General features: G+C 36.4%; 1 protein-coding gene, 1 non-coding gene and 1 pseudogene across 2 annotated transcripts; 1 reads left to right on the top strand and 2 right to left on the bottom strand.

Moving 5' to 3' along the window:
• Positions 1-10528: 10528 nt before the first annotated feature.
• Positions 10529-11713, bottom strand: LOC125351061 (DENN domain-containing protein 2D-like). The gene is given in 3 exon segments (XM_048345806.1): positions 10529-11332; positions 11334-11386; positions 11509-11713. Coding segments are annotated over 3 exon segments (642 nt in total). The 3' UTR covers positions 10529-10948.
• Positions 11714-28624: 16911 nt separating this feature from the next.
• Positions 28625-28731, top strand: LOC125352141. The gene has a single exon (XR_007211135.1). It is a non-coding gene; the product is annotated as a U6 spliceosomal RNA (small nuclear RNA).
• A 27881-nt stretch (positions 28732-56612) lies between these two features.
• On the bottom strand, positions 56613-57464 carry LOC125351279 (annotated as a pseudogene).
• Between the last annotated feature and the right edge of the window lie 14625 nt (positions 57465-72089).

Raw genomic sequence — 72089 nt, 5'->3', positions numbered from 1 at the left:
AGGATATTGCATTTAAAATTAACTCAAATACCACTATAGTGATAAAACTGAGAAAAGTGTGAGAAATACTCTAATCTCTCAATATAAAAATATATTGTTTCTACTGTTCCATGTAAAAGCAGTGGAGCTGTCGGGACTATTTAATTTTTGATGATGCCATTGAAAGTGAACAACTGATTATACCTCTAGTTGAGGATTTCTATGAGTCTTCCAAGTGATGCCTTTGCTAAAGAAAGGAAAAATTGTAGGTATCCTGAATGTCTTTTTCATTCAAAAGATGAGGGACTTTTGTAAATATTCAAAATATTTAAAATGAATCATGTAAGAGCATATTTATTTGTTTAATTATCTGTGTAAGCCATAGTATAATGAAAATATTCTAATTGTGCCACTTTTCAAAGGAACACTAAGGAGAAAATTGTAAGCATCATGGATGGGGAATTATGCACAAAAAGACTAATAGCTACAATAATGTTATTCAGAACTATGCTGGTAATTTGCCCCTTAGGAGGTAAATTTGGGGAAAAAATATGTGTAAGGTTCAACTATGTGATTCTCACTTAATGGGTGTTATACTGCAAAAGCCTCACACACCCCACATTGAACATTCAGTAATAATTATTTCTTTCAGTGATCCTCCTGGTGACTCCTCTAGTATCTCTAATTGCCATATTCTCAAAAACAGCATTTTTTGGTATGGAATCTTTGCAACAAGTAAAATGGTAATCCTGTATACAGGATTAGCTATTAGAAATACCTTTTTGCTTTCAGCATTTCATTACCCAGGGAGGATTCTATCAGGGAAAATAAAATAATAAAATGAGTAGAAGAAGTTCTGTCTTAAGATCTGGAAATTTTAGCTGGTAAAGTATCATTATCAAATGTTTTACATGGGGATTCTTTGCCAATTTGTTAGAGAAAATGGCTAGCCTTATGCAAATTTGTTTTGATTGGAGTCTACCCTAATTATTCTCCTTTTGTTGCTTTATATTCTTTGCTCTTCTCAGCCTGTGTGTTACCCCAAACTATTCACCCTTATGATTTACATCTTCCAAACCTGACTCCATCTGGGATGGTTTAATGGAAGGCATTACACATGAGCAAGCTATTTGGCCTCATTTCTCCATTACTAGCCCTGCATCTTCTGGGCTGTAGCTTCTGAAGGTGAAGCCTTCCCTCATGATTCCAGCTACTGGGTTTTAATATCTCACCTTATAGCCTTTCTTTTTGTTCTAACCTAGATGAGCTCATTGCACTTAACTATTGCTAGTCTTTGGAAATATAGGCACCCCATTTATTCTCTGAATTATCCTCAACAATGAAGTGGTACTTTCCAGAAATTTCTTCATTCAAACCACCTTGAACAATTTGTCTTTTTCTAAGACAATCACTATAAAATGAGTCTGAGAATGTCATATACATGGAATTGTAGTTAACAACACACAATTTAACATGATGAGCTATCACTTATAGTTACTATTATAGTTATCTGTGTCTGCTCCTATGATAAATAGATCCATCTGTCCAAGCTCAAAGGATTAATGCAGAGACAAGAAATATAAAAAAGCAAGACCTTCATGGTCTTATAAGACATAGTTTCTATCTGATGGATAGGCATGCTTTCAGTTATTACAAGTATTTTTATAGCTAATGCATGAGAGTCCCTTCCCAATTTCCTCATTGGTATGAGTGCTATGGGTTTATGTTTTCTGTATACTTGATTGAATCCCATGGTGCTCTGCACCAAGGATCTGAATCAATTTAGGACATCTCCAAAAGGCTTTGTCAACTCCTACATTTACCATAAAATTGGCTGATTCCTGATTAGGTATTTCATGAAGGACCATCTTCTCCTTCTACTCAATCTTACAGATAGATCTCCCGGCAATGAACCTTAAAAAAATCTTCTATTTACAACATCCATGACTCTGTTTCCAAGGAATCCAATCTAGTTCTGCGTTAACTAGGGTCCATCTAAACAGTTTGAGCTTCCAGATAAGTAAATACATAGACCATAACTATTGTAATCAAGTTATCCGATGGTCTCTCAAAATATTACCAGTGACTAGTAACACAATTCTCACTGAGAATAGATAAGATAATTTCTTTTACTAGACATGCCCAGAGAAATTATGTTGTGTTCCATCAGGAATTGGATGGGTATATATTTGAATTGTGCTAACTGATTTGGAGGTATTATTTTCCCAAAATCTTCTCTCTCATTTTCTGATCTTTATTTCCCTTCTTTCAGAGAGGGATGGCACTGGTTGGCTTGCTGCAAAAGAATTAACCCATGGAACCAAAATAGAGAACATTCCTAAGCAGAAGTAGCTAGCTTGTTATGCACTTCAACAGTGACACAGTCAGTATTTAGAGAGCACTGATCAAAAAATAATTACTGTAGCAAGAATTTCAGAAATAGATTTAAATTCTGAATGACAAAAGCAAGAATAATCATAAAGATGAGTAGGGCAAAAGAGGTCAGCAAAAACCAAAGAGAATTCTAGACCCCTACCACAAAAACCTAGGGCTTTAGATGTGCCTATAAGTGTGTCTCGTGAGGATGGAGGAAAAAAAATCCAAAGGTAATTTTCTTTTTATCATCAGCATCCTTGTCTTGTTGATTCCTCCGGCAAGAATCATTAGTATGCCAATTACTGCTCTCTCACAGGACTTGAGGAGAATCCAAGAAGGAGTTACCAGAATTATGTCCTCTATACAAAGCTACTGTAATCAATTAGAATGCCTTAGTGGGGAAAGATGAGAAATGAAGACAGTAGAGTGAGGGAGACATGTTTCCTTTAAATCTATGTCAATGAAATCAAGTCAAAAAAAAAAAAAAGGCCAGCATAATATGCAAATAAGAGAACTGGATATGTGAAACTACATTTAAATAGATTAAATCCACTGACAATGATCAATACTAATTTTCTTCATAATGTCAAACTCCCTTCGCTCTGAGTATCTTCTTCCCACACGAAATAGTGTGAATAAGATTTAAAACAGAGAAAAAAATATAACCATAATTAATAATTGAAATGCTTCTAAATAACCAATTTTCTTCAGAAATATATGTTTGACTATCATAGCTAAGAAGCTTACAATTAGTATCTCTTTGTGCTTGGAGTTAACAATAGAAAAATGTGAATTTTGTTACAATAATGATAGTCTTGCTGTGACTACTTAATATAAACCAAAGATAAAAATTGCTCAATAATACACTGTGCTTATTTACCTCCCATTTTCATAAGCAGACTCTCGCTAAATTTTTTAAAAAGTAATTTAGGGTTACTCTTTCATGGAAATGTTTTAATGAAAAACAAGACTATCTTAACTAATGCCCATTTTAAACAGATTTAGAATTAAAAATCCTCTTTGAATTCAGGCTAATAAATTTAGGCTAAGCTTAAGTACTTGTAGTCCAAATAGAATTTTTACCAAAAGGTATGTTTCTCAGCAGGCTGTATTTAGTGGGACTGACCCTACAATCAATGGAGATTCAGAAACATTAATGGACTTACTCACAAAGCAAGCTTAATTAACTGTAACTAACTGTAATAACTATTTTGCAGGTGGTTTTTTTTTGCCAAATTTAACCACATCCATGTAGTTAATCCTTTTAGGCAGAGATGACCTTGAACTCTTCATTCAATTTAGAAATACTTAATCTTCCAGGTCTTGATTTTTCACAGTTCTCATTCCTAAGAATAAAATAGCTCTTAGGGTTTTTGTGGCAATTAAGCAATCTAATATGTAGGAAGTGTCATGATGGATAATTAATGACAACTTAACAAGGTATAACTTTTATTATTTCTTAGATACCTGCCTGCATAGGAGAGATATTTCTCCAACTTCAGAATATACAACTGAGATACTTTATGGTTTAATGTTGGAATTATTTTCCCCCACATCTTAATAAGGTATGGGAGACTTGCATTCTGTGTTTTTTTTGAAGGTCATTGAGAGATCTAAAACACATTTTCCAAACCCACAGAACTATGCCTACTTAATCTTTGATAAAGGAGCTAAAAACATAGGATGGAAGAAAGATAGCCTTTTTAACAAATGGTGCTGGCAAAACTGGTTCAACACATGCAACAAACTAAAACTAGATCCTTATATATCACCCTGCACTAAAATCAATTCCAAATGGATCAAAGACCTCGAAATTAAAACAGACACCCTGAAAACACTAAAGGAAGGAGTAGGAAAAACACTTGGGCTCCTTGGCACAGGACGAAACTTCCTTAACAAAGACCCAGAAATGCAACCAATCAAAGAAAGAATGGACAAATGGAACTGCATCAAACTGCAGAGCTTCTGCAGGGCAAAGGACATAGCTCGCAAGATAAACAGTAAGCCCACAGATTGGGAAAAGATCTTTACCGGCCATACAATGGACAAAGGCCTCATATCTAAAATATATGCAGAACTAAAAAAAATAAATTCCTCCAAAACAAAACCACAAAGAACCAACAGCCCCCTCAACAAGTGGGCTAAAGACTTAAAAAGAGACTTCTCTGATGAGGAAATGTGAATGGCCAAGAGACATATGAAAAAGTGCTCTATGTCACTGGCCATAAAAGAAATGCAAATCAAAACAACATTGAGATTCCATCTCACCCCAGTAAGAATGTCCTATATCAAGAAAACTAACAATAACAAATGTTGGAGGGGATGTGGCCAAAAGGGAACCCTACTTCATTGTTGGTGGGAATGTAGACTGGTTCAGCCACTCTGGCAAGCAGTATGGAGATTCCTCAGAAGGCTCAATATAGAGCTCCCCTATGACCCAGCAGCCCCACTTTGGGGCATCTATCCAAAAGACCACAAACAAGAACGCACTAAAGCCACCAGCACAACAATGTTCATCGCAGCACAATTTGTCATAGCTAAAATATGGAACTAACCCAGATGCCCCTCAGTAGATGAATGGATCAGGAAAATGTGGTACATATACACAATGTAATTTTATGCCTCTATCAGAAAGAATGACATTGCCCCATTCGTAAGGAAATGGAAGGACTTGGAAAAAATTACACTAAGTGAAATGAGCCAGACCCAAAGAAACATGGACTGTATGGTCTCCCTCATAGGAAATAATTAGCACAGGTTTAGGCTAATCACAGCAGAGGATCATAAGAGCCCAATAGCTATACCCTTATGAACACATAAGATGATGCTAAGTGAAATGAACTCCATGTTATGGAAACGACTGTTATATCACTATTGTAATTACTTTCAACATGCGATGTGAAACCGTAGCTTCTATTGTTGATGATCCTCTTGTATCCCCTTCCTGTGGTTGTACCTGCACTATCACTTTATCTTATCTGAGTACACTGGAAAGCGTGTATATTGGTATTAGAACTAGGAAAGTGAAAGGGAATACCAAAATCAAGAGACACAGGATAAAAAGACAAACGACTACAAAAGCAATACTTGCAAAACTGGTGTAAATCAACTGAACAACTCATAGGGGGAGAGGGAAAAGCGGAGGGGGGAGGGAGAAGGGGGGAATGAAGGAGGAGGTAACAAACAGTACAAGAAATGTATCCAATGCCTAACATATGAAACTGTAACCTCTATGTACATCAGTTTGACAATAAAAATTAAAAAGTAAAATAAAGTAAAACACATTTTCCTCATATAAGCCCATTTCCTCATTAATTCGGAATGAGGAATAGCGATCAGAATTCTAAGATGACTCCAGTATTTCTACCCCAATGTATATGTGCTCTATTAACTCCTTCCCCATAAGTATGAGTGAGGCCTAGAGAATGAGAAAATAGTCTCTCCCTTGATTAAGAGTTATATGGCAAGCTTCTAAGACTGTTACTCCTGTGGGACTTCAAGGAGTATGTTGTAGAGAAAATCACATGGCCAGGAACCCTCTAATAGCATGAGGGCCTCTGTTATCTAACCAAGGGCAATTGAATTCTGACAATAATCAAATGGATACAGAAGAGGAAGCTCAAACTCAAAGAAGAAACGCAGAGGGGATATGGCCTAGTGGCAAAAGTGCTTGTCTCGTATACATGAAGCCCTGGGTTCAATTCCACAGCACCACATATACAGAAAATGTCCAGAAGTGGCACTGTGGCTCAAGTGGCAGAGTGCTAGCCTTGAGCAAAAAGAAGCCAGGGACAGTGCTCAGGCTCTGAGTCCAAGCCCCAGGACTGGCAAAAAAAAAGAAAGAAAGAAAGAAAGAAAGAAAGAAAGAAAGAAAGAAAGAAAGAAAGAAAGAAAGAAAGAAAGAAAGAAGAAAGAAAGAAAGAAAGAAAGAAAGAAAGACAAAATACATCTCAGCCAAAATATTCAATATAAACCTTGTAAGACCCTGAGCAGAGGACTCAGTTGATAGTCAAGTTTATAAAGCATGAGACAATAAATGAGTACTGCTTTAGGTTACCTAGTTTGTATTAACTTGCTACACAGCAGTCAAAAACTAATATAGCAAAAGGAAGAATGGTGGAGAGGAAAAATTACTGGGATCTTGAAACATGCTAATGATTACACTGTACATAAAATATCTGGACTTTCTCATAACTCTTCTGCACAGGCCCTGATAGCAAAGAAGAAGGCAGTATTACACAGTGGTCTGGAATAAAAATGTAGAATTTGAATTATATTCTGCCACTAAATATAATATTGACCTGAATTCAAATAAGAAAACTAACTTTTTTGTAAACATAATACTTGTTTGAGTTGTTGTTGTAATTAAATGACCTAATAATATACAGGAAGTATCAAGATGGACAATAAATAACCAATTAGTATCTCTTCATATTATTCTTCCTTATGTTGGTTTTATTCATTTTCAGATGGTCTTAATAGTAGTTGGATGGCTTTATCTGACTCAAGTTTCAAATCTCCATACTATACTTGATTTCCAACAATAGAATCTTCTCCCAAGAATACTTGCCATTGTCTTCTAATGTTAATTGGTGCTAACAATAAGACATATACCTAAAACCAAGCATAATACCTGGGATGATGGCACAGGGTTTTCTGATTAAATCAGTCATGATCTTTTGAAATTAGAATGGGGCCATTTCTTGAAAACCTGCACCTTCTATTGGAAATATGATGATGGCTCAAATAAAATGAAGCCATTTGGTATGGGTTGAACTTGGTCTCCCAATAGATAAGTTAGTGCTCCAGTTTCCCACACCTGTGAATGTGATTGCATAACATAGTCAAGTTCAGATTCGATCACTGAAATAGATCTTAATTCAATGTGGCTTGAGTTCTCATAAGAAAAGGGAAATTTGGACAGAGAAACATCTATAAGATGGTGAAGTGAGGACAGAGGCAAAGATTGGAATGACATATCTACAAGCCAATGGATACCAAGGAAAGATTCTCCCTTTCAAATTTTAGATGAATTGTACCCCTGTTCACACCTTAATTTCAAACTTCTGGTCTCCACAATTTAGAGACAATAAATTACTGTGTTTTAAGCCTTTCAACTTGTGGGTACTTTGTTAGGGTAACCCTAGGAAACAAATACATCACTTTGGCGAGGTTACAAAAAAAATAAACAATTTAATGCTAGGAAGACCAACAAATATGTAACTTATAATCTTCTAAAGAGAAAATGAGGGACCCTAGGAAACTCAATCATTCCATGCACACTGTATTTGGGGAGATTGTATGGATATTCGTAATTTCGATTTACTACTTCATAGTGACATCTTTGAAGCTCATGATCACTGAAAGCTCAATGGGAAGTGAATAATTAGGCTTCAATCCTTCACTAGGTAGTCTTTTAAGAAAATGCAAAAAGATATTCCAAAGAAACAGATATGAAAGGATGTGGCATATCCTGAAAAAAAAAGTTATTTGGAGAAACAATTCCTGTATTGCTATTGTTTCAGCAAGCAGTAAAAGCAACCAATATACTAGAGAAACCTCAGTAGTCAGTAAGTAATATAAGTCCCAGTTCAAATCACTTTCAATACAGAATATGTGAGTGTCTGTTATACTGAAGAAAAGGAAGGAAAAATGTTCTCTCTATGATAAATATCTACTTCATACATGATTCATCCTTTGATTAAATCACAAGACTATGAGGCAGATATCTGTGTCTGCACTACAAATTAGTTAAAAAATTAATATTAGAAAGTTACAGGAGGCTAGAGCATGCTATTGTAAGATGATTAATGTCCTTAAACTTATCAGATCTCAATTTAAAAAGCCAGGAGATTTTATATTATTTGGGGAAAATATCTTTCTTTGAAAATGGGATTAAGTATTGTGAGATGAGATTATTTTGGATTATCTAGGTGAGCCACCAAAGAAAAACAAGTGTATTTGCAAAGGAATCTGGGAAAGATTATACCACATTCAGAAGTGGAGAATGAGGTGAAGATAGACTAAATAAAAGGAGGGATGGGCCCAACAACCATAGAGAGGACAGTAGCCACCAGAAATTGGAATATGAAGAACATGCTCACTTATATCCTCCCATTGCGGTATAGCCCCACCTGTTTTGACCCAGTAAAATGACATAGTATTGAGGACTTACAGAACTATGAGGAAATCTGTGTCTTGTTTTAAGCCACACAGCTCATGGAACTTTGCTGTCACAGTAATAGGAAGCTAGCAGGAAGCTAGACAGAACGTTGCTAGTGATTTTATGTGTGTGAGTCTTGTAAAAAATCATTCTGTGCCCGGCACCAGTGGCTCATGCCTGTGGTTCAAACCCAGGCCCAGGCAGGAAAGTCTATGAGACTCTGACCTCTAATTATTCACATATTAAAAAAAAAGCAGGAAGTGGAGTGGCTCAAAGTGGTAGAGTGCTAACCAGCTGGCCAAATTAAATATGCAAGAAACATAAGAAGAAGGCAATGCTTTAACTCCTATTTTATACAAAGAAAAATATAGATACAAATGACTGAGTGGTTTACTTGTGGCTAGTCCACAGGTGATAACTCACAACACATCTCTACCACATTCTTAGTCATTTGGCAAAAGTCTCACTTGACATGAACACTGCCACTTGCCTCCAATTGGAGGGGGCAGGAGAGTGCCTCTAAAAATAATAAAGAAGTATTTTTTTTGCCAGGTGGACTCAGAGTTACTTGGGCCACATTATATTTCCTCATGGACTCTTGTCCTGAAGTAAGATTTAGGACTCACTGGAGATTTGGATGAAGAAATAGAAATGACAGGTTAGCTAGGTCACCTGGCTTGTGATAGTGTGACTCAAGTACTTTATTTTAGACCAGGTCAGTCTACAAAATCTGAGTGCTCTTTAAACACTATGGATTTCTTCTAAAAAAAGATATCCTAATTATATTGACATCCATTTTCTGATGGCTGTTGCTCTCATTAAAAGTACTGGACCACAGCTAAAGTAATCTTTAAATACATTACCAGTCATATTAGAAGAATAATTTCAGTCATTCTCTTACATTTCCCTAACCTTCCTGGACAAAAAGCACTTTGATTTTTCAGAGGCAAAACAGAGAGCTAAAATACAACTAGGAGCTGAATTTCCACTTTTCTAATTCTGTGCCTCTAACACAACTTTCCATGACTTTCCTATTCCATGAGGGGGAAAAAAAATCTCTCCTCTTTCATAATTCAACCTTACTCAAAGGTTCCCTAAGAATCTTTTCCTCACCTATTTTTTTACACAAATAATGATAATGTTTATAGTATAGGATTTTATTAGGCATTAAACACCTATAGGAAAATAGCTAAATTCATAGAGTCAGAGATGAGATAGTAGAAATATAAATGGATAAGGTCTAAATCTTCACAACCACTCAATGAAACAGGTAACATTCTAATTCTCTGAATTCATACATGTAAAAATTAAATTTTAGAGGAGCTAGGGAGTTTTCCCAAGCTCATATAGAAAGGCTGTTAGGGATCAAACACCTCATGTAGTTCCCCAAACATTCACTTCTATAATTACTTACTGCGGACAATATTACATTGAAGCTTAGCATACGCTCCAGGTATTTGTTTAGAAACTCTATTATAGGCATCTTGTTCACTCCAACTATATCTATTTACTGCAAAAACCTAGATCACAGGAACTCAGCCTTGTACCTCAGACCTTCAGCACTCAGCATGGTGACTTTCTGAATACAAACCTTGGTCTTCATCCAAATTTAGCATTGTGATAGCACTTATCTTGAAAGAAATGCAATGCAGCTGATTGCATGTCAAAATGACTATATCATTTGCAAGTACTTAGTATTTTACTCACTGGTAGTGTTGTAATTGAAGTCTTCAAAAACTGCGATGAGAAGAGTACATTCATTTATTTTATGTTCAATATTGTTTATCAAACACACATTTACACTTAAAAGGTACTCTTTGGACCATTAACAAATGCAAAGATAAATCAAAGACAGATTTTGGTTTTAAAGGAATATAATTTATTGATAAAGATACTGCATATAGATAAATGACTAGACAGGAAAGGAAGTGACAATCAGTTAAGTCAGAAGACAAGTTACTTCTTCTACTTGTATGCTGAGAATGGGTGGAATTTTTTTTTAACAGTAACATTTTCATCTTTATTAGTCATCTTGAATGTCTATAGACTTAAGCCTTGGGTCCCAACAGCTTTCTCTGTTGAGAATTTTTTAATAGTGGTTCCTAGGAGATGGCAGTTGTAGCAGCTTCTAACCAAGCACCTACAACACCTGTAATTACTGTTTATCACTGTCACCTCTGCAAAAACTTTTAAAAGCAGCTTTAGGCCAGTTCTGTGAACTTGAGGTCAGGCCTTCAAAGTCCTTCCAAAGCAGACAACAGAGATCCCAAACTCTACACACCAGTTTACAGCAAGAACTAGTCACCAGGACTCGGAAGGAGGCTGTGGGTTCTTGGGGCTGAGAGCTCCAACATTCCTACCACACTGGCAGGACCTAAGTGCAGAATGAGCCTGCAGGTCTAGTGTCTCTTGCTCACCACAGCTGTTATTTCACATCTTTTCCCTGGATTTCTTCTGTTTCTTTTGTTCTTCATATTCAAGTATTTTCTGTTGGAAATAACCTGCAGGAGGATGCCTGCTCTTCTCAGCTTCCTGAATGAAAAGAGAGAAGAGCTGAGTCTTCACAAATTTCTTCACAAATCGCCGGTTTGTCTTGGAAGTCAGAGCCTTATAGAAGGCCCGTTCTTGGAAGTGGCCTTGCCCATTGGCCTCCTGCTTGATGTAGGAAGCATAGTGACGGACAGTTTTGACAAAGAACTGCACAAAAGGGCTCGAAACATGTTCATTGATTTGTTCTGAAATCTTTAACTCAGTGATCCCCTGACCAAGGGAGGCTAAGATGTCATCCTGAAGCTTCCGCAGTAGGATGTCTTTTTTCATCACCAACTTACAATAAGAAGACTCCTTCACAAAGATCCACCAGCAGCACTTAGCTCCATTTTACAGATGTGGAGGCTTAAAGAGATGAAGTAACTTGCCCCAAATCAAACAGCTGTTAGCAGCAGAGCTGGGGTCCAGATCCAGGTCTGCCTGGCTCCAAATCCACACACTCTTCTTGCTGCAGCATACCTCTTCCATGGGGCTGTCCAACTCCTGCCAAAAGCACATTTGGACTCCAACCATGAAGGGGGTGGGGCAGCAGACAGAGGCCAGAAGACTCTCTGGGATGACAGGAATGTAGGTGTATGCCCAGCTGTAGGGGTAAAGCAGCGCAGCGGCAGCATGGATGCACGGAAACAGAGTGCTCATCCCCATGTGACCTCACATGGCTCTCTTGGGGCCAGTTGAGGTTATTGAAAGCTACCATGTCGGTGCCTTAGTTAACTTGGGAAATTCCTAGGTTCCAGAAATCTCTGTGCAAGGATTCCTTTATGGAAAGTCCCACAGAGGTGGCTGCTGTAGGCTTTACAACAATGCATTCTTCAGGTCATTACTGCTCAAGTCACCACTTAGTCCCCCCCCCCCCCCCCCACACACACACAGAGGATAGATAGATGACAGAAAGATAGGTAAACAGAGAGAATCAGAGAGAGAGAGAGAGAGAGAGAGAGAGAGAGAATCAATTTCTGGCTTCTCTCTTCTCTGCTAGCTTTCATGGCTCTTCATTTTTCCAGCCAAATTGCCCCTCACCGAGGCCAATAAAAACACAGATACGGAAACCTAGGTTCCGATTCTTAGTACCAAGCTAGCACTTCCTGTATCAGAAAGACTGAGTCTCTGAGGGTCTAGTTAAATCCCTGGCTGACTGGAAGTCCCCTCCCAGCACGAACCTCAGGATCTGAAAAGGAAGGAAGTTGGGGGTGAGGGTATTTTTCTGGAGGTACATCGCCTAATCTGCTTTCCAAATGCTGATGTGAGGGAAAAGGCCGGAACCTGAGGCATGGGCTACCACAGAAACCCCCTGCTTCCACACAGGGCTAGAGGTAGACAAGCTATAAATCAGATGATACCTCTTCCACAGAGTCGAGCTTAGGGATAGTTCCTTTGTGGTGATAACTGGTTTTCTTATAATTTTCAATACAAAAACCCTAATCCCTATCCAAACTTCTTTTCCTTTGGAGCCCACAATATTCACCTTCCCTCTACCTTCTGGTATTTCCCCAACTTCCTTTTCTTTTCTCTTTTTCATTTGTATGTAGGGGCTGGGGCTTGAACTCAGGACAGTCTGTTCTCCCTTGGATTTTTCACTCAAGGTTGACACTCTACCACTTGAGCCATAGCTCCACTTCTGGCTTTTTTATTCTAGTTAATTGGAGATCAGAGTCTCACAGATTGATTTCTCTGCTAAGGCTGGCTTCAAACCTTGATCCTCAGATCTCAGCCTCCTAAGCAGCCTGGCTCCCTAGTTTCCTTTTCTTCCCTAAAGGTTAGAACTGAAGTTGTTGTTGGGTTTTTTAAAGTAGGTAGCAGGTAAAGGAGAACACCACGTGATAGTCAGGCAGGAGAGAAAAGTTTACCGAACAGCTGGCCTGTGGCCGAGGTGATCCATGGCCAGAGAGAAGGGAGAGAAGGGAAGCGAAGGGAGAGATGGGAGAGAAAAGGAATGGATGGAATTTGAACAAGAGAAACTGGGCAATGGCATTCAGTTGGAGAGAAAAACATGAATGACAGAAAAAGGAGGCTCTAAACAACAACAACAAAAAAAAAACAAGTCATCCCCCAGTGTGAAGGAAGTGTGAAACAGAGAGAAAATGAAATTAAAGTGTTAAATCATATTTTTCTTCCTCCCTCCTCCGTGTGTGTGTGTGTGTGTGTGTGTGTGTGTGTGTGTGTGTGTTATTACTGAGTCTTGAACATTGGGGTTTGTATATTTCCTTAGACTTTCCCTTCAAGAAGGGTTCTCTACCACCTGAGCCACATCTGTACTTCCAAGAGTCTCACAAACTTTTCTGCCCAGGCAGAACTCAGGTATTACTCTGATCTCAGAATCCTGAGTAGCTAGGATTTTAGACATGAGCCACAGATGTTGGCATAAATCATATTTTAGTGTTCACAAGGACAAGCTAGTTCTCTACACTTGGCCTTCAGTGTCTAAGAAGAAATGTCATAATAATAGACTGATTTCCAGAAAATTAATACTGCAGCAGTATTAAAAACATTAAATGTACAAGGACTGAATGACAGAGATAACTAACAGATGGAGTAGAGGTAATTGGTTTCAAATATGGTAGATGCTATCAGCACTTTGTGTCCAGTGTTTGCCTGTATCTCTAATAAACTATACATGTTATTTTCTAAATTCCAAGTAGGAGTAACAAAAAATTGGCCTCCTTCTTCTCTCATCCAGTACCTTGGATGATGACACTGTCATCAACCCATTCATTCAGCTGACAAGCTGCCTCTTCCTTCACTACCCACATGAAATATGACACCAAATCTTGTTAAGTTTGTTTTAATAATTTGTTTATGAATGATATCCTCAGTTCTTATCCCTCCTATTACTGCCCATATTATTCTAATAACCACTCTGGTATTTAAGTCAGATAATCACATCCTATTGAATGGATAGATGTAGTGAACATTAGTTAAGTTGGGTCTCAGAGCCCCTGGACAGTGTCTTGCAATGGAAGGCATTGCTTCCTTCAACAAGTATAAAAGAGCTATCAAGTAGAATAAATGTTTAGCATTGGTTCTCTCAGTAGCCAATTTTATGACCAAGATCACCTAGACAGAAATACTTGCCATTTCCAACATAAGCCCTTTCTTTCTGTTGACTTAAAATCTTTGACAATTTTTGGTGGAGATTAAGCAAAATTACTCACTCATCTAGTACTAGTCCTTAGTATTAACAAATGTCAGATGAGTTCTTAAAATTTACCTTTCCCTCAAATGACTTTTCAGTTTCTTAGAAGCATTTTTATTTTCATTCTTCAGATGCCTTTTTAAGTGACCAATATGGATCCAATATATTCTGCCAGTGTTAAAGTAAGGCTGGAAATAAGGAAAAGATCTCTCATTTTCAAACTTTATACTCACAAAACATGCCACTTCAATAGTGGTACATTGACATATGAATTTTCTCAAGTTTAATAAACTTGTTCAGCACAACTTCTTAGCTACTTTCAAACTCATTGGACCAAAGCCCATAAAATCCATAGAGATCAGTAAAGTCTTTGCTTAGAGAGATGAAAGAGAGACAAACAGAAATTACAGAGAAAGAAATAAGAAATAACTTTTAGAATTGGATGACTAATGTTTATAAAAGTGGATCCGTTTCCTAGAAAATTCTGGTAAAGAAGTTCCTCTACTTGTATTTGGTCTAAATTTCTTCAATCAAGTATTTGACATTTCTGTTTCCTTTTAAATATCAACCAGCATTTAAAAATCAATATGACTTAGTAATAATTCATAATCCTCTCTGTAATATCGTTGCTGGGCAGTTAGAACAGTCACATCTTGCCAGCTGGATTTTTAGGAAAAATATGTCACAACAAAACAGGAAACACAAATCACAATGCATAGTTTCCAGAGCTTACCTGTTTTGCTGGCAGTCCATGGTGTGAGCCAAGCATACTCAGTAACTTTGGTAAATCAGATTATCTCTGGAAAAAGCAACTAAAAACTTGTCTAATAATTTCATTCTAAAGAATGCAATTTTGATTGATCTGGGTCTATGGTGTCCAAACTGTGGTCTGTGCCCCTTGGAAAACCTGATAAATCTTTCAACCCATACACATGCCAAGAATGTATATGGTATGAATAGAGCAAGACATTGTTTAGAGGTGTGTACATGTGATGGTTTCCTGTCCTGGCTAAAGTATCATGTTTGGTTATTGAAGCAAACAAAAATCTAGGTGTTATTATGATAGTCTTTTGTACACGTGGTAATTATCTGCCATTGGTTGATTTTAATGGCAGGAGACCATTCCATGGGATGGGTGGTTCTTATGCAATCAGATGAGAGCCTTAAGAGCAAAGTTGCAGCTTCCTCAAGAAGAAGAAATTCTGCTTCAGGACTATAGTCTCACCTTTTGCTCAGGAGTTTCTAGCCTACCACCCTGCCCCACACATTTTTGCACACCAGTCCCCACAACTTCGTAAGCCATGTGTGGCATAAAGACTGTTTCAGAGGCTAGGGACACAGCTCAGGGATAGAGTGCTTATCTACCCAGAATGCTCAATGGTCTTGGTTCAAACCTTCACAAAGCAATTAATTAATTCACTAGTTAAAGGGAATAAAGGCTATTCCAGTTTCTATATAGAAATCTATCCAATCCAATACTTCCAAATATGAAGAAATAATTTGGATTTCAATATATACATTGACTGAAAACATATAACTCTTACAAATATTTACTATTGGGTATTTTTGTAATCAATTAGTTAAAAAGCCTAATACCAAATAACCTCAACACAATTTTTTATGTTAAAACTAAGACTATTTGGGAGACATTTGGAAGTGTAAGACAACCACTGCATTTGAAAATAAATTTCACCCATCCTCTAGAGTTAAAAAAACAGACTGTAAACATTACTCATAATAAATAATGAAAGGAGAGACCTTAAAGGTCAACTACACAATCATACTTAGCAATCAGGCAACTGCTAAGGTGAGGATTATACAACCGGCCTTCCCATAGCCCTTATTTCATAGTATTTAGGCTCCCTGTGCCCTGCACAGGTAAATCCTGCACAGGTAAATCCTGTGTTTCATGCACTCTCTATAGATTATCCCAACTAACTCTCAAAATCCTAAAGGGCAGGCAGTAGTTTGTAATTACTTGTTTTACACACAGTATTTTGAAAGCTGGTGCTTTGAGAGGTAGTTGCCCAAAGTTTAGTGAAATAATTAATGTAGATACTCCAAAGAGATTCTGCACGTAAACCATTTATTTAATGGACTAGAAAACTGAGCTAAAACAAACTAAATAATTTGTTCCATATAGCTCAGCAAGTCAAGATCAGATTCCAGTTCTTTTTCCTGTTTGTCTAAGATACCATTTTTGATATTATTATTTCTGATCTTACAAAGGGCATAAGAGTTACAAATTCAGAACAAAACTTGAAGTAGTAAAAAAATACTTCTGAGAATTTTAAACTATTCATAATGCTACAATAAACAAATCTGCTAGCCACTGGAACTCTGAAGTGTTCCTGAATACAGATTATCCACTCATGTGCTTTGGAAAAGTCTTTAAATCTTTAGCTTGGATAGAGCTAATTCAGGAACCAACTACTCAAATGTATTTAAAAGGTAAATAAACTTTACCTCTTAGTAGTAGAGTAAGGAGTTAAAGAACCTCTATTCCCAAACTCTGATTTGTGGCCTATAGAGATCATCTTTGAACATATAGAAATGTGGACCTATGAAATGACACCACCTTTAACAACCAAATGCATTAAGCCATTGATCCTAAAATCCTCTGGTATAAATGGAAAAGCTTAGCTACAGCTTCAAACCAGTATTTTCAAAATGCCTTTATCTGCTAAATAAACTCCAATTTCTGTGCTCTTCTTTGGACTTTTCCAATACCTCAAATACAACCAGAGTTTTCAGAAATTCTTTTCACTCCAAGGTCCTCTTCTTATTGTCCAAGGTCATCAAAATGCATTCTTAGGGAATTGTTTCTCTGATCATATTTCCCAAATTGGTTTTTCCCGTGTGTTATTCTCTATTACGAATACACTTTGGGCCCTTCATAGTCCTTACCTTGATTTGTATTTTATATTTGTTGTTATAATTCTACTTTTTGGTAGAGGGTGAATCATTAGGGTTAGGAATCACTATTTTCAGGATCGAGGAAGATATCTGCTATATTCCAGGTATTCAATAAATATGGATAAATTTTTCTAGTTCAGACATATAAATGTGAAAAAATAAAAATTACTTGTTTACATTTGCTGTGTAATCATAGAAGCCAAGTATATAATTGAAATCGGCTTTTCTTTCCTTTTTCAATGTAGAGAGTTATATCAGTTTTGGTGATTTTATCCGGAATTATTCTCGAAAAAAATGGGCTCAATTTGTGATTGAAATTGTGATTGAATTTTGATTCATAGAAATATTAAATTCTAAATAATGCTGTGTGTTTAATCTTATAACAATAACTTGTGTGGTTTACCTTCTGTTTCTTCATTAGTTAAATAGAGATAATAATAATAATGCTTTCCTGATTAAGAGACATTTCCAGGATTAAATGAGATGTTATTTTAAAATTAGTATACTGCCTCACACTGTAAAACTAAAAATACTAGTAGTTATTTCTCTATTTATCAATTTAGTTATAAGGAATAGGAACAAAACACATTAGAATTCCCACTTTTCAGAATGTATATTATAAATTTTAATGTCATAGTTCTTTCTAACCTTTGGAACCTGGCATATGGTACTAGGAGTTTTTACTCAGTACTTGTGAAAGGACTGAAACATATTCCCAAAAGCTGAATTTTCAAGTAGCAAATGCAAATTTTCACCTTGTAATTAATTTGCTAACACACAAGACCTTTGAATCAACACAATGATACCACGGAGTAAATGTTCAGCATCCGTTCCCATAATCTCAAATTTCTCTCCGTTCTCAAGAGTGAAATTGTGATACAGTTTGCTCCTCTTATTTTAAGCCTTTGTCCCTTTGACAGTGAAATGCTTCTTAAGATAATGCAATTTTCCACCAGGGCTTCAACAGTGACTGAAACCTATAGACCAGTTAATTATATGTCTTCACAAACTCAACATTAAACCATTCACCATTCTTACAAATGTCTTTAACTCATTTCATTCCATGAACTCTATCAACAGGGTTCTTAAAGTCCCCTCAGCTCAGTACAGAAGGAACCATACTTGTCAAGAACTAGTGTTCTACCTATGTATCACATTAGCAATTTTTTAAACAATTCCATTTGCAAGTAGAAAATCCTACTGGAAAGATTTATAAGTAGACATTTCTTCCCTTGCACATTTAAATTGAGAAATCATAAGTGAGGGGAACGTTATTTTTCTACATCTAAATAATAGAAGAAGAAAATACTATTATCAGTAAAGACAACATTTTAGATAGAAAATTCTGTTTGGGGAATGATATGACATATGTGCTTGTATATATATATATATATATATGTACATATATATACTGAAGTTAGATGAAAATGTTCCCTATTAACACTAAAATTTTTTTAAATAAATCTTAGAAAACTATAATCAAATTGAGACAAAATTATTATTTATAATGTTGCCACTGGGTCCTTTCTTTCCTGATGTGTTTAATAGAAGAACTAGAAAAATATCAGACTGCCTTCTAAGTTATCTTCACACCAAACATAAAAAATCTGGAAGTTTTTGACAACATCATGTGTCCACACATGGAATTAAAAAAAAAGTCTCAGTCCCTGTCTCATACTCTCCTCTGCTTTGAATTTACCTTGGATTGAGAAATAGGCATATTTTCTTTTTTTGTTATTTTTGGGGTTTTTCCCTTTTTTATTAATTTATTTTCTTATTGTCAAACTGATATACAGAGCAGTTATAGTTTCATACGTTAGGCATTGGATACATTTCTTGTACTGTTTGTTACCTCCTCCCTCATTCTCCCCTCCCCATCCCCCTTTCCCTTTCCCCCCATGAGTTGTTCAGTAGAATTACACTAAACAGTTTTGCAAGTATTGCTTTTCTAATCATTTGTCTTTTTTACCCTGTGTCTCTCAATTTTGGTATTCCCTTTCAATTTACTAGTTCTAATACCAGTATACACAGTTTCCAAAGTATTCAGATGAGATACAGAGATAGTGCACGTACAACCACAGAAAGGGGATACAAGAGGATCATCAACAATAGAAGCTACGGTTTCACATCGCATGTTGAAAATAATTACAACAGTGATATAACAGTCATTTCCATAACATGGAGTTCATTTCACTTAGCATCATCTTATGTGTTTATAAGGGTATAGCTATAGGGCTCTTGTGATTCTCTGCTGTGACTAGCCTGAACCTGTGCTAATTATTCCCTATGAGGGAGACCATACAGTCCATGTTTCTTTGGGTCTGGCTCACTTCACTTAGTATAATTATTTCCAAGTCCTTCCATTTCCTTACGAATGGGGCAATGTCATTCTTTCTGATAGAGGCATAAAATTACATTGTGTATATGTACCACATTTTCCTGATCCATTTGTCTACTGAGGGGCATCTGGGTTGGTTCCAGATTTTAGCTATGACAAACTGTGCTGCAATGAACATTGTTGTGCTGGTGGCTTTAGTGCATTCTTGTTTGTGGTCTTTTGGGTAGATGCCCAAAAGTGGGGCTTGCTGGGTCATAGGAGAGTTCAATGTTTAGCCTTCTGAGGAATCTCCATACCACTTCCCAGAGTGGCTGAACCAGTTTACATTCCCACCAACAATGAAGTAGGGTTCCCTTTTGGCCACATCCCCTCCAACATTTGTTATTGTTAGTTTTCTTGATATAGGACATTCTTACTGGGGTGAGAAGGAATCTCAATGTTGTTTTATTTGCATTTCTTTTATGGCCAGTGACATAGAGCACTTTTTCATATGTCTCTTGGCCATTCACATTTCCTCATCAGAGAAGTCTCTTTTTAAGTCTTTAGCCCACTTGTTGAGGGGGCTGTTGGTTCTTTGTGGTTTTGTTTTGGAGGAATTTCTTTTTTTTACTTCTGCATATATTTTAGATATGAGGCCTTTTTCCATTGTATGGCCGGTAAAGATCTTCTCCCAGTCTGTGGGCTTTCTGTTTATCTTGCGAGCTATGTCCTTTGCCCTGCAGAAGCTCTGCAGTTTGATGCAGCTCCATTTGTCCATCCTTTCTTTGATTGGTCGCATTTCTGGGTTTTTGTTAAGGAAGTTTCATCCTGTGCCAAGGAGCCCAAGTGTTTCTCCTACTCCTTCCTTTAGTGTTTTCAGGGTATCTGTTTTAATTTCGAGGTCTTTGATCCATTTGGAATTGATTTTGGTGCAGGGTGATATATAAGGATCTAGTTTTAGTTTGTTGCATGTGATGAACCAGTTTTGCCAGCACCATTTGTTAAAAAGGCTATCTGTCTTCCAGACTATTTATTTAGCTCCTTTATCAAAGATTTAGTAGGCATAGTTCTGTAGGTTCATTTCTGGTTCTTCAATTCTGTTCCATTGGTCTTCAGGCCTGTTCCAGTGCCAATACCAAGCTGTTTTTATTACTATAGCTTTATAATACAGCTTGGAGTTGGGTATTGTAATTCCTCCAGCACTGTTCTTTCTGCTTAAGATTGTTTTTGCTATTCTGGGTCTTTTATTTTTCCATATGAATTTCTGGATTGCTTCCTCTATTTCATTAAAGAATTGTGTTGGGATATTAATGGGTATTGCATTGAATTTGTAGATAGCCTTTGGCAATATTGCCATTTTGATTATATTAATCTTCCCAATCCAGGATCATGGGAGGTTTATCCATTTCCTTAGTTCTGCCTTAATTTCGTTTTTCCTGTTTTTAAAGTTCTCATCATAGAGGTCTTTCACTTCTTTGGTTAAGGTTATTCCTAGGTATTTTATGTTTTTTGAGGCTATTGCAAAAGGAGTTGCTTTCCTGATTTCAGCCTCGGCGTTTGTGTCATTGGCACATAGAAATGCCATTGATTTTTGAGGGTTTATTTTATATCCTGCAACTTTGCCAAAGTTTTGGATCAGCTCTAGTAGCTTGGGAGTAGAATCAATGGAGTATTTTAGGTATAAGATCATATCATATGCAAAGAGAGAAAGTTTTTTATCTTTTCCTATTTGGATCCCTTTTATATTTTCTTCTTGGAAATAGGCATATTTTCATAATAGAGCAAAAAAATTGTTTTTAAAGGGCTAAGAAAATTATTTAAGGGAATAGCTATATGTAGATTGTGAAATTTTGGACCTGTAGGTTTTGGGAAATTACTATGAAAGAATAAATGGAACTTGACAACAACCAACTAAAGTTCAACAGAGTTTGTACTCTAAAGGAAGAAAAGGGAGCAGAAAGTATTTGTTTCCTCATTTGTTTGTTGTTAGTCTTGAGCAAATATGTATTTGAGCCCGTGAGCTGACAATGAAGACTAAAGTTAATTTTTTTCTTTCCCAGTTTTTTTTTATTTTGCTGAACTTTGATTTCTAAAGAATTACACTACTTGAGATCTCCCTTTAATCTACCATGTTGCAGTTAATACATTTGCATACACTTGCATACCACACAGTGTATTTACTTAGAAGTTTGTAAGTGAACTCTAGCCTGCACTGATAAAAGAATGGCATCTGGGCTGATTTCATACATTGGCTATCGTGAGTCAGGCTGCAATATACATGATAGTATGGGTGGCTTATTGTATCCTGAAAATTAAACCCTCAAAGAACTAACAACCTAACTAATAAATCGGCAAATAAGCTTATGAGAGTCTTCTTAAAGAAATAAAAATAAATAAATGAAATAAATCAATAAATGAATGCAAATCAAAACATCATTGAGATTCCATCTCACCTTAGTTAGAATGACCATAATCAAGAAAACAAACAATAACAGAGGCTGACATGGATGAGAGAGAATCTCTCAAAAGAGAGTCTTAATATACTGTTGGTAGGAATCTAAAATTACCCAGACACTCTGGAAAGCAGTGTGGAGGTTCCTCATAATTTAAACATGGAACTAATATATGATCCTGCAGTGCCACTCCTAGGTTGTAATTATCTATGAAAAATCATTGGATTATTTCTGGTTATAACTGAGACTGCAAAACTTTTCAATAATTGTTGAACACAAACCATAGCATAAAAAGTTACTAACTGGTGAGTAGTCACATTGCTGCAACAGGAGGCAGATTCTAATATTTTTGGTCAAAATATTGTATAACATATGCCCACATACCCCATAGCCCATACCGTTCATAAAATAGTTTCTTGTAATGGTGTTAAATAACTCTGACACTGGCTGGGTGTGGTTGCTCAAAACTGTAATTCCAGTTACTCAGGAGGTAGAGATTAGAAGATTATCGTTCAAGGACAGCCCGAGCAAAAAGTTAAAGAAACCTCCATCTCAATCAATAATCTGGGTATATGATCGTGGATCCAGGTCTAAGACTAGCCTCAAGAAAAAATGGGGCACATTCAAAAATAACTAAAGCAGAAACTAAAGTTGGGGATGTAAGTCAAAAGGTAAAAAAAATGTCTGACTATTAAGTGCATGACAAAAAAGAAAAACAGCTAATAACATTGAAACTAATATTCCCACAAACAGAATAAGACATTGTGGTAGCAAATATTTTTATTTAATGAATTCTATTCTTCCAGTCAATTTGTTTTATTTTGAGAGGACTGTTATGGGTAATATTATTACATGAGCAAAATTGAATGGCCAGAAAAGATTGACTGTTTTTACTAGGCCTAGGTAGATAGCATCATAATCTAAGACCAAATACATCATCCATATTGAGCACTAATTCAAATAAGTAACCAGTAATTCTCATTATTTTTAAACTAAAGACAGAAAGAATTTATAGCCTCTCCTTTTGACAAAAGCTTATAATGTTGAGAAAACATAATTTATAAGCATTTCTTTGCTGTTCTTAGAATGGCATTTCTTCTTTTTGAACATTTAATACTGTGATAGGCTATTCAGTAGAAATACTACTTCCTTCTTATAAGAGCTTTTAAATTTTATTTTTATATTGTTTATTTATCAGTGGCTTAGTTTTATCTTAATGTGGTGTTTGGAAAGGGTTGCTTTACACATATAAGACCCACTAATGTGAAGTACTACCAGTTTTAAACCAAGTACAACAATTAAAATTTAGAATAAAAAAGAGCATTACTGAATAATATATTTTAAACATCTAAATCTTAATGAATACTCTCTCAAATATGAGAATAAATTGTGTATCTTTCTTCCCAGTAGTCAATACAGAAATTACATATGAAAGCTAAAATGTTGTACTTTAATATGTGGAAGTGTTTTGTAGCTACAATATGTGTGGCTATTTTAATTACCAAAGCATACTGCAAAAATACTCACAAAATTTCTTTCTTGAATAGTTTCAGCTATTCTAGAATACCAAAATTTTATAGTCAGCAAGAAATAACAACATTCAAATGAGATACGGCCTTCAGGCACGGGGAACTTTAAGCAAGTACTAGTCAGAGATGAGCAATGATTCTCCTGCTGCAGAGGAGCTCAACAAGGGCAAATTTCAGGAGATGAGATGAAATAATTGCCTTGTAAAAGTGTTTCTTTCCTTTTGAGTCTTTCCCAACCAACAGAGAGAACAAGGGAATTTGTATAAAATTTCAGTTATCAAGGGAAATCTTTTTCTTCCCAGTGTTCTGCAAAGAAGTATATGGTCTTCCCCTGATCTTATGGCAAATAGTAATGGTCCCAATTTTGCCTGAAGCAAGATGTCAAAAAGTATCATGAAAGAAAATGGTTATTACTATTCTGGTGAACCAAACTGCATGGATGGTCTGTATCACCAGAGACAGGTGAAACCACATACTGGAAAACTTAAAATTCTTTCAGATATATTAACAAACACAATCTCATAAAAGATGGGAAACATAGAATCATCTGGGGGACTATTGTTCTACAAAACAACATGATGTATTTTCTTGCCAATGTAGATGAGACGTTAATGATATCTAGTAAAATGAAGATGTGGTATAAGCTCCTACACACAAACCACCAGAGAATGTCTTTTCTGCCAGAGATTTATAACTACCCTTCCCAGTTTGTAGAATGTATGCCTCACCACCAATACCTGACCTTTGGACCAAAGTTCTTTAAAAGGTGTAAAACATGGAAAGCATAATGGATTGAAAAAGAAAATTGGGATTCGAACATGAAGGAATTTACAAAGATCAACATCTTTGCTTCAACTTTTTAAAAAATTTGTTTTAATTGGCAGAGGAATATAGATAGATAGATATATAGATATAGATATAGATATATGCATATGCACCACAAGTTGGCATCTGAAAAGTGTTTGCTATAGACTCTAGGTTTTATGGTCAGTCATCTTTAGTTCTTCTTAATGATCTTCATTTAGTGTTTTCATAGGCTCCAGCTCATGATCCCAATACCTCTATCTCCTAATTAATGGTATTACAGGCATGCACCCTAATACCAGCATACCTCTGTTTTCACATAGTGTTTCATAATGTGAAAAATGAACTGCAGAGTGATATTTGTAAATATCCACATATAATGTATAGAATATAGTATATATTATATATGCATATATTACACCCATCTTCACTACTGAAGTTCTTCAATCGTTAATATGCAAAAGGAAGTAAGTGCTTTGAACTGTGAGATTCTCCGAGAATGGTCTAAAACTGGGAGGCATTTTAGGCAGTTTTGAGATCACATCAGAGGAAGCAAAATAAAGTGTATACAATAGAAGTCATAACAGATACCACACCTGCACCTACCCCGTTTTTATATTTTACAGAAGGATCTTCTTGTACCTGGACATATGGATTTTTTTCATCAAACCTACTTCTTTTTCCCCTGTCTCCTGTGGTTTCTAATCCTGCCTATTAATTTGTCTATGTTGTCATTTTAAGAGGTTTTATGTACTAATCTACAAACAGGCGTTTTGAAGTAGCTTGAAAATTCAATCATTACTGACTACATTGCTCCTAGAAATAAATAGATGTTCAAATTCAAGAATTAAAACATTCAGAATGAATTCTATTTAAAAGTCAAGAGACTGGGATGAAAGAAAATGGGTAGCAAAAACATGGGTATGATGTTTTCATTTCACATATTTGTGGCTAAAATCTTCCTCTAGAGAGGAAAAGGTGATACATAAACAGTTGGCGGGTATATTAAGCAATAAATTGAATTGTCTAAACATTGACAGAAAGTTCTAAGACATATTTCCATGGGCACAGAGAAAGAGCTTATCAATATACATAGTGGCCCACAGTCTGTGGCAAAACCATACATTTCTTCCTCCCCAGCAATGTCTTCTTAACTGGACTTGAGCTTGTGATCATGTTTAATGCTTGCTTTTTGTGATATCCTCAATGTATACTATATATATATATATATATATATATATATATTCTATACTATTTACTGACAAGGATTTTAGTCTTCTTTTTGTCTGAATAATATTCAATTCTCTATATAATATTCATGTCATATAGACGTGTTATATTTATATATACATATGTGTTGTATGTTTTTTCTTCCTTATCCATTCTATGTTGACAGGTACCCAGTCTGAATCCATGCCATGACTAAAATCATTAATATTTAATTCAAATCAAAAGTAACATACCTGCAGTGCACTTTATTTTACATAGCTAAATCTATTAAAATTACTAAAAATGTGACGTTATGAAAATGGATTCTCATATACAATGCTTGCAGCATCCCAATGCTACTTATTATCAAGTAGGATTTCCTGGGTTTGCATTTGTTCATTCAAAATGAAAATACCAACTTAAGTACTTGGTTGGACCCCAAAATAGAAAGGTTTTATATTTACCACTTAATCCACATCTTAATCAAACTATTATGCTATTTCCATATGTACAAAAATTAGCTATGCCTTTTCTATACCCTTCTTACTCAACAGTTCCAATCTCAGCTATTTAAACAATTTCCTTTTAAATAAAACCCTAATAAATGGCCAATAAAAGCCAGAGTCTGTAATGTGTAGATTCACTTTCTTTCTTGGATTTGCTTTTGCTTCTAATTTATAGTTACCTGTAAAGGGATTATTTATTCTCTTCCAAAAGGAGCTGTTTTTAAATGAACTTTCAGTGATTTTTTAAATAAAAATCATTATAATTTCTCAATTCCTAAAAGATCGGGTAACCAAATGCCTCCATTCCATGAGATATAAGAAGTAGATGAAGAAACTGCAATGCTTAATGAAGCATTAGACGTTCATAACATGTTGGATTACAGATAGAGAAGGAAATATTGTTGTGAATATTGCTTTGGATAGGCCCTGTAAATGGAAACCCTCCTTTTGAATTGATTCTTCTTTTCCCAGAACAATGCAGCTTTGCAGAATCTTTCCTTGGTCTCTCCATCTGCAGTTAGTTACTTTCTCAGGCATCCCTATATAATGTCCTACAGGTCTTCTCTAAGGCAATTGACATAGACATTGAAATCACCTTGTTTGTCTATCTGTTCTTTAGAATTAGGAAAAAGTATTGCTTCTACATTCTTTTCTGTGTCTCAAATCGTCGCATATGAAAATTTTGCTGGGATTAAGTTCATAATGATGAAAAAGAGTTATTATGTTTAGCTCACTATTTTAAGCCTTTCACAATCATTACATTTGCAAATCAAACTTATGATATCTGCTTTTTATTTCACTTTATAGGCAACTGAAGTACAAATTAAGTAAATTGCACAATTTACACATAGAGTATCTGGGAGATTACTGACACAGTAAGTATGTCTAGTGACTATGAAAAAATAATGCTAAACTGAAGAAAAGACTGAAAGCTGAAAAGCAACCCTATGGGATTTAAAATTCAAAGACAGGGCCATAAGAACAGAAAATTAATCCTTGCTTTTTCATCAACTATGTTTCATATCACTAGTCAGATGTCTTGTACTAAAGCTTGAACTTGGAGCATCACAACTCTTGCCTTGGCTATTTAACTGACAGCTTGTACCCTGCCACTTGAGTCACACTTCTACATCTGAGCCCTGATAACCAAGCAACATGTGGTGACTGTGGTGGACAAAAAGAAGGAAGATTATAAAGAAGACAGATATTTCACCTCTAAGGCTCAATTTGCAAGCAGGAGTTCATTAACTAGACTTACTAGAAATTGACATTAGATGCATAAGAGCCAAAAGGCTTCATAGACTACCTTTGAGAAAACTTTAGCACAAGTCAAATATAGTTGACTCTCCAGACAATTGTAAAAAAAATTAGTACATTTTATTTTCTCACAGTGATTGTGGGGCCTTTTTTTCTGGTTTAGAAATAGCAACACAAATTTCTTAGTGTTTAGACTGATTTGTACAAGAGCCTGGGTCAAGGATGTTTAACTACAGGTGAAAATATGAATAACAGAATGGTGAGCTATATTATTTGTCAATTTTTAGAAACATTCATGATGCACACGTATTTGAACATTTCAAGCACTAATGGACCAGGTGTTGAGGATGTGCCCTGACAGGGAGCAAAGAGGAAGGATTTGGAGTCCTCTCCCAAAGCAAGTGGCATCTTTCCTGTGACACCACATGAGTAGCACTTGCAACTGTACATAAAATACTTTTACAAGCAGATCTCTTTCTAAGGAAATGAAAAGACATGCTTAATCTGTAGGGAGATTAAACTTCCTGGGGTGAGGCCTCAGACAATTGATTTTAAAGGTTTGTTCTTTTTCAAATTGTGGTGTTTTGTTTTAACAAGGCACATGAAAAACTTCGATTCACTCCTACCCCCACCCCTGTGGCCACCTTCAAACATTATTTTAATTCCCATATGTCCTTAGTAGCGCTCTTAGAAAAGATTTTCCCTTATTTGCACAAATGTTAGCCATAGAAAGCAGTTCAAGCCTGTTAAAAACAGAATTCTTGGATCACTAACACAGAAAATAACCACAGCGAAGATAGATGGAATCCTCCGATTTAGTGAGAAGCTTAAGTCCTAAATCGAGAACACACTTGGTATGAAAACAACAGGGTGACTATTTTACTTGTATGGCATCTCCCCACTCAAAGTCACTTCCCACTTTTACTGCCACCTCTCATTACCTTGAGGAAATAAGAAACATCAGAGAGCCACCCAGGAGCTGGTCGTCCTGGCACCGAATGAATGGAACTGGAAACACTCTTGCTAGGCGGGACCCCGTGGTAAATTAGTCAGCGCTTGGTCGCACTAGCGGAGGGACAGGCTGCTTCCCGCATCATGGAAGACGACGCTCCAGAGATCTATGGGCTGGAGTTCCAGGCACCTGCTCTAACACCTCAAACTGCAGAAGCAGATGCCATTCGATTTTTGATTGGAAAACAGTCTCTTAAATATGATAATCAGATTCACATCATAGATTTCGATGATGAAAATAACATTATAAACAAAAAATGTTCTTCTCCATCAAGTGGATGAGATCTGGCATATCAGTGCCAGCCCCACAGATAAACCTGCTACAAGATTCTGTATCCTCCTCCACCATACTGAAGATATTACACGTGAGTACACTACACATAAGGTAAAGAAGACAGAATCATCAAAAAACGAAAAACTAGTGCTCGCTTCAGCAACACATGTACTAAAATTGGAACGATACAGAGAAGATGAGCATGGCCCCTGCATAAGGATGACACACAGATTCGTGATTATAAAATCAGTGGTTTGACATTGTCGTTGTTATTTTTAATGTAACATGTGAAGGTATCTCGTTTTCTTTTGTTTTTCTTCCCCATGGTTTTACTCCTGATATCACTGTAATTGATTTCTATACCCTGGGCATTGTATTATATGCTTATTAGAACTAGGGAAGGGAAGGAAAACATCAAAATGGAGAGACAACAGGTAAAAAGTGAACAAATGCAATAGCAATACTTACAAGACAATATGCTGTAATCCAACTGTACAACTAATGGGGTGAGTGGGGAGGGAGGAAGGAGGGAGAAAAATGAGGGAGAAGGTAACAACTTTGATAAGAAATGTACTCACTACCTTATGTATGAAACTGTACCCTCTGGACATCACGTTGAGAATAAATAAGAAAAATAAAAATAAAATTTAAAAAACCCAAAAAAATTAAAAAGGAAAATTTTTTAAAGTTTTTATTATAAAACTGATGTACAAGGAGGTTACAGTTTCATACGTTAGGCATTGGATACATTTCTTGTACTATTTGTTACCTTGTCCCTCATACCCCCCTCCCCCCTCCCATTTTCCCCCCCTGCGGTGTTCAGTTCACTTACACCAAACAGTTTTGCAAGTATTGCTTTTGTTGTTGTTTCTCTTAATTTACCCTTTGTCTCTCAATTTTGGTATTCCCTTTGAATTTCCTAATTCTAATACCAGTACACACTGTTTCCTATACACTCAGATAAGATTACAGAGATAGTGTAGATACAATCACAAGAAGGTGATACACGAACATCATCAATAGTAGAAACTACAGATACACATGGGATGTTGAAAGTAGTTACAACTGTGATATAACAATCATTTCCATAAAATGGAGTTCATTTCACTTAGCATCATCTTATATGATCATAAGGGTATAGCTATTGGGTTCTTGTGATCCTCTGCTGTGACTAGCCTAAACCTATGCTAATTATTCCCAATAAGGGAGACCATAGAGTCCATGTTTCTTCGGGTCTGGCTCACTTCACTTAGTATAACTTTTTCCAAGTCCTTCCATTTCCTTACAAATGGGGCAATGTCATTCTTTCTGATAGAGGCATAAAATTCCATTGTGTATATGTACCACATTTTCCTGATCCATTCGTCTACTGAGGGGCATCTCAGTTGGTTCCAGATTCTAGCTATGACAAATTGCGCTGCAATGAACATTGTTGTGCTGGTGGCTTTATTGTGATTTTGTTTGTGGTTTTTTGGATAAATACCCAAAAGTAGGGTTGCTTGGTCAGAGGGGAGTTCTACATTTAGCCTTCTGAGGACTCTCCATACTGCTTGCCAAAGTGGCTGAACCAGTTTACATTCCCACCAACAATGAAGTAGGGTTCCCTTTTGTCCACATCCCCTCCAACAACTGTTATTGTTAGTTTTCTTGATATATGACATTCTTACTGGGGTGAGATGTAATCTCAATGTTGTTTTGATTTGCATTTCCTTTATGGCCAGTGATGTAGAGCACTTTTTCATATGTCTCTTGGCCATTCTCATTTCCTCATCAGAGAAGTCTCTTTGTAGGTCTTTAGCCTACTTGATGAGTGGGCTATTAGTTCTTTGTGGTTTTGTTTTGGAGGAAGGTAATTTAAAAAGGAAAAATTTTTAAAAATTAAAAAAGAAACATCAGAGAATGCTACTCAGAGGAGTCACAACAATCTATCTTCACAAATGGACTAACAAAGGCATTATTCTGATTTCTGAGGATGGAAACGTTCTGTGTTATGGTCCCAAACAACCTTCGTTTCATTCTGCATAATGCCACACCAATTATGTTCCCACCCCTCTATTCATCACCTTCTCGCCCCCTAGAGAATCTCCTGACTATGAGAGCTAGTGTTCTATACTCTGAAGAACATGGGTCCTTCTTAGTGAATTCTAATTCTGGCCTTCTCCATAAGTATCTCTAGTCCTTTCCTGAGGAATTGGTTACACCCATTTCAGTGGCCATTGACTTTGGTCACTCAGAGGACCAATTTTTGAAAGCTAAGAATACTGTGTATGCACACATGCACACATGCATTCTATATGTACTGGGCAAGATGGGCAGATTCCGTATTATGTGAAAGCCAATAGCAGTCCAGACTGCAATTGGCATACAGAGTACCAGCCTATCAAAGGATCTGAGATGCTACAGCATCTATCACAGAAACAACAGAAATAACTATGCCAAGAACATTTTGGAAAACCACAGAACATTCGTTCTATTATTCACACTGCCACCCACGCTTTCATTAAAGTCTCTCATGGGTCATGATGGCCTGGGACATCCATGTTCACATGATAAACTCCTTCTGATGCTGCTCCATGTCACCACTCCTACAGGCCAACATCACCACCCAGACTATTTTAAATAGATACGGCAAGTATCTACCATAAAGTAAGTTATCTATGCTGGGTTGAGTCTTTAATTTTTTAATAACTTTGGGCCTCTGTCTTTGAGTCCTTCTTACATATGGCTCTTAGAGCTTATCACAATTATAGCCAATCATTTAGTCTTTTGTTCATGCTTTCCTTCAAACAATATCCTTCTTATTTCTACATTTCCTACTTTTAGTAAAGACTTACCATCATTTTATTTTGACTAAATAACATGTCAAAATTTGACCAGAATAGTGTTGTCTTGGTGTGTTTTCTTAATTTGACTTTCAAAAGCTTCTTATATTAGGCAATAAATTATCACTTCAGCCTAATGAATGTCTGACTTTCAATGTTCATCTATTCTTTAGGACAAAGGAATATCAAGGGGAACTTGTAGAGCTACTTCACATGACTCTTCTTACTGTGCTTGAGTCATAGGACCCTTGACAATGAAGGCCATGTGACCAAATACAGCTGAGGCAATGCAACTCTTTATCCCTTAGCAGATGCTTCTAAATATTCACAGCTCTCTATAGTTTACACTTTGGGGACATTTCTTTTTCCAAAATAAGCAGATATTCAGAAACCTTCTGTTCCTTAAATGTGGACAAACTACTAAGACACAGTCTTTACTAAATAAAAGTACAGAACTAAATCTGCATACTAAGAAATGTTACCTATCTCCAAAAATAAACTACAATTATGCTTCTACTATGAACTAGACCAACTCTTTTTAGTTAGCAAAGGACAGTGCGAATTATGGAGATTTGTCATATTATCAGCACTTGTAGCATAATGTGACTCTAAAGTTCTCTGGCAGAAATAATCTCTCAGTAGGATAAAAGAGTATTCTTTGTAGTATGGAAATGGATATCAGCTTCTTCCTATTTTCTTTTAAATCTCAGAGTGTTATCCAAAATTAATGTCATTGTTCACACATATGCTAATGCTTTGCATAATTACTTAGCTCAATTTGTACATGAATGGCACAAATAATAGATTTTCTGAGCAAGAGTTAAAGGTAATGTGAATTTGAACATATGAGAACAAAATTAAGTCCAGTAATCCATATTACATAATATTCTCATTCTGATACTTTGCAGTCTTTGGCAATCATTTAATAACAATTGATAAGAAAGAACAAAAAGTACTTGAAAGCAAGATTTATTTTCAGAAGAGACTATTATCTTTTTTAAGTGGTAGTAACCATAAGACAATTATTATACATTTTATGACATCTGTATATCAAACAAGAATCACTTATTCTGTTTATAACATACATTTAATTTAGAAAAACCTACAAAGTAATGTTTGTTTCTATTAACACATGTTGAATATTATTACTAGATTATAACTTTAAAGATTTAATGAATAGCACAATTTTGAGGAATATAGAAGTTAAGATCTATAGGTATACTGGTATTAGAACTAGGAAATTGGAAGCGAATACCAAAATCGAGAGACACAGGGTAAAAAAAAGACAAACAACTACAAAAGCAATACTTGCAAAACTGTTTGGTGTAAATGAACTGAACAACTCATGGGGAGGAGGGGAAGGGAAAGGGGGAGGGGGGAGGGGGGAATGAGGGACGAGGTAACAAACAGTACAAGAAATGTAGCCAATGCCTAATGTATGAAACTGTAACCTCTCTGTAATTCAGTTTGATAATAATATATATATATATATACATATATAAAGAAAAGTAGCTGGTAGTAACTGCTCCGCAAGTGATTTCTAATATTAAATTAAAAGCAAATAATCATATCCTACTAGCTTTACTTCATTTGCTATTAGCATTATTGTTTAGTCTATTCAATGGAAATACACTTTAAAATGTGCCTGTTATCTACCTTTACATATTAATAAAATACTAAATGAAAATAAAAAAGAACACTTTCTTAGTTACTGACAGACTTTTACAAATTGTGCTTTATTGTTATAATTTATTGACCATATTCAGGCTAAAAATCTATTTAGCCCAATCTTTGGAAGATTTCAAAATATACTAGTCCAGCTTTAATATAAAGCAAAGTGATGATACAAAAGATTGAATGATTGAAATTTAGTAAACTTACAATTTTTTTTTGCCAGTCCTAGTCAGCACTGTCCCTGGCTTCTTTCTACTCCAGTCACTCTACCACTTGAGCCACAGTGCCATTTTTGGCTTTTTCTATATATGTGGTACTAAGGAATTGAACCCAGGGATTCATGTATACAAAGCAAGCATTCTACCACGAGGCCATATTCCCATTCCTAAGCTTACAAATCTTGAGTTAATTTGAAAAGATTTTACTGAAAGTATGGGTCAAGTCTATGACCAGTAGAGTGAATACAGAATTTTCCTCTAAAATGAAAGGTTATTCATGTTGCCAGCTATCAAAAGGAATACCTAATTCTGGAGTAGATTATCAAACAGGACTTTGAACTAATGATGGAGGGGAGACTTTATCACAGGACATGGACCCCAAAAAGGCATGGATATCAAAAGCCTTGTAGTGATTCCTGGAGCAGAGTCATCTTCTCTTGGCCACACAGGCACATTTTGGAAGTGAATGCTGTTAGTGAGTTTCTGCTCTTTGCTAGCAGTAGACAGGAATAAGAGCATTAAAACAGAACACTGTCTTGGCTTCTGAAGCAGCCAATCACTGGGGAACAGTAAAAAGCAGCTACAATTGATCTTGAAACTTGTGGAAGGTGTGTCATGAACACAAGCAAGCTTTGCAAACAGAGCTCAAATTTCACAAGCATCTACCAGCAAGAAATAAAATGATCAAGTCATAGAATCTGAACTCTTGCTCTGAAATCATGTGAGGCAAATCCTTATGGGGTAGAACTCACAAAAAAATAAACAGAACAATATCTCTGTCAAAGTACCTTCTGGCAAAGAAGTACAGAACATGTAATCTTGGGTTGTTATGGTTTGAATAATTGAAGAAGAATAACATTTGTAGCCAAAGGCCGCTAGGAACAAAACCAGATGGAATCCACAGACAAATAAGGTATTTTTATTTCAGATCTCGTTGATTAGTCTTGTCACAAGTAACAACCACAATGAAAATTTTTGTAAAAATTTCTAAGAACTAGAAAAATGAGCAATTAATTTTTACATTCTCAACTAGAGAATTTTCTGAAAATAATGCAAAAGCTAAGTTTCTAGAAAAATCAATTGAATCAAAATTCAAACATAGGAAAAAGTAAAAGCAATTATGTAATTAACTTAACTGTCAAGATTTACCAGCTAGATATATCAGAACACTAATCTCCAGCTGGAAAAGTTTCTGTAACTTTCAGTTCAAATGTACTTTTCTACTTTTAGAATCAAAATAACTTTTCCTTTGTTCAAATACTATACCTTAAACCACAGGCCCTCACCAAATTCCTTGTTTTCATTTGAAAGATAATTTCTAGTTTTTAGAAAAGTGCTGCACTTCACAGTGTGTTCTCTCAAAATTATTTTATTTCATCTTATAATTACCCTCTGATCATTTCATTGTTATTACCATTATTCTTAGAACCATTCTTTTCACATATAAAAAGAAGTCCAATAAATTAAGATTTCCTAAGATTATTAAACTACTGAAACTTAGAGACCAATTATTCACATCATAAAACTCTCCTTTGTATAATAAAAAAGCCTTTGGAGAATAATTTTAATACATAAGGAATCATTCTATAATATATTGAGACTAAGCTTTCTAAAACCTTATAACAAGTCATGCTTTGGGATTTGTATTACTTATATGAAGTAAGGAAGTTGTTTTTTTTTAATCTGACTTGGCTTTTATTTTTGAAAGTGTGGCTCTATATAACCACAAATATTTAGAGGAAAAGCAGGGTTATGCTGCTTCCATAATATTATAATGGAGCAATAAATTCTCTGCTTCCCACTGAACTTGTAATAATATAATATAACATCATAGTATCAAGAATTATCTATATGTGGGTCGTGTTTCTAGTATAAAGTAACCTTTTGTATTACCAGTTACAGAAAACTATAACACATGCAATTACCTACTTAGTCATAATAAGAAATAAATAGTAGTAATAAATGGCTATGTTACTGGTCTATGTATACTTAGTATATTTTTATTATTATTTTAGAGTATAATCTTGTACTCCTACTTAGGGAAAAAGTACTGTAAAACAAGATGCCTTGTTAGGCTGGTAGCAGCCTTATATATCCTGTGCCTGACAAGTCCCTTGACTGAGTCAAAGACTTTGCTGAGTGTACCATCAACTTTCATGAAGTACTGTCTATAGTGCTAACCCAGTGAGGAAATCACCTGACAACATATATCTTGTAATCTTTCCCCATTGTTAAGCAAAGGGATGACTATATATAAATCCACAAGCATTCAGTGCTTAATTTTAAGGCACAAAATACATCCAGGATGGATAATCATCCTCAAAACTCTGTATTTTAATGGAACACACCCTTATCTAAAGTCTGTGCTTAATCTTGGTGGAGATCACCTATGCAACTTTAAGCAATTTCTTTGAATTCCAACTCCTGCTTTACCAACTACAAAAGTTCTCCCTTAATGTTATTTCTCTGTACATGTTATTTCTTCTTGACTCTCCTTTGTCTTCTATCTCCCAACTATTGTAAATTTATGCACCCAGTAACATTTTCTCCCATGTTCCTTCAATTGTTTTAAAGATTTTACCTGTTAATCTCTTTGAAAATTGTGTACCAGTAAACTGTTTCCATTAGTATGAGTACAAATAGTTTCCTTGAATCAAAAAGTAATATAGTAGCACTATTATCCACCCCCCCATATAGGTCAATATCTTTGGCACTAATGACTTTTCTACAGAGTTCAAACATGAAATATTCTTTTTTAAGTTTCAATGGCTTTTTCACTTTATAATTTACTAGTAGTATTTATGGTGTTTTGATTTCTTTTAAATTCTAACTCATTCTATCATTTACAGAAAATTTCCATGTATTCCAGAAACTTACCTTCTACTGCCTTCTTAAAGATTTCTAGTAAGCATTAATGAAAATCTAAACATAGAGTGTTTCAATTTGAATTAAAACCAGCTAGTTTAGTGGCGAGTTCTCTTTTTTTTTCCTCATCTATTGTCAAAGTGATGTACAGAGAGGTTAGAGTTTCATATGTTAGACCTTGGGTACATTTCCTGTACTGTTTGTTACCTCCTCCCTCATTCCCCCTCCCCCCTCCACCTTTCCCTCTCCGCCCATGAGTTGTTCAGTTGGTTTACACCAAATAGTTTTGCAGGTACTGCTTTTGTAGTGGTTTGTCTTTTTATCCTTTGTCTCTGGTTTTTTATATTCCCTTTCACTTTCCTAGTCCTAATACCAGTATATACAGTTTCCAATGTACTCAGATAAGATACAGTGATAGTGCGGGTATACGGAAGGGGATACAAGAGGATCATCAACAATAGAAGCTATGGTTTCACGTGGCATGTTGAAAGTAATTACAACAGTGATATAACAGTCGTTTCCAAAACATGGAGTTCATTTCACTTAGCATTATCTTATGCATTCATAAGGGCATAGCTATTAGGCTCTTGTGATCCTCTGCTGTGACTAGCCTGAACCTGTGCTAATTATTCCCTATGAGGGAGACCATAGAGTCCATGTTTCTTTGGGTCTGAGAAATGGAAGGACTTGGAAAAAATTATACTAAGTTCTCTTTTGGTAGTTTTACTTGTTACAAGTATTTCTCAGCTAGATAGAATGTTCTAATAACATAAATCACCTCTTCAAAAATAGTTAACAAATAAATAATAGATTCATATTTGTAATGATCTTTAAGAATTAGAGAAATATGAGATTGGGGATAATGTTCAGTGGTATGATTCTTATTTTGTATGGATGAATGGTCTTATCTCCAACCAAACTTTTTCCTGAATTCAGGAAAAGGAAGTTGCTTGTTTGTTCCTCTAGTTAATATTTTTCCCAAATCAGCAAGGTCATTTGACACAATTTTGAAAAGTAAATAAATACTATTTTAGCCAAGTTAGGAGCCAGCCTGAGCATGAAAAGTCTATGAGACACTTATTTCCAAAGATTCACCAAAAAACTGGCTCAAGTGGTAAAGTCTCAGCCTACAGGGACTGAGCTAGGCTCTAAACTCAAACCCTCATATTTACAAATAAAAGAAGTATTTTAACTTTTAAATATATTCATGTTTTATTAATTATCTAGAAAATATATTCTAATTTGTTCTAAAATACTAAATGACTCTAAAATAAAATGACTAAAGAAAATGTGTTACCCCGTATATTTGAGTCCATCTTTGGGCAAATTCCATTATCCTCTGCATTTTTTGTAGGACAAAAAAAAAAAAAAACTGAACTGGGGGGTTCTCCTGCTTGCTAGTCAGGTGCTCTCTGAGCAAAATCCCTAGCCATTTTTGCTCTTAATACTTTTGGACATGGTCTCAGATTTTTACGTGGGTTCCTTGAAATAACAGAGGAGCATTTCCATTCCTGGCTTTATCCACACAATCTTCACTTGATTTTAAGCAAAAGGCCAAGGAACAATGAACAATTAGATTGGTTAATTCAAAGCAATTTATACTAGCCACATGTTGTCAATTTCCAAGCCTACTACATGAACATAACAACAGTTAAGGATTCTTCTATTATATCTATGAGGAAAAAATATACAAGTATAAGTTTATTTCTTTTTCCTCTGTAGGAAGAGTACAGATTCTTTATGTACTATTCCACAATTTTTCCAAGAAGTGTCAAGAATATTAACCTGTATGATATTTATTATCAATTTACAAGGAAGTTATTGAGGAAAGAGCAATATATTTTATAATATTCAGTTTTTAATTTAATTTTGAGATAGTTGTAGGTTCTCATTCAGCTGTAAGAGAGAATTCAGGAAGCTTCCTATTTAGTCCTTTGTATAGTTAATATCCAAAGGCAACATCTTTCCTCCATAGGTAGTATCTAATACAGAAAAATGTCACAGTCACAATCATAATTTATTGACTTTTTTTTTTGGTCCGTTGTGGGGCTTGAACTTGGGGCATGGTCACTGCTCCCAAGCCTCTTTGTGTTCAAGGCTAGCACTCTACCCCTTGAGCCACTGCACCACTTCCAGTTTTTGAGTGTTTATTTGGAGATAAGAGTCTCACTGGGACTTTCCTGCCCTGGCTAGCTTTGAACCACCATCCCTGGATCTCAGCCTCCTGAGTAGCTAGGATTACAGGCGTGAGTCACCAGCACTCAGCTTTGACCTCTTTCTTATTTTACTAGTTCTAAATGTATGTATGTGTGTAGGCACATACATGTAATTTCATAACATGTTTAAATTCATGTGACCATCACAGAAAACAAGATATAGAACAGTACCATCACAATCACAATTTCTACTGTTTTTATTTTTATATTTACAAAGATAGTTGCACACTTAGGTCACAATTTAGTTATTGTTCCATGTATCAAACTGTAGTCAGTTAGGCAGATTCTACTTATTGGCTCAAATTCAACTTTAACTATCTTTTAATCCCTAAATAATTGAATAATAAGGAACATACTGAATACAACTGTTAGTATCTATCACTATTTGTGTTAAAGATACCTTTTTATAGCTTCATTAAAAAATATTTTTCCTGGTGGCATATTATATGGATAACAACTATCCATTTTTAAGCATAACAGTAAGTAGCTCTTGGTTTCTCTGAGATGTTGGTAGAGTATATTTTTGTAATACATAGTTGGAAGCTCTGAAAACACCATTGAGCTGTGGGGAGAAATGATTACAAGTTTATTTCCAGCTCTTGATATCTTTAGTAAGAGATTTGAATAGCTATAGCTTACCCTGAAATGTCTTTCAGTTACCTTATTTTTCATATATTCTATCCACTAGGAATCCCTCCAAGCCTCTGCACTCCTCACCCTCACCCTAATGCAAACATAAATGAGAGAAATTAATGAAACACTGTGATGCCGCTGGTCCACATGAAAACATCATGATTATCTTTTCTAATCAGATGGGACTAATTTTCTTGCTCTCCACCTGACTAATTTCCTCCACTCTTTCCCCCTCCCATTAGGTATCTAGCTGCTAAATGTTTACAGATTAATCTGCAGGCAATGGTCCCACAGCAACAATCATTCACAGGATCAAATTCCTTTGCTCTTTGATTAAGGCATTTCTACCCTGACCATATATCTACTTCTTAAACACTTAAAGCTTCAAACAAAACTTGAATTCCAGAGCCCAGCCTACTACTGACTTACATTAATATTTTAAAAGTTCTTACATCGATATAAAGTGACTTTAAATTCCAGAACACCTTATGGTGACATTTAGACAAGGCTAATTATTTAAATATACAATTTTTGCCTGCTATCAAAGTCAACTTACCAATCTACCAGAGTTTTCTACCTATCACTCTATAGCCCTGGCTCTTTCACCCCATAGGAGGAAGTAATTGATAACTGTCAGCATGAGAGGGAATACCAATAATGAAGGGTTCATGGTGTAACAAGTCTGGCCTTTTCTATTACTGATTGTTTCTATGACTTTTAAGTAAGATAATGACAGTTTAAAGCATTAGCTACAATTCTGCCAAATTATCATTACCCAGCTTATTTCACTTGTCAGAATTATACTAAGAGAGGGTTTATGGAAAATTGTGGTGCAAAGGCACTCCATACCTCCTATATCTCCAGTCTGGCATGCCATTGGTATTTTCTCTTAGGAAGGAAGAGGTGTCTTGGGAGGTGTCAGAGATTTCCCACAAACCCCTCCAACCACAGTAACAATTACTTACCAATTCTATGCCATTAATTCTTTTGTTGTTCTTTGTTTTTCTGCCTCGTTCCCAAAAGTGGTATTGATGTCGTTAAATCAATTTATGATTTAGTTGCGCAAACTCTTAATTTTCAAAAATAAGCAAAAATTCTTGCCATTTGTCTAAAAAGTAGATAAATTTGTTTCTCAAAACTAGATCAATTACTTGACAGATACTGCAGTTAAAAGATTTCTTTGGGTGACTGTTCATGGTGATGTAAATCTGGAATACAAGCTACACCAGAGATTGATGTGGGAGGATCAAGGTATGAAGCCAGCAAAGGCCAGGGTAGCATTAGACTGTATCAAAGCCTAATGGGGTGTGGGTTGAGTGGTAGTGTACAGTAGGACCTGTGTTCAATCTCAGTACTGTAAAAACCAATTATTCTGGGAATGAGCTTGTCTCAGGAACTTAATGTCTTCACTAACACCAAGTGCTAGACTTTAAGAAGCTTCATAATTAACCATGGAGGTCTCTATGTTACAAATTGCTCTGGGTAGTGGGTAGGCATTACCAAACTTGATATTATTCAGTATCTCCATACCTGCTATTCTGCATGTCTCATGAGGCTTCCCCACATCTAGTCACTCCTTGGCCCAGTCAAATAGACACAGAAAACTTAACCTTCACACTATTATCTCAGCATATGCATGGAATACCACCACAAACAGCTGTATTAGAGGCAATCTGTTTTGCAAACTTCATATTTAATGACAATAAACCTGGGTCGATGAAGAGGCCAACAGAGGATTTGCATGAATATTTTGCCTATTTTTGATATATAGTATCACATTCCTGGGGAAAATATTATTTTGTATAATCCATGATGCTACCATCTTACAGATTAATTGCTCTGACCTTGGTCTACAGGCATACACAGAAATACATTTTAGATAATATTAGTTCCTGTCATAATTATATGCTGTGCACATTCAGGTGGAGGGGAGTTAAAGAGCATCTGTGTTTGCCAGAGGGAGCAAGAAACCTTGAACCAAAAACAAATGCATAAATCTAATCTTAGGTATAATGCTTGCTATTAGATGAGCACTGGCTATGGATAGGGAAATGTGGAACTCTCATCTTTCCCTCAACCAAAACTACAGCACCCAGAAGACAGCACTAATGATAAATTACCATAATCTCATGCCTAGAAAATGAATCTTCTGAATTGACTTGAAAACCTTTGTATGATTACTTCTATTAGATGGTGAGTGTGATAAACATCTTTTAATATATCCTAAAAATTTGCTGCAGGCTTGCCAGTGTTAAAAAAAGACATGTGAAATGATTGAGCATTTGGGAGAAGTCTGAACACACTATATTCATTCAAAGCAATTGTATTAGAGAAAACACAAAATAGTCCTGTGGATATATTTAATAATTATTAGAAATAAAGTCCTAAAAGAGATGTTGAACATTTCTTTTACAAATCTTTACTTGATTTTTTTATATATAACATTTGGATGTGTATCTGATTATAGAAACTGATCATATACATTTATTTAAATGTGTTCAAATAATATAAATTGGCAAGAAGAAGAGTACACTTCAACTTCCAAGAAAATTGATGAGAATAGCATCATGGTCAAGATAATTTTTCCATTGGCAGAGAAAAATGTTACAGGTTTGATAGAGCCAAGACAGTCTATCTATAATCATGACTTTTCCTTTGTATTTGATAATGGAATCATGAAGATGAAAGACAGACAGATAGAAAGATGGAGAAGCAGAGAGACAGACTGAAACAGAGGCAGAGAGATACAGAAAAGAGACTGAGACTGAGACCAAAACAGGAACAAAAACAGAGACAGAAACAGAAAAGATGACCCTGTCCAATACACAGAACAGGAGAAGCAATCCCATGTCACCAGCCTGGCTTTCCCCTTGCAGGGTTTATAGCATACAAGAACTCAAAATTATCCTTCTAAAATGAACAGTTATCTTAATTTTTTATGTGACCATGAAGTCACTTGTAGCATCCAGAAAGACATTTCACTGCAAAGGATAAAAAGAAAGGGAAAAATCAAGTGAAATTTTGTGAAGTCATAAAATTAAATGGGGGAGAAAAGTAAAGTACATTTTTATGAATGAGAATAAAAGCCAATATTTAGCTAAGCAATTATTGCTTACATTTATTTCAGTGAATAAATACTCCACCACCACGATTAGGCACTGTTCTTTAAAATGTACTTTACACTGAGTCCTTTCAGCCATCACTGCATGAGAATATGAACATTTTCTACTGCTACTTCATTAGTTAGAGTATTCACTATAACTAAAGCATTGCATTTCACATATTTTAGTTATAATAAGCAATCTATGCATCTTCTACACAGTATCACCCTTTCCCTGTTGTCAGCCTCTGAAACAAGCACATAGGATTTCTAGAGGAAGAAAATAATAAATTTCTGTTGAGCTATTTTGTATTTCTAAACATGTAAAACTCTACTAGTTAAAATACTTTAAGTTCCATGCAAATTAAACCTAGTTGAAATCAGTTTAAATGAAATAAATGAGAGAACTGAGAAATGGAATTGAGATATGGATAGATCAAGGAGAGCAAGAAGTTCAATGGTTCTGTTTCCATGGTTTTTGCTCTATTTCTTACTGTTTATTGTATATTGGTCTCAGTGTCTACTACAACAAGCTGACTCTCCCTTTATGGAAAGTTGAGTACAGTGTGGTTATATGCAACCAGAGGAAAAATTCTTCCTTTTGGCATCAATATGCTAAAATACCTTGGATAGGATTTACTGGTCCTGTTACTATTGGGAATTACTGTTGTCTATTGGAAATTAGAAACCCATGACATATTTAGGGAAGAGTTGGACCTGATACTCATTGTCAGGAACTGGGGGAATACTGAGTGATGGATACATTCCAGCAATGGATAAAAGAAGACAAAACCTCTCATTGGAAAAGAGCAGGGAAGGCAAAACCCATAAATTTCCATCGCTTTATATGACCAAAATTCCACAAGACTTATGAATTTTATTTATGTCTCTAACTTGACTGCAGAATCTCTAGACATTGACCATCTACTGCTGCAAGATACTGTAGATAGAACTTGTTTAGTCAGAACATCATATTAGTCATCATGAACACTTACAAACAAGATGAAAATATTTCTTCTCTATTGAAGCTACTTGTTGAGGAAAAGATAGACATATTTTTTTCAATAATTATAAAATTGGAATACAATTGTTTTGTCAAATATTTTTATAACATATTCCAAAAAAATCAAAGACTTCATACATATATTGAATATTCTTTTAGCACTAAGTATTTACTTATTTTCTTTATTTATAGACTTATTAAGTTCCCATCCCTGGGGTTACAATTAGCAAATTAACATACCAGGATACGGAATGGCACTCAGGTGATCTGAAGGAATTTAGATACCTTTCAATTTACCTGAAACTCAATTTGCCCAAAGGTGACCTAATTAAATAAGCTTTAAAACACTCCCAAGAGAAGGCTCACATTGTCACTAAACAGAAAGCTGTAATACAATATATCTGTTAAACACCATCTACTCTCCTGTTGTTCTACATAAACTCTCAAGAAGTAGAAAAATCTGTGTAAAAGAAGTAATAATTCAAACATAATACCTAAACATATGTGTGTATATAATATATATATGATTTAAAATCATATGTACTTTTATGTACTATGTCTTCTTTAGCATTAGATGTTTTATAAAGTAACCATTCGTCAATAAATCAATCAGTTCCTGAGTGCATAAAAATTTATCTAATACTCTAAATATATTCCTTTTTTCCCAGACTCAAAAAAAGAAGGTCATGCCAGAAAAAAAAGTATGATCAAGACAAAATGTTTGGACTACACGCTGTTGTGCATCACTGAAGAATGTATTGAAGCAAACATATTACCCAAGAAGGAGTCCTGCTGCGCCATCCAGAACAACTTTTACCAAAATATAATTACTGGGGCTGTAAATATATTTGCTTTAATGGCTAGTACTACACCTACAATTATAAGCACTCCATTTACCTGCTGCTCCTTTGCACAAATAGAGCATTAAAGGGTTTTGAAATATTGGACAGCAGAGGGTGTTTCTCATTGGTTTTCAATGAGTTTGAGCCATGATGTCTATCTCAGAGATGGAGAGACCATTAGCCTCCTGCCACTCTGAAGCAAATCCACACCTTAATTGCCTCTGAGCTCTCCAGACATAGCCCATCACTCTTGTTTTGCCTTTTCTGCCCAGTTGAGTTGTTTTTACTGCTTTTGAAACTTAAAGGAGGTAAAAAAAAAAAAAACCACCAAAAATTGACTTTATCATGCTCCTTATTATGTAGGGATTTAATGTTCAGAGGAGAAGTCAGAAGGATGAACACTATAAATAAATTATAAATTTCAGCCTGAATGAAGAGGTCACATAAGAGACAGTAATTGGAACTAAAACTACCAACTTATAATATTCTTAATTGTTAATCAAAAAGTGAGGAAGGTATATGGCAAATACAATCAGTCTATACTCTATTCACAAAAAAAAAACATTTTCAGAAATCAGAAGCATTCTGATTTTAGATAAGCAGGATATTGTCCATACCTCATATTCCACAAAACCCTCAGCATGATGGGGTAGTTCCTGTAATCAAATATTCCAACCATCTGCACTGGAACTTATAAATACTTTAGTGGGGGCTGGGAATGTGGTTTAGTGGTAGAATGCTTGCCTAGCATGCATGAAGCCTTAGATTCGATTCTTCAGTACCACATAAACCAAAAAAACTGGAAGTGACACTGTGGCTTATATGGCAGAGTGTTAGCCTTGAGCAAAAGAAGCTCAGGGATAGTGCCCTGAATTCAAGCCCCAGGACTGGCAAAATTAACAAACAAACAGATAAACATTTTAGTGGGTCAAATAAAGACTCTGAGGAAGTATGCATCCATTTACTTAAATGTGTTTTCAGAAAACTGGAAATATATTTGCTTTCCAGTTATTTTGAGTTTTAGATGCAAAAAGGAATGAAACAACAATGGAATCATGTTCAACTAATCTGGCCTGGTTGCTTCCTGAACACAAAGCCCTTTCCTTAGGGCCGTTTTACAATTAGGCTTCTGTCCAGACCTGCCTGCATCACAGCCATGAGCTGCTCAAGTGAGCCTAGAATCATGGTGTCAGTGTGTGCAGTTGACAGGAAGAGTACTTTAACACATCACATCAGGAACCATGTCTTATAATTTGTGTTAAACTTTCAACCAGTCCTTGAGTTAATTTTATTCAAAGAAGCACTAAGAAGGACACTAGGTACCTTATCCTGTGATAAGGCTATTGAGCTTTCAGAATGCCAAAAGCTTTTCTCAAAAAAATTACCAAACGTAATAGAGTTCATTAAGTCAGCATGTTACCCATTGGCACCACCAAGTATCATCATTGCAACTATCTGTATTTATTTGATACTTAATACTTGTTGACAGAATTAGTTAGCAGGTGGCCAAAATGCAAATACTTAGAGAACATTGGTGATATTTATACACTTACAATGTTTGATTCAATTTTATGAAACAAACGAAAAAGGAGCAAGTGAAAAAATAAATAAGTAAATCAGTAAATTTTGTCACCATCTTAAGTCACTAGGCCAGTAGGCCATGGAGGTTATGTAATGAGAGGAGCAATGCAGTTTTCCTTTGACTCCCATTACACATGTGCTCCACTCTCATTCCAATTTTAATGTTTGAAATACCAAACTTTTTCATTTATTTATTTGTCTGTTTTATTATGTGCCTCCTAAAACTAAGCCAGATGCTTCATCTGGTACTCCCAAGAAACAAAACAGCAAATGAGCTACACAATACTCATTTGGGCTACTTGAATGCATCACCTTAAAGTATTTTAAGAGCAATTTTGTATATAATTGTCTTTTTTTGTGCTGTATATTCTAACTACTCCAAAAGGTGTGATTGCACTGCACATGCAAATCATCTAGGGTATTAATAAGCATTAATTATCTGTAGATGATTTCATTTCAGGAAAGATTAGGATAACAAACAGACATGAGATCAGGCTAAACTCAAAGATATGAATGACTCACAAAAGGCCAGTTGGGAACCATGCAATGATACACATTTTCATATTTTTTATGCCAGTACTGAGGCTGAACTCAGCCTTATAACCTTAAGCTAGTCACTGAATTTTTCTACCTCAGTCTCCCCAAATATAAAAAGCAAATCATTTACCATTTTTTTTTCTCTACTCATTGTAGATATAAGATTTTGCAAATTCATTCATAGGTTATATTCACATATGAAACACATATGCTTTAACCACAGAAAGGATTAGAAATTCTGAGTTAAGTGAAAACCCTCTGAATGATGAATTTCCCTTTGTAATGTTCTCCAACATTGGACTGCTCTTACACAGCAGCCTAGAGTTCCTTTCCACCATCTCTTTAGGACAATTAGCTTAGAAAGAAACCAGAACTCAACTTGAAGTCTTTCCTGACACAGATACCCTGTGGCTCCTCTGCTAAATTCTGATCAGGTAGTGGCCATTAATGTTGGGGTTTGTTCAATATCTCACTTCCTTCCCTGGCTCTTGCCAAATTTAGAACATTTTCATCATTCAGTGGTATGGATGGGTCAAGAAAAACAGATATTAGTTGTTCCCTTGCTTTTAGAATGAACATTTCTAAATTGAAAAGCCTCTAGAGAAGAGTGTCCTGCTATCTACCTCCAAAACTAGTTTCTAACTCTTAATGTATTCTACCACATGAAAATTCTTGCATATTGTCTAATCTGCCCAAACCGTTTCTGGCTTCATTGTTCCCCACCCACATAAAGATGTCATCAACTATTGAGGAAATCTTAAACATAAAATTACGGCTGCCATAAACAGGCAGGTAAAGCAAAATTAGTAAAGATAAGCTAATTTTAAAAACATACTATTTTATTTGTATTATTTGAACCTAACCATTTGGTTCCAAACTGAATATTCTGAAGATATTCTGTACAAAGGAAGAAGACAAGTTGATTCTTTAAACCTAGAATTTCTTATACATCTCACCAGTTTTCTAACCAGTAGTCCAATTTCTCACAAAACATTATAATACTAATTTCTACTTATTACAAAACAGCTTTTTTGCTGTATGACATTGCCTCTTGGACCCCATACATGACTTTAATTAAGATCTAACTTATTCATGACTATAATTCAGATCTAACAACCAGTCTAGTCAGATCGAGGTAATTAGTCCCAAAGGGTATTGTAAGAGAGCTCATTTTTCTTTTCATCTTTATATTTTGGCAAACAAGTTGGGGTACTGGCTCATTTAGAGATTTCTATTATTCAGAGATCTCAAAAGTGTGGGAGTGAATAAGCTAAGTGAATTATTCTAAAAAGGTTCTTGTAAAGGGCTCATGTGTGTGCTGGTTGATTTGGTATGTATGCCTTTACTGTGGTCCAGAACAGAATTGGTAAGGCTTATTAACCAGCATCAAGCTCATAAATTTTTAACAGCCTGTTACCAAGTTTATTAGGAAATTTAAAGGCATGAATTTAACCCTTACATACCTCTTGCCTACTCAAATTTTAGTGGCTCTGAAATCACTTACATGACTCTTACTTCCATTTTTATTAACAAGGATTTTGAAATTTTTCTTTCTTCTTGAACCTTACAAATCAAACATCATATATAGATCAGGAAGAGATGAAGCGAAGTTATGTTCTCTATAGAATGTAGTACTTCAGTGTTTTTACGGCCATTGAGGCTGATACTATAGGACATCCAAGTTTATTATTCTTCTTCTTCACCTTGCTTCTACCACCTATGACATTTCAGAAGTTTCCTTCCTCCCCCTTCAATCTCCCCTTCTTACCCTTACTTTGTCACACATTAACACAGCAATTCTAAACCTTATAACCAGAGACTTTAGAGCCTCAAGTGCTTCAAATTTGCGATTTATTAAATTATCTGCCTAATATGTATGTAGTTCATCCCAATTCATTTAGTTCAATTTGATATATTCTAAAGAGCAAAGCATTTAACTAAGAATAATTGTAAAGACCATAATGACCCATGATGTGCGGACTGTACAAGATAGTCAAATTTAGGCAAGATTTTAAAATCATTTCTAAAAAAACAAGATATGAGTGAGACCATGGGCCAAGTTAATTAAATGTATGTCCTTTTAGGTCATGGCTAATGTTGATGGCAACTACAAAATCATGAATGAAAGTGCCTTGTGATCCAACAGAGGAGAATTCAAATACAATAAGCCTAAAAATGTAGGCCACAAAGCAAGAAATTAGAGTTAGCATCCCAATAATATCTGTTCCCACTTATTCCCAACTTAAGTGTAACATGGCGTTAATTAGACCTATTGTTAGATTTTGAGACTTAAAAGCTTGGGTTCACATTCTGACTTGTTACCTGTTATCACCCCTTGAGAAATCTTGGAAAGAGAAGTTGAGGAACAAATTTCATCTCCATCCCTCCACAATTTTTCCCCACAGCAAACTATAAAGTGAATAATCACAAATCATATTATCAGATGTCAGTAATTATTTAAACTATGTCAAAATATTTTTATAATAGCTGTCTACCTAGGTCAGGTATAGAAAAGATATTCAAAACCTTAGTACAAATGGACTGGAAGGAATGTTCAGAAACAGTGAGTGGTGGGTAGGAAGACAATGTGGGTGGTGATGTGGAAAAGTAAAAGTCAGTAGCACTGAATGAATGGATTAGATAGGCTGAGACTAGATAGAGTTTATTTTGTTATTTATTGAGTCAAGATTCCTCTGTCTAAATTAGACCTTCCTTAACCAGGAATTAACCCAGAAATAATATCAATTTTATGTAAAACACGGTTGTCCTTTGATTCTGGTTGCATCTGCCAACGCATACAGCATCACAAATTTAAAACAGATCTGATCACATATAATAAACATATCTGTATAACAGCTCATTTCAGGCTTTTGATATAGCTAAGTGGAAACACATTTTCCTTCCATACAAAAATGCCCTGGGCTCCATCCCCAGTAAGCAAGCAAGCAAACATGAGGAAGGAAAGAAGGAAGGAAGGGAGGGAGGGAGGGAGGGAGGGAGGGAGGGAGGGAGGGAGGGAGGGAGGGAGGGAGGGAGGGAGGGAGGGAGGAAGAAAAAAGGAAAGGAAAGGATAGGGGGAGAAGGAGAAGGAAGAGGAGGAGGAAGAGGAGGAGAAAAAAGAAGAAAAGGAGAAAGAAAAATAAAGGAAAGAAATCTTATATCTTGCCACATGAAGCACAGGCCTGGAATCCCAATATTTGATAGGTTGAGGCAGGAGGGTTGTGAGTTTAAGGCCAACCTGGGCTACATACAAATTTCCAGGTCAGCTAGAGCTACTGGAAAACTATTTCAAAAAAGAAATGCACGTGAATGCACACACACACACACACACACACACACACACACACACACACACACACATAAGCTACAACACATGAGGATCTAAGGGTAAAATGATCATATCCTATATAAACAAGTATAAACTCAATTAGATTACTGAAACAATTAATCAGAATGGGGACACTTTCTGCCAAATTTCTATCCTACTCTTTCTGAGAAAGAGGAAAGTGAGCCAGACCCAAAGAAAAATGGACTCCATGGTTTCCCTCATAGGGAATAATTAGAACAGGTTTAGGCTAGACACAGCAGAGGATCACAAGAGCCCAATAGCTATTCCCCTATGAAAGCATAAGATGATGCTAAGTGAAATGAACTCCATGTTTTGGAAATGACTGTTATATCACTGTTGTAATTACTTTCAACATGCCATGTGAAACCATAGCTTCTTTTGTTGATGATCCTCTTGTATGCCCTTCCTGTGGTTGTACTCGTGCTATCACTGTATCTCATCTGAATACACTGGATACTGTATATACTGGTATTAGAACTAGGAAAGTGAAAGGAATTATTAAAATTGAGAGACAAAGGATAAAAAAGACAAATGACTCCAAGAGCAATACTTGCAAAACCATTTGGTGTAAACCAACTGAACAACTAACTCATGGGGTGAGACGGAAAGGTGGAGGAGGGAGGGGGGAATGAGGGAGGAAGTAACAAACAGTACAAGAAATGTACCCAAGGCCTAAAGTATGAAACTGTAACCTCTCTGTATATCAATTTGACAATAAAAAAGTTCCAATAAAAAAACAAAAAAAAAAGAAAGAGGAAATGTGAAGGCACATAATCTGATCAGAATAGATTTCATTTGTGTTTAGTCATTGGATATTCATATTATGGTGGATTAAAAATTTTGGTCAGTAAAGAGAGAAAAGTAGCTTTACTATACAGGATAAAATCTACCACCCAGTTGTACCTTACATTTCCAGTCACTTTTTCAATGACTGTCCTTTCTTCCCAGCTGTGATCTCATGGTCACACACTGGGAGTCTTCACTTCTCACAGACTGCTAAATCTATCTTTCCATATCCTACACTGGAGCCTTTGTTCACAGTACTTGCTTATCCTAGAATACCTTCTACTGCCTTGTTTGCCAAGCCAATGGACAAGCAAGTTTGTTTGCAATGTTTTTGTTACAGTTCATCCAGGTGCTACATGAACAAAATAAGTAGAAAATAACTGACTTAGTCACAATTGTAAACAAAATACTTGTATGAAAGACAGCAAAATCGGATGTAGCATACAATCTACCAGAGTCTCCATGTTCATTATGCCTAAATACAGAACCCAAACACTAAGCCTACATCACCTCTCATATATATTCTCAGATGCCAGTAGTCAAATGTGTAGGAAAAAGTGTCATTGCAGAATTTATACCCTTCCTTTCTTAGAATTGGACTTAAATTCTGGTTTTTGCATCGATTTGTCTCTGCTTTCACTCTTTCCAAGCATGAATCTGATTCTTAAATTTACAAATCATTGAATGTTCTTGCAACCAGTCCAAACCTATTGTATTACTAGATCAAGAATCTGAAATTCATAAATCTTTAATAACTTACCCCCAAGCCACATGAACAAAAGAGTATCCTAATCAGGACCACATTGTGACCTGCTCCAGGTCAGTATCTTTTCCTCCTCTAGAATTTGAAAAACATGCTTGGTAAAACACTAGTCTCTTCTTAATAGAAAGAGCTTAATGCATTGGTTCTGTGAGGAAATACACTTGAAAAACTCTGAATTAAACAGAATTAAGGAGATTTACCTATGGACACACTTTTGGTATGATAATATACACTGATTCTCTACATTAACAATGTGTCTAGCTATGTCCATTTTCTCATGCTTCTGTGTCATCAAATATCAATTGTCTGAAGACCAAGGTAGCAACGAAGAAGTTAGTAAGTACTGTATACACAAAAAAAATATACTGGCTAAAGCAAAAATGGTAAGTTCAAGTGCCAAGTTTTACTAGAAGGTAAACTGTTTTTCAAGGAATTTCACTTCTATGCTACAGCTTATCTATTTTGAATACTATAAATAAAAATAGCACCGGCCTTAAGGAGTTTCTATGATGATTAGGTACGTGGTAAATTTAACCTCTGCAGAATGCAGAAGGATAAAGAATGGCTAGTTGTTACATAGGATTTATGCAGTAATCCCAGCAGCAAATACCTTAATGAGTTATAATTAATATTTAGTCTCCCCCCCATATTGCTTTTTGTCTCTCTTTACCAACTCATGGCTTAGTCTATGTTCTCCAACAATAATGCTCAAATCCTGCCCCTTTTTCTGTTTCCTTCCTTTCTGTCATTCCCCTCTTTGTTCTGCTTGAAACTTGGTGCCAGCCAGCCACATTTCACACAGATTCACACACACACACACACACACACACACACACACACACACACACACTCCCTCTATCTATTGCCATACAACAGAATTTTTCAACCAACTAGTAAAACAGAATTTTTTTCTTAGTATACATGGTAAGTCTTCTCTATTTCTACATCCTTGAAGCATCAATGTTAGCACACATTGCAAGGTTATGTGTGTACTCCATACTTAATATTTATAACTTTACATTCATATTCCTAGGGCTTGTCGCTGCTAGAGGCTACATTAAACAACTCTAACAACAAGAGTCAGAAATATGTAAATGTAATTAAGATAAGAATTGGCTTTTTCCTAGTAGGCAGGCCAACGTACACATCCCAGGACTATTAGGGCATGTCAGTAGTGATGGGAAGCCAGGTTCCTTTTATCTTCTGGCTCCACGTTTCTTCCACACGAGCTCAATAGCTACTCCAGTCCCATTACCACAGCCACATACAAGCCAGCAAAAAGGGAGCAAAAAGCCAAGGAGGAGAAAGAGATATGTGTTCTCCACAAGGACATAGCGGAGAAGTCAAACTCATCACATGCCTGATGACACATTTACTTGAGTTGGAAACTAGGACCTATTCATCTACATAATTATTAAGGAACAAATAGACTCTGCTGAGTCTGGATGAAACAAAATTGAATTTATGATTGACAGTCCTCATGGAAAAGATTCCCACCACAAAAATATGCCCCCAACACATGCACACACAGACACATTTTCACCCTTAACTCTTCAGACAAAATAGTGTAAGCAATCTTTAAGATAAAATACAGACATCATTTGGAGGGCAGGACAGAGGACAGTTTTGAAGAGGAAGGAAGATATTATAGAGGAAAAGATGGAGTACATTTGCAAAGTTATTTAGCACTTGGACTTAATTTTAAATGTTATTAAAATTTAATAATTTTGTTTAATCATTTGAATTTATAAAAACAATACTTATAACCTTTTTCCGAATCTGTTTGACTGAAACAATTAGATATATTGTGAATAGTAGGAGAGAATCATTTTCTGTTCACATATCCACAAGACAATACATTGGGACTGAACTTTATGACTGGGGAAGGGGTGGGGAGAGAGATAGTGGGAGAAAAATGAGGGAGCGAGTAACAATGTTCAACAAGAAATGTACTTACTACCTTATGAATGTAACTATAACCTTCTGTACATCACCTTGACAATATAATTAAATTTTTAAAAAGGAATCAATTCTTGTTCATTGTTTCTGCCATTTTCACTCATGTATTTCATTTATTTGTTTTAGTTTTAGTTTTTGTGTCAGCTCCGTACCTTGAACTCAGGGTCTCACTCTCTTTTCTTAGCTTTCTTGCATAGCTGGCACTCAACAACTTGAGCCATTACTCCATCCCAGTTTTTGGCTGATTATTTTGGAATAACTTTTCCACCCTGGTCTGGAAGGCTTTGAACCACAATCCTCTAGGTCTCAACTGCCTTAGTAGCTATTATTACAGGAATGAAGCTCCAGCATACAGTCCTGGCCAGTTTTGGCCAGTCCTGGGGCGTGGACTCAGGGCCTGAGCACTGTCCCTGGCTTCCTTTTTGCTCAAGGCTAGCACTCTGCCACTTGAGCCACAGCGCCTCTTCTGGCCGTTTTCTAGATATGTGGTGCTGGAGAATCGAACCCAGGGCTTCATGTATATGAGGCAAGCTCTCTTGCCACTAGGCCATATTCCCAGCCCTGTTTTGTGTTTTTAATTCCATTAGTGTGATGCTATCTCAGAAAAACACACTAAACCACTTTTTTTTTCTGACTAGATAGAAATGCAAATAGATAATGCAAAATACTGTCACTAACAAGCAGCCTAGAGTTAAATTATTTAGGGGTGGTAAGTGATGATGTGCATGTTTTTGACTAATCAATATAGAAGGCTACATAAAAGAGAAATTTTCCCTTGGTTTCATTTCTGAAACGTAGGCTTTTGTCTTCTCCATTACATAACCCCTGATGAATAGGAGAACGTGAGCTGAGACATCAATGCTAAGAATTCAAACAGCTTGTGAGACAGTGTGCTCATCAGGCTATGTGAGCAGACACCCAGCTGCCAGCAGGAACTGCTATCCACAGGATTAGCACTGAGGACTAACTGAAGTGCTTTACTGTGCTGACTTACTAGGTGGCGATATAATCTTAAAAATAAGCACTCACACTTTTGCAAAAGTTTCAGCTCTATTTTTCTTTTTTTAATCATGCAGTTTTCATTTCAAATTTTCATTTTACTTTCACTTCTGCTGTGTTTTTTTTCCACTGAAACAGTGTCTTCTCTCTTTCCTTCTGCTAATGGAAAAACTATTAGAGCACACAAGTGGCTTGAGGAAGAGAAGTTTGTGATTCCTCTTTAATATGACCTGTCTGAAGATAGGATCTTTAACTTCTACTGCTGCCACACGCTCCAGAGGGCTAATATTCTTACTTCTTACTTGTACATGTGGAGTTCTCTTTATGGATGAATCATCAGACAAATAAACTCTATCACTTCAAGAAATAACACCCCTTAGGATCAATGCAAAGTAATGTACTGTTAAGAATTTTTATAAATCTAAATCATCTTCCCTTACTATCTCTGCTAGCCAGGCTTCATGGATCATACCTGGTCACAAAATGCATTACAATTCTGCAGAAACTTATAAAATGATGCATAATATCTGTGAAAGTTCTTCAGAAGCACTTAACCAGTAAACAATACTAGTTATGATTTTCTAATGTCTAGTTATGCCAATAAAGACCACTTAAGGAAATCTCTAACCTGGGAATTGGACACATGGAGAAGCTTCAAGTTTCCCTTCTTTCTTCAATTATCCTGAGATATTCAGCATTCCATTGGCCTGAGTGTGATGACCTAGACAATACCATTACTACAATTTCATACAACTTACCCACTAATATAACCTGACTAGCATTTCCATGGAAATGATGACCCTGTGAGGGCCACCAGAGAATCGGGCTCACAGTTTCTTACCTCAGGAAACATATGTGTTGGTTAAGAAAACAATCAATAAAAACAATATGGTTTGGATGCAATGTATCTGTAATTATCATGTAAAGAAAAGAGAATAGGGAAAGCAGGAATATGGGAAAATAAAAATCATAAAGGATTAAGATTTGAACCCACCCTGAAGAAGTGGGAAAGATGTAGATACTTGAGAAAGGGAACTAGGCAAGTTGAATAAACTTACAAATAGATGGTCCTTATGATTGTGATGGAATGAGAGATCATTTAACCAAGAATCAATGAGGAAAGGACATATGAGGATGGGGGTTGGAGCAGCTTAATAGCAGAAAGCAAAGGGAAATGGCAGAGAAGAATTTGGATTGTGAAAGGCAGTGGGAATCATTTAGAAAAGAACCAGTTAGATTTGGTTTGACAGCAAAGAGCATTTCTCGAAGCACCAGAGCAACACTGTGAAAGAATTATTTTAGGAAGATTAGGCTGGCAATGAGAGAGGGGGATTAGCAAGAGAAGCAGATAAGCCCAAAAAACAAGATAGCAAAGCAAAGTGATCTTTCAGGCATGAGAAGAAGCAAGTCTTGCGTCATAAAGGTGGCAGGAAGAATATGTCTGCAAAAAGTAAGTAAGTAATATGAAGAGAAACAAATGACCAAAACTCTAAAAGTAGCAGATATGGAGAGATGAAAGGAACAAAAATTTCACTGAAAGAGAAGGGTGATTTTGAGAGAGAAAAAAAGAAATGTGATTGTAGAAAGGCTACTTGAGCCAAATACTCAGTATAACTTATAATATGCAATATAAAAGGTTATTACATAGCTAAAGGAGTATAACGAAATATGTGGAAGTCACCCTATACCAAGGTAATAGGTGGAAAAAGAAAATAAGAATGAAATAATTCAACTAGCCTATTTTGAATGATTGTAACTGCTATGTTTTAGACAGCATGAAACACTGATACAGAAAGATACAGAGATGAATAATACACATCACTGGAAAGATGGCCACCCTGAAGTGTTTGCAATATGAAGAAATAAATTCTACATCATGAGTGCTATGGAAGAGTTGAAGGAAGACAAATCAATAATACTGAGGCTTCCAGGAATTACTTCATACTGGGACAGGAAAAATATTCTTACAACCTCTTCCAAGAGCAGAATGGAGAATACCAAGGGCTTTAGAAACACTGTGCCCTTCCTCTCAGAAGAAATAGCAAAAATATGTGAGGGTGTACATTCTCCTAAAGGGAGTGTTAATGTCCACATTGCCCAGACAGGAATGTGACAGGAAATAGACACAGCAAGAAAAATCAGGGTGAAATTCTGACAGACTGTAATGAGATAAAGTTCCACTCTCAGAAGTGAAATTGTGGCCCAAGTGAAAAAGTGCCAGCCTTAAGTGAAATAAAAAAAGTTAAGGGGCAGTTTCCAGGCCCGGAGTTCAAGTGCTGGTATCAGAAAAATAAGTAAATAAGGTTTGATTCTATGAGAGAGACACAATGGTAAATTAATAGCAGAGAGTTGGTAATTATTCTCAACATGCCATGTGAACTCGTACTACTTTTGTTTCTCTTTTTCCTTGTCTGTTTGTTTGACTGATTGGTTTGTTTAGTTTTGTTTCTCTTGTACTCCCTTCCTGTGGCTGTACCCTTGCTACCACTGTATTACATCCAGTACCCTGGTTACTGTTTATACCGGTATTCGAACTGGGAAGGGAGAGGGAATACCAAAATCAAGAGACAAAGAACAAAAAGACAAACCATTCAAAAAGCAACACTTACAAAGCCATTTGGTATAAACCAACTGCACAAATCTTGGAGGAAGAGAGGAAGGGGGATGGAGGAGGGGAGGAATGAGGGAGGAGGTAACAGATAGAACAAGAAATGTACTCACTGCCTTTCTTTCTTTCTTTTTTTTTTTTAACAGGCTTGATTCACTTTATCATTCTTGTATAAAAATCTTATGTTGTAGCCACAGCTGGAGCCTGGGTCCTCTGCATGGAGGCTCTGATGTGGGTTTTCACAAGACGGTCAGTGAATTCCTGATAAGGAGATTTGGTGAACACTGGTCTCTTTACAGAGATCAGGGGTCAGGTAACTGTAGGTCTTGGAGATGGCATCAAAAGTGGCCTTGGCAAAGTTGCCCAAAGTAGCAGTACAGCTCCCGGCTGAGGTGTAGCAGTCATCAACACCAGCCATCATCAACAGCTTATTGGGAACTGGAGCTGAAACAATCCCAGTGCCTCTGGGTGCGGATGAAGAGCACCAGCACAGATCCACAGCGGCCTGTCACCTTGCACTGGACGGTGTGAGGCTTGCCAATCTTGTCCCCCCCAGTAGCCTCTCCGCACAGGGACAATGGAGAGCTTCGCCAGGTTGATGGCTCCTCGGATGGCAGTGACAACCTCCTTGGAGCACTTAACACCCAAACCCACATGGCCATTGTAGTCGCCAATGCCTACAAATGTCTTGAACCTGGTGCGCTGGCCAGCTCAGGTCTGCTTCTGCATGGGCATGATCTTCAACACCTTGTCCTTGAGGGACGCACCCAGGAAAAAAGTCAATAATCTCAGACTCCTTGATGGGCAGGGAGAAAAGATAGATTTGCTCCAAAGACTTGATCTTCATGTCCTTAACCAGGCAGCCTACTTTGGTGACAGGGATCCATTCCTTGTCTTAGGCTTTGCCTCCACAAGCCCCACAGCCCGGCCTTGACCCCGAAGGCTGAAGCCTTCTCGGAAGCTGCCACAGCCTCCCAAGCCTGGGCCCCCAGGGCCTCCGGGCCCTCCTGCTGCACTGGCATCATCCACCATTTGGTGTTTTCCCAAGAAGAAGCCTCAATGCCTTTCATATGAATCTGTAACCCTCTGTATCACACTTTGACAATAAAGAAAAAATAGAAGAAAAAAAAGCACACAGTCATATCATTTTAAATTATTTTTAACTATTGTCTCCCTCATAGGGAATAATTAGCACAGGGTTAGGCTAGTCACAGCAGAGGATGACAAGAGCCTAATAGCTATGCCCCTATGAACGCATAAGATAATGCTAAGTGAAATGAACTCCATGTTATGGAAATGAGTGCTGTATCACTATTGTAATTATTTTCAACATGCCCTGTGAAACCATAGCTTCTATTGTTGATGATCCCCTTGTATCCCTTTACTGTGGTTGTACCCACACTATCACTGTATCCTATCTGAGTATATTGGAAACTGTATATACTGATATTAGAACTAGGAAATTAAAAGGGAATACCAAAATCAAGAGACAAAGGATAAAAAGATGAATGACTACAAAAGCAATACTTGCAAAACTGTTTGGTGTAAACCAACTGAACAACTCATGGGGGGAGAGGGAAAGGGGGAAAAGGGAGAGGGAAAGGGGGAGGGAGGAATGAGAGAGGAGGTAATAAACAGTACAAGAAATGTACCCAATGCCTAACGTATGAAACTGTAACCTCTCTGTTCATTACTTTGACAATAAATAAGAAAAAATTATTTTTAACTAACATCTATTAAAGTACCAATGTCCTATGATAGCTATTAAGTTAATCTTAAATGATGACCCCAATTAACTATGTGTTGGGGGTAATCATGACCTTGTGTAGTCAACTTCTACAGTGACATGTGCAGCCCTGTGACTTCTCCTAATAACTGTATGAAGCAAGAATTGCAGTGTGATTATTCTCAACCTGGATGTTAGGGGAGTCAAGTTTCTATCACCCATCATTTGACTTTAAAAGCTCTGAAGTGCCACATAAGAATTCAGCTCTCCTGCTCCAGGAGCTCTCTACTACAGAGAAGAGAATTTACTATTACAAAGGAGAAACCAAGAGACTACAGAGAGGAAAAGAGAGAGAGAGAGAGAGGGAGAGAGAGAGAGAGGGAGAGGGAGAAAGAGAGAGAGAGAAAGAGAGAGAGAGAGAGCCCCAGCCATCTCAACATCTCAGACAAGTGTCCTGGGGACAAACAGGTAGCCATCAATCACCACAACCACTTGGGAAACCTCAATCAAGACCAGCAGAGGTAATAGCCAATGGAACACAGTAAACACATGGAAGCATGGTAGCATGATAGATGTCAAAATGATTGCAGTAGTAAGCCACAGTCTTGCAGACAAACCTGTCACCATGAAACATGTCACCTTTATGCTTTATCAGCCTGAAACATCCAGCATCTGTAAAGGTACATAAATGCATGATTTAGGTGACAGATGCCCAGGAGAAGCTCCCAAATACAGCATGCACAGGGAGGCCTCGGAAAATGCTTTAGCAGTTCAGTATGGGTTCTTGGAGAACCAGAGAACAACACAAAGACAAAGAAAGGAGAATGTAGCTATAAGGAGAAAGTGAGTAGAATGTCCCTTGTTACCAGAGCTCCAGGCTTCTCTACAAGGGAAAATAGCCAGCTCAGCACTTCTTCCAGTCTTCTTGAGAGTCCTTATTTTCTCTTGGAATTCCTTGTTGTCACCATCTAGCAATCCCCAGGAGGCATGGGGAGTCACTCTTTTTATACTCAGTTTCAAACCCCAGCAAACATTTGATCTGCTTCTCATAGCACAGTTTAGAAAGCTAGAAATTTTTAAAGAGATTTCATTAAATAACAAGGCAGGGGAAATGGCAACCAACCAACACAGATAAACACCAAGATGATCTATTATTCAAAGACTGAGGTATCCATTCCATTTCCAAAGGGCTGTTCAACTTCAAAAGCACAGTTTCTGCTGAATCCTTTATTTCCTACCCCATGGCTTGCCCCATTTATCCCTTCCAAAAACACTGACAGAATTCACTGTTTCAAACAGATGAACAGTGCAGATCAGTAAGGAAAACACACCATTCCTCTGCTCAAGGAGATTCTAGCACTATAATGGGTGATTGTGATGGTTAACTTTTATTGTCCACTGTATGGGATTAAGACATACCTGTGAGATCAATAAAGCACTCTACTGGGTATTTCCAGGAAGGGAGGAAAAGTGATGTAAAGAGGAAGGGCTTGCCCTGAAAGTGAGTAGCAAAAATCTTTGAAACAGAACTAGAATAAATCTTTCCTCATTTCAAATTGTTATCCTCAGACATGTATCAGCGCAGCAGCAACAATTAAATGAACACGAGAGCTACAAGAGGAGTAAAAAAATCTCATATGGGGTTAGGAGGTGACTGAATATTGAGGACATTTCCTTAAATGAACAATTGAATTCTAGAAAATGAGTAAAATTTGTCAAGCTAAAAGGAACTCCAGCGTATAGGATGCCAGTCCATGTACAAGGAGACTGCAGATACCCTCGCAACATGAATAGATAGTTAGAACTAATGAATAAATAAGGTATGAGAGGGTCAGAGGTGAAAGATGGCATTACAGAGGTGGAGGCCTAGGAAGGAAGATTCTGTTTTATTAAAAAGTTTGCCTCAAAAATGTCATCATAGATAAACATCTTAAGAAACACATTTTAAGGAATATTTCAGTATCATAGTAGGGAGACCAGGCCATCTCTAAAGTATCTATGACTCATCTATATGACTCATCTCCATGACTTATCTGTACTTTTTGTATCTAGGTATTATATTTATGGTCAAGATCAAGAAAAACAGCATCAAACTCTATAGGCCACAAAGGATAGGTCCTGTGAGTTTTGCCTTAGCTCTAGCAGATGAAAATTTTTTTCAGTAGATTTATAATGAGAATAATGATACCCTTTGGATAAAACCCAGTGGCTCACAAGTATATAACATACAACTAAATTAATATTCAACTAAATTACAATATGCCATAATAACCAGATCTCTTCCATTTTTTAATGTATGCTAAGGAAAACAAATAAAAGCAATATTATTTATAATAGTCCCACAGGCCACCATGGCACAGTTCTATTTATTATATGACTGCATGCAAAAAAGGACACTTTCTACATCTATCCAAGCTCTTTTAAAAGGTGTTTTCTCCATAAATCTCTAACATTTAGTAGCATCTCAAAACTACTGATGAAGGTCTTAATTAAGTGAGAATAAACACACTAAGCAAGCAAAATAAAAACAGGACCAATTATTGCTTACCTTCTTCCTTCTAGTATAAATTATGGCAACTTCAGAAAATGTGGTCCCTTAATTAAGCTTACTTAGACACCAAGCTGAGGGTTGGGGGGGGGGGGGCTGGGAATATGGCTTAGCTGTAGAGTGCTTGCCTAGCATATGCAAAGCCCTGGGTTCGATTTCTCAGCACAACATAAACAGAAAAGGCAGGAAGTGGTACTGTGGCTCAAGTAGTGGAGTGCTAGCCTTGAACAAAATGAAGCAAGAGACAGTGCTCAGGACTGGAGTTTAAGCCCTAGGACTGGCAAAAATACAAAACAAAAGAAAACAAAAATCAAGGTGGTCTATCCAATGGCCCATCTTAAAAATACAGTTCCAACAGTACAGTTGGCTTATCGTCCTACAGAAATCAGATCTTTAAATTGCTCTCCCAGGATCTTCTCAATGAAATATGAAGTTTCATACTCATGACCTAGAAATCCCCCAAACATGTAAACAATGACTGAGAATCAATACACACACATTCCAAACTGTTTCTGCTCTGTTGATAAATATTCATTTATTTACCTCAGTTACTTGATCTAAATGCTAGATACAATTTTAGTTAAGAACCTTCCCATAAATTAAAGGAAGAGGAAAGCCTGAAGACAAATGATCCATGTCCTAAGGGGGGAAAAAGTATTTCTACAATGAGATTATTTTAGTTCTCATTTTTTAAAGTGATTTTTTAAGTGAGTTTAACAGACACTCGTATGAATAACATCCATTTTTCCTCATGTGAAGAACAAAATTGGGACATGGAACTTAATAAGAGTTTTGGAAACTTAAATATTTATACCCTGAGGAAATTAATCAAATTTGATATGGTGATGTTCTAAATGAAATGCTAATAAGCAAATACTATGTAATCTCACCCTGTCTTATGACAATTATTTGACAAACTTCAAAGTCAACTCAGTGGTTTAAAGTGTCAGTCGTGGCTGCCAAAAAAAAAAAAAAAAGAAGAAGACCCTTGGTGGAAGTAAATATGATATTGTAGTTGAATTATAGCAGGGTTGACTAATTACATACCTGCTCCCTAAAAAGCTGTGCAGGTTGGCACAGCCATGATGAGGCCTGCGACAGAGAAGAGATGCTGTGGGAATCAGGCAGCGGTGGACATAATGACTTCACACCAGCTTCAAGATTTGTGAGGTCAGGAGACCAGAGTAAAATATGAGGCTCCCTGACAGCAAGCTGTTTAAAACTGACCTTGCTCACCTTGGAGAATAACCAAGGAACTGATGGTTCTTCTGTACTCCTGTCAACAGTGAGAAGAAAGCATGTGAGGCTGCCCAGGGCAGTTCCCACCAGGGAAATCTATGTTCACAGCCAAGCTTGATAGAAAATGTTCCCACCCACTACAGGGTTATGCTCAGGGCTTCCTTCATGGAGAACTATGGTATTAATACAAATCAGAGCTAACATACTGATATCATTCATTTGGAGACAAAGCCACTCCTTTAGCAAACCAGCTTCTCTAGGGCTATGTGTAGCCAATTGTGATTATCCAACTGATATTGTTGTTCTCTATCCATATTGTGGCCTAGATTAGGACAAATCATCAGAAAAAGGATGATAAGGTTTTGTTGTTGTTGTTTTTTTAAGTCTCTGAAAAATGGGGAGATGAAAGATAAACCAAAAGTATATCTTGTTTTTTTTTCTCCTCAAAGATAATGAGACAAAATACTTCTTCTAGGGGAATTCAGCAATGTCATATAAATTATAACATGAACAGCTAGACTGAAACTTGGAACCGTATGGACCTCATGGTATTCAATTATTTTATTATACAAATAAGGGGAAATACGGGGTTCCTTGGTTTTGCCAAGGACACAAACACTCACTGGAGTAGATTCCAGCCTTGTGCAGCTCCTCTTATTCTAGTCAACTTCTCTTTGTTCTACACTGCCAATTTTAAATGAAATTATGTGTAAGGCATTTATATGAGCCTAGGTGATTCATTTTAATCAAGTCAAGATCCCTCCAGATGAATTATATGGGCCATTATTCACTCTACTGATTTTTGGATTAGAAAAATAATAATCATTGAATTGTAGTTGAAGCTCTCAGGAACTCAAAGCAATGTGCTTGAAAGAGGTAATTTTGCATAGATAATTAATAATCTATCAACAGAGACAGGGTTAAGGTAGAGTAGTACCCTCTGCCTGAGTTTCCACAACTTCCTATGGGAAAGTTCTTAAGACTAACACTGAGCACAGTTGCCTCTGTCAAACACTGCCCATGCTACCACCAAAGGCCTAAAATCTGCAGTCTCCCAATCAAAACAAGCTCATGTCCATTTTTTTAAAAGATCACCTTAGTTGGCCTTCACAGAACAATGATGCACTCGGAATCTTTTCCTGGAAGAGAGCTGGGTAATTCCTTGCCTGGGTCCCATCTTTTGTTCATAAAACCCCAGTAACTTGGAGATGGAAAAAATAATTCATCTCTAAAATGTGACTCTATAACAAGCATGATCATATGTATTTTCTCTCTCCAAAAGAGAAGACGATGGTTTAATATTGAGGAAGTTTCAAAGAACAGTGATTATTTTTTTTAATTGCAACTATTCCCCTGCAATGACTCAGTAATGACAACCTAAGTGTTTTTTTTTTTTTTTCTAAATCCAAGGGAATTACATCTTCTGCACTGAAATAGGTAGATACACTCACTGCAATAAATATGATTCTATTATTGTTCAGAATTCTGTTATTTGTGTATTGAATAGGGAGCATCTAGTCTCATTTTCTGTGTGCTCTGAGAACTGAGCTTTCATGATTATTTCTCCAAATGAGAAGGCAAAAACAATTATATCATTTCTTTTTCATTTCAGCTTACTTAATAAAGGAGAAACAAGAGAGTTTAAAATTAATTGCAAGAGCTATGCTAGTGCTGGGTAAGTTAATGAGGAGCTTTTATGAGCTATAATTTTTATTTATTTATTTGTTCAATTAATTATTTATTATATGCATTGGATATGGCCAATGTGTAATCGCCTTCTGGGTGCATTTAAAGATGTAATTACCCAAAAAATGAGCCCTACCCTTACAACTTGTAACCTAATCAGGCCCAGGAAAGCAGAACATTCACATATGGAGCAAATGTAATTTGCTGAGCTCTCTCTTAAAGTGAGATTTCAAGGAAATTTCTTTGTCCCCAATAAGAACCAGCAGAGATTCCTATATGTATTTCATGAATCAACAAGTCAACAAACTACTAGACACCTACTATTTCATAGACACTGTGGTAGGAAAATCATTAAGACATGATGCTATACACCCTCTCAAGCAAAATGGTTTGGGTAAGTACCCTCCAAAGGCCCATATGTGAAGGTTGATCCTCAGAGTGACAGTATTGGAAGACGTGGTGAATTTTTTAAAATTTATTTATTTCTTTATTGTCAAAGAAGATGTACAGAGGGGTTACAGTTTCATACATAAGACAGTGCATACCTTTCTCATCCAAATTATTACCTACTCCTTCATTTTCCCCCAACTTCCACCCTCCATATTTCCCTCCCTTCCCCCAAGATGTGAATTTTAAGCAGTGAAACTGACTGGAACATCTTTAGGTCATTGTGGAATTGCCTCCTAGGGGTTTGGAGACTCCAACGTGTCTCCTCACCTCTCTCCCTCTCAGTCGTTACTAAATTAGGATGTGAGCACTCATTCCAGTGTTCAGATGACTCAACCCAATGTACTCATAGGTAACAGCCATGATGGCTGGAAAATGCAGAGGAAACCTAAAATTAAGGATTAGATCACAGAGTCTTTGAGAGAAAACACTGCAGTTAAGCTTTCCAACTTCTAGGTGACCAACTTATTTGACCACAAGAGCCATAAAATGTTTTCGAGTACTCTATCTACGAAAGAATTAATAATATGCTTCATTCCAGCCTTTAACCTTACCTACCCAGACCAGTTAAACCATTTCCCAGAACTCAAATTTTATTCAGCAAACATCCCCCTGTAAGGACTTAATGCTTTGGGGTCATTCTCTCCTAAAGTCATTTCCCAGCCATCTTAAAAGGGCCAGACTACCTGCCAGTTGTCAACAACTTTTATTGCAACAAGGCCTTACTTGATCAATCCATACACAAAGGACTTGATCAGATCGCCAGAGCCACCTCTGACCACCTCTAAATAGGCTTATGACTTGGGACTTTTTTTTAACAATGTGTATCTTCTCACTCCTAACTCCCAAGTCTCCCAATTTAACTTAGGACCAATATCTGTATCAGGGAAGATGAAAGTGATCTGAAGTGCTCATCTTCCTGTGGTATCACACCACATAATCTCCTTTCTCTGCCATGTTTGTTTGTTTTTTTTCTAATAGACTTTTCTACCACTTTTCCTGCATTCACATCTTGTAAGAATTCTTATCTAGGATGTAAAAATTGAGGTTGATTCACTGAGTTAAATTTTCTGTAATGGCACCACTTAATCTTGGAGTTGAACCTCTAAGCTGAGCTGTCTTCTTTCTTTTAAAGTCAATTGCTTTAGGTATTTCAGTGTGCCTATGGAAAGATAACAACAGCAATGAGCACCTGCTGTGAGCTAGCCACACCACAAATATGCTCTTTCAAAGCTTCTCATTAGTCCAACAACAAGGCATTATCATCCCCAATTTTCCATCCTACAGGCAAAAGAACTCATTTAGCAGATTAAATTATTCAACGGTTTCCCTATTAGCTATTGTTCTAACTAGACATAGCATGTAGTTCTCATTGTAGGTGGTATTTAGAAAATTTACTTGGTTCCCCTCTTGTAATATAAGAGTACTTTAATATAGTTTTACCATTTTATTGTGCAAAATTCATTTATGCAAATTTGTCACTTTGGACTATCAGTTCATCTTCATAGTCTAATTCAATAGAATTGGCATTTATGATTTTTAACTCACCAGCTTGGAGAACTACCAACATCAACAGTTTCTAAAATTCCTTAATAACCTTTTTCTGTTCTACTATTCATGGAACCACAATTTCAGAGAACAAAGCTGGAACTTACTAAAACTCTTACGTGGCTTTCTAATTATTATTTTTTTTAAATGATGTGTAAAGTGGGAGTAGTCAGATCCAATTCAAGCAGCAAACAGCTCAGAGAAAATCCAAATTCAATTTATGAAAATGAGTATTTTCTGATCAATTTAAATGAACTCTTCCTTTTCTCCTGCCTTGTAACCAACAAGTCATCCATGTTTCATATTTGCCAAGCTACATGTTCGTCCTTCACAAAGTCAATATAGTGACTTATGGCGATTACATGTCTTAAATATTGTCCATGAACAACCTGATGCAAAGGTAGATTTCATTTCAGGAATACATGTAGCACATCTCTCTGGTAATGTTATGATCATGTAAGGAAATAAATACTGACAAAAATACATTCAACTGTGATCTAGTTGGCCAGTAAACAAAGTACTTGTGGCATTTAAGTGTTCATATTCTTACTCAGTTATTTCCTTCCTTGGTTCTGATTTTCAATTCAATAACTTCAGTTGAAAACAAAACATTCACATCACTAATTTCTGGAAAATTCAGTCATTCAAAACACAGTAGTTTTCTCTGATGTATACATTATCTGTGTTTGCTTCCAAAGGGTTTCTTGCTTCCAAAAGAGAAGTAAAATGATGGTCTCTACTGAGTAAATGTATATTTGCCCAAACTGATGAAGATTTACTATGTGATTTATTAGCTAATAAGAAGTATGAAGGTCAACTTGGTGGAGATTATGATAAATGGATTTGGATAAGATGGTTTTATTTTATTGTATATTTTATTTTTTTATTTTTCACAGTTAGAGTCTTACAGGACATTTTTAATAACTCACCTTCTGCTCAAGTTGCTCTATGTGGGAGTGATCATTCTTTTCTTCTTCTCCAAATTCATTTTATAATAAGTGTGAGTGCATTTGCATCTACCACAAATCTACCCTCCCAAGTATCACCCAGTGAACACTTGTTCCCAGTCTTTCTTTTAAATAGAATCTTCCTGAAAATTTTGCATAAAGGCTCAAACATGTTTCCTGATTATAAGAAAATGATCTTTTTTGATGCTATTATAAAATGTCATTTAATAGGTTCCTGATTTGGTGATGCCTTGCAAAAAAGAAAGAAGTCAAACTTTCTCCTTCAAAACACACATACACACACACACACACACACACACACACACACACAGACACACACACACACCCCTCCTAAAGTCTACTTTATTTAATGAGTCTACATTTATTTTTAAGATTTTGATACAAGGACAGCAGTGTGGTAGTTTGTACTGAAGATTATATACCTGATGCTCTGGCTCAGCATAGAGTCACTCTACCTCGCTGGCTCTGCGTTTCTGTTCAGTCACATGGACTAGCCCACTCACTTTCACTCATCACTGAGCCCAGAGAGCATTCCTGAGAGGTCTAGAATCCTCACTGGAGTCACTGGGTGTCCCCTTACTGTGTCAAATCTGATTTGTTCCATTAACTCCTGCCTTACAAAAAATCATGGCAGTGAGATTGGGGAAGATAAGAGGAGAAGGTTTTCACTACATTATTTTTCTCAGTCTCTCAGCCTTCATCCCAAGACTTTTCAAAGAATACAGCAAATGAGACACAGCCATAACTAAAGGAAGCCTTCTCAGATAGCTGGAAAGTTTCCCAACAATAAAGTAATCTCTAATATTCAAACTAAGGAAGAAAAACAGAGAAGCACAACCCTATATTCGTTTCTGATACCGTAAATGTGATTAAGTCAATGTTTCTTTCATTGATAACAGCTAACAACTACACAAAATGTGGTAAATCCACAGGTGCCTAGCCACTGATCCCTTATACATACTGAATAAAAAAACCTTTTCAGGTGTGAATAAACCAATGATAAGCTAAGACTAATTCTGGTACAACAATAAGCAAACCCACTTCCTAAATAAACTGAACGTTTTCACTTGCTAATGTTTCTCATGATACAGAAAGACTCAATCTAACAAAGTATTTAGGAAATGAGATTGCTCACTGAGCCAAGGTGTCAGATAAGAATATCTTGCACTTGATGAACAGGACTTGTTTGAAAAGCTTCCAATCTGGTAATCAGCCTGATGCACAAGTTCCATTTCAAAAGCTTGTTCATTCCTTTTAGGGAGGGCTTGAGAGGATGGTGGAAACTTCTGGATAGCACATATGTAAAATCTCCCAAGCTGAAAAGCCCTTGGTAACTGTAGGAATCTAGGAAGCCAATGTTGTTGGAATGATGTAGATGAATGAGGAGTCACAATAATGGATCAAAAAGACAGGAGAGACCTAAATTTCTATATTCTTGAAAAATATCCATCTCAGTGAAATGGGAAAGCACTGAGAGGTTGTGCTCTCTGGCTGTTATGCATAGAATGTACTGAAAGACAGCAAGAGCAGGCACTAGAAGACACAAAAGTAATGTTATGCCTAACTTGTAACTGGCCAACACTATTTTCATGAATTATCAGGTTGACCTTCATCTATGAATACACCTCTGGCTTCCCACATAGTATAACTTACCTCTATATTACTTCATTCATGCTGGTTATGTTGATTTCATTTGGCATCATATGTTTTATATATTCCTAATACTAAATGAAATGAAATAATGAAGTGCTACCATTGTGTTTGATCCAAAAGAATTATGAATCTTAGTCACTCTTCACCTTGCTCCTTTGCAGAGAAGACTCCTGAAGATTATTTTAACTATAAGTTACCAGTAAAGCAAATACCAAGAAGGAAAAAGAGGAAGAAGAGGGATGATGAAAAAAATGAGTTTCCATTCAGGGATGTTAAAAGCCAAGTACACAGCAGGGCTATAATAATAATAATAATAATAATAATAATAATAATAATATCTATGTTCAAGGATCAGAAAAGATCTGACCAGCCCCAATATCTTCTTCATTGAAATATTCCCATGCCATAAGTGAAGGCTAGTCACACAGGAACAGCTAAAAGAAGAAAGATTATATTCCATGATTATTAAAAATGGCATACATTTCAGAGAGAGGAAGGATGGTAAACTGAGGCACAATCAACATCTTCCCCATGAACAGACCAGAGTGCCCAAAGAAAAGTGGCTTTACAGATCCTATGTTATGGAGCCTTATGTTATTAGTGTATCCTGAGCCTAGGAATGACTCATGTGAACACAAATGAAAGTCAACAAATTTAGACATTGCTGGAATGCAGAGAAGGAAAGTAAAGGAAAAGAAAGGGCCACTGTACATCTTCCACATAGTAAAGCACCATAATACTATGCTAGAGGAATGCAAATAGTAGATGTTCTTTCTGTACCAGCAGTATTAGATAATATTAATATTGTTTAGTAATATGGCTTAAACATTTGGAGCATTTTTCTGTCTTGGGTTTGCTCAAGTTTTACCTGTTGTTCTATGTCTGGTTTCTACCTCCTTTTATTCCTGCAAAAGTCATAGTCTAGCCATTTGAGCTCAGGGCCAAATGGTCCATTAAACCACTTAATAAATGATTCATTCATTTCTTCCAACTTTGGAATGTGATTATTTATAGGAACACTACAAAGAAATAAAGAAACCAGTTAAAGTTCCAGCACCCTTGCAGAGTACTATTTCTCAAATTAATTCTCAACTTTCTGGCACCCTTAGGAGATTTATCTTAAAAAACTGGGGAAGCCAAATACTCTAACAGAGGAAATCTAGAGATGCAGAACCTGCTTGTATCTGGTGTAGACAATGGTATTCTTAAGGTTAAGTAAGTTATCTGCAAAGGTGGTCCTCAAAAGAAGAGCAATTGTAAAAGGTAGTTTAGAAGCTGTAGACCATCCAAATCCAGATAAAGAGCAATGAAGTCAACAAACCAAGGATTCTTTGATGCTTTCTTTCCTCCCTTTACATTATCTCCTATCCCCTACTTACCCACCAAATGGAGACACACACACAAAATTAGACACAAATAGCCTCAATATACACTAATTATCTTATTAAATGCACAATGGTAGAGGTCAAATTCATGTGATTATGACACAGCATGTGTTCAAGAGGTAAAGTTACTGGCTTTGGAAAGGCATAACCTGATAGAGAAGGCACTCATAACTACAAAACCATGCCAGAGTTTGGCATTATGTACTTCCTCAGTAAATAGTAGGCATTCCTCCTGAAATCACTCCTTTTCTTTCTTTTTATTTTTAGTTTTTATTATCAAACTGAATTACAGAGAGGTTACAGTTTCATACATTAGGAATTGGATACATTTCTTGTACTGTTTGTTATCTCATCCCTCATTTCCCCTCCCCCTGCCCCTTTTTCTTCCCCCCCCCCATGAGTTGTTCAGTTAATTTACACCAAACAGTTTTGCAAGTATTGCTTTTGTAGTTGTTTGTCTTTTTTTACCCTGTGTCTCTCGAGTTTGGTATTCCCTTTCAATTTCCTAGTTATAATGCAAGTATACACGGTTTCCAATATACTCAGATAAGATACAGAGATAGTGTAGGTACAACCACAGGAAGGTGATACAAGAAGATCATCAATAATAGAAGTTACAGGGGCTGGGGATATGGCCTAGTGGCGAGAGAGCTTGCCTCGTATACATGAGGCCCTGGTTTCGATTCCCCAGCACCACATATACAGAAAACGGCCAGAAGTGGCTCTGTGGTGGCTCAAGTGGCAGAGTGCTAGCCTTGAGCAAAAAGGAAGCCAGGGAAAGTGCTCAGGCCCTGAGTCCAAGGCCCAGGACTGGCCAAAAATAAAATAAATAAATAAATAAATAGATAAATAAATAAAAATAATAGAAGTTACAGTTACACATGGCACGTTGAAAGTTGTTACAACTGTGATATAACAATCATTTCCATAACATGGAGATCATTTCACTTATCATCATCTTATGTGTTCATAAGGGTATAGCTATAGGGCTCTTGTGATCCTCTGCTGTGACTTGCCTAAACCTGTGCTAATTATTCCCTATAAGGGAGACCACAGAGTCCATGTTTCTTTGGGTCTGGCTCATTTCACTTAGTATAACTTTTTCCAAGTCCTTCCATTTCCTTACAAATGGGGCGATGTCATTCTTTCTGATAGAGGTATAAAATTCCATTGTGTAAATGTACCACATTTTCCTGATCCATTCTTCTACTGAGGGGCATCTGGTTTGGTTCCAGAGTCTAGCTATGACAATTTGTGCTGCGATGAACATTGTTGTGCTGGTGGCTTTAGTGTGATTTTGTTTGTGGTCTTTTGGATAGATACCCAAAAGTGGGGCTGTTGGGTGATAGGACAGTTCTATGTTTAGCCTTCTGAGGACTCTCCGTACTGCTTGCCAGAGTGGCTGAACCAGTTTACATTCCCACCTACAATGAAGTAGGGTTCCCTTTTGGCCACATCTCCTCTAACAATTGTTATTGTTAGTTTTCTTGATATAGTTAGTTTTCTTGATAGGGTTAGTTTTCTTGATATTGTTAGTTTTCTTGATATGGGGTGAGATAGAATCTCAATGTTGTTTTGATTTGCATTTCTTTTATGGCCAGTGATGTAGAGCACTTTTTCATATGTCTCTTGGCCATTCTCATTTCCCCATCAGAGAAGTCTCTTTTTAAGTTTTAGCCCACTTGATGAGGGGAGCTATTGGTTCTTTGCAGTTTTGTTTTGGAGGAAGGTAATTTTTTTAGTTCTGCATATATTTTAGATATGAGGCCTTTGTCCATTGAATGACCAGTAAAGGTCTTCTCCCAATCTGTGGACTTTCTGTTTATCTTGCGAGCTATGTCCTTTGCCCTGCATAAGCTCTGCAGTTTGATGCAGTCCCAATTGTCCAGCCATTCTTTGATTTGTAGCCTTTCTGGGTCTTTGTTAAGGAAGTTCCATCCTGCGCCAAGGACCCCAAGTGAAATCACTCCTTTTCAATTTGACATAAAGCTATGTTGTGCGCTCTCTATCACAGTCTCTCCTTTTCTTTGTCTCTGTCTCTGTAACTCTCTCCCTCTAACTGCCTCTCTCTCATACACACACACACACACACACACACACACACACACACACACACCCCAAAATCTGCACAAGACAACCAGAAATTTAGCACTGAGTCAGAGAGCAAGCTAGGCCAGATAATCAGAACAAAGCAGAAAAAAATGTTTTGGAAACAAATCACACAGCATGCTTGAATAAACTTGCCTTATGTAGACTTTTCTTGGATATATATTTTTCAGACAGAGGCTTTTATTTTCGTTTACTCAATAATGAGGAGAAAATAGAAGAGATAAAAATGGCTTAGAGAGGGAGGATATAGTACCAGGGTATGTGGGCACATCTGTTGCACATCTTACATAACCTTTAGCAGAAACCATGCTTTCTTTCTTCCTGATATAGTATCTCCAACTCCCTGCT

The sequence above is a fragment of the Perognathus longimembris genome, chromosome 5 (genome assembly GCF_023159225.1).
Source record: "Perognathus longimembris pacificus isolate PPM17 chromosome 5, ASM2315922v1, whole genome shotgun sequence".
Classification (NCBI taxonomy): domain Eukaryota; kingdom Metazoa; phylum Chordata; class Mammalia; order Rodentia; family Heteromyidae; genus Perognathus; species Perognathus longimembris.
This window is presented reverse-complemented; position numbering and strand designations above follow the sequence as displayed.